Below are 72,089 nucleotides of genomic sequence, written 5' to 3'. Positions count from 1 at the left end.
TAGATGTATCAGTAGCGCGGGTACCCGCGCTACTAATACGGCGCTACAGCTAACTCATAGCAGTAGCGCGTGCCCTCCCGCGCTACTGCTATACAAGTCTAGCAGCAGCGCGGTTGCGGGAAGCTCGCTACTGCTATTAGCGCTAGCGCTCTTTGGCGGGACGCGCTACTGCTATAGCGGCGCTGCTGCTAACTTTTGTACACTCGCTACTGCTAATTTAAGTAGTTTTTTTGGCATATTTGTTTTGTATTTGAACCGGCTTTGTAGAAGAATCTTTAGCACATAGAAATTTCATCATGATACACATACAAATGCCTGCGAGACCACAAATGTAATCATAGCATGTACATACAAATAGTCTCTTCATAATCATCATCCAACACAAAGTGATATCTTGTTATCATCTCGAAAATAGCAATACATGCAAGTCTCGAATACTTGCAACTACAACAACGTCATCCATCTAAACAAAGGCATACGCAAGAAGTGCTATCACTATGAGTGAGAGCGGAACCATGCAGTACATGAGGTGGCGGTTACGAGTCCTCTCTCGCGCTAGCGTGAACCTCAAGTAACTAGCTTCTCCTTCTTGTCTGCTTTTGAAGCCTTTATGGCTGGCGCCCGTGAACCCATTCACTTGCGCCTGACACTCATGCCACTCGTTGTACACCCCCGGAACCTTCCCTTTGTACACGACATAGCATTTCCATCTCGCCATCAAGAAACTAGGTACCTGTTAGAGATGCATGTTCATGAAGAGGATGTACAATCATATATATGCAAAAAAACATACTAGAGCAACACCCAAAAAGAAAGGTTAGCAACTAGATGCAACATATACAGTACGCAAATTAATTAACTAGAGGTACGCAGGTCATCTTACGCCAACTAACAAAGTAGCGTTACGCAAGTTCGGCAGGGACCGTGGACATCACAAAGTTTCATCGCTACAAAAAGTATACAAGTTCAACCGACACATATCATCATCATCGGCATCATAAATCACTAGAAGTTCCATCCTTCCATATCATCGAGGACGAACCCTAGCTGCTTGAACGGCGTGAGGTCTAGACGTTGCATGCCTATGCGAGTTCGGACGTCAGCTCGCGATATAGGGCCGTGGTGGAACATCCCCTTCTCATCGACGACTTCTTTCATGATGATCGTCGCAATGTCGCTTTGGATGCGAAAGAAGTCATCTCTAAGTTTATAATTGGCTTCTCCATGAGATTCTAGCCACTTGTGGATATGATCATCATTTCTGCTGTTAATGCGAAGCTTTTGGTGATCCGTGTTGAACTGAATCATGAGATGGACGATGTAGAATCCATCCTTCTTGCTTGGTTTTGGGACATGGATGCAGGAGAAGTTAGTTTTATGCGCGAAACCCATCTTCTTGTTCCTTTGTTTCCTGATATGCACGTGGCCACCTCTATAGCTGAAGCCTTGGAGAGCATCATCTAGAATATTCATTATGTGGGTGTAGTCCTTTTTCTCGTAGTCTCTCGAAGGGTCAAAATACACGGCGTGGGAGACTTGCGGGTAAAGAACGATAAGAACGGCGCGCCCGTTGCTGCGGGGAAAAGACACCTCAAATTATTCCCCATATGAGAGAGAAGGAATGATTGAAATGTACGAAAGGGTTGTCCGGAACTGACTTACTTTGGATGATAAGGCACGAGGACAATTTCCCGGTCCTTATTCTGTACCATGAAGTTTTGGAGGTACTCCCTAGCAGTTTCACGCTCAAAGTCGCCGAGACTCAAGAAAGACTCGTGCATGTAGTACGGATCCGCCACACAGATTTGCGAGACTTCTTCACTCTTCACGACGGAGCTCATATGTAGCGCAAAAAGGCGGACGATAGTAAAATCAAGCCGCCTTGTTAGAAACATCTCAAAGATATGGTCAAACCGCAGGAAGAACACCTCCGCGGGCCGTGCGTCGACGTAGCACTTCCCCTCAGGCACACGAGCCGCGTATGTCGGATATCCTGGATCCTTTGAGGCTAGTAGGCTTTTCTCAGTCGACAGGACATGGTCGTGCAGTCTCCTGAGATCCCCTGATAGTGCCTCCAGCGGTTTCGGCGGTAGCATCGGCTCGCCCGTGAGATGGAACATGACCGCACCTTTCACGGGTACACGCTCTTCAGAATGCATCGTCTGGCTGCTGTGTGCTCTGGCTTGTTTGGAGGCAGTTACCTTCCCCCATCTCTTCCTCTCCTTTTTCTTGGGCACACCTTCCAGACCCTTCCTTAACCCCTGCCCAAGTGTTCCCGGGCTAAGTACTGTACGAACCTCGTGCCCGGCTAGTTGAGCCTGTGTTGAGGCGGCATCTTCAGGCGTGTCCTGTGAGGATTTCATGAAGAGAGACTTTTTGCATTCCATGGTACGGCCCTGCCCGGGCATATCATCCATATCCTCATTAGCAAGCTGATAGCCCGATTCGTCATATGGTTGACTCATCATATCTATGTCACAGTCATACGCGTTTGTATTGAGGTAATCCATAGGGTCGACCTCCGTCTCATCATCCATTCTCTGTTCTACAGGTACATCAGCCAGTACTATTGCACCCCCTTCATCATGTCGTCCGCCGCTCTCACCCGGCACTACTACAGGAGCTGGTAATTGCGTAGGTGGGGTGGTGGTCTCCGCACATGCTTGTTGATGTGTGGTAGTTATTGGTGTGCTCTCGGCCGGCTCCAGACGAATAAGATTCTTCGGCCATAGCAGCACCCAACCCTTGCATCGTCCAATCCGCGGCGGGGTCTCGTCGTCCGCTCCCACATGCTGTACTGGAGGAGGCAAATCCTCGTGCCCCGATTTCACACTGGTCAAGCTAACCCTGAAGTGCCCAGCGGGGATCGGGTGGTTGTGGAATGTGCGTTGAGAGGGGTCCATTATCATCCCCTTTCCCACGTCCACCTTCTGGCCTTTGATCAAGTAGAGTATGGTGCATGGGGTTTCTTTCGCCTGCAAACACATATGTCTGTGGTGTAAAACAACCGAAAGGCAACAAAAATGGAATATTATCTATATATATATATGTTGGTGCGACATGTAATTACCGTGACGGCGTCGAGCTCAGCCAAAGACGAAGGCCCACCTAGCGCGCCTGAGACTGAGGACGGGCTGCTATGAGCGGGAGCGGCTGCGAGAGGAGGCCCGGTTGCTTGAGCAAGTGATGGTGCGATGGTGTTGTTGTTCATGGAGTTGCTCGCGACGAAACTGGGCATCGGGAAATCATGTACCGTCTTGTCTGGATTTTCCTTCGCCCAGTTGATGATAACTGGAACCAAGTTAGTAGCGAAATCATTTCTGCAGGCAGTTACAGCTGCATTGACTGCCTGCTGTAGCAACTCATATTTGTCCTCGGCTGCTTTTTTCGCGTCCTCAGCTGCTTTTTTCTCGACCGCAAGCTTCACCTTTGCGTCGATGTCTGCCTGACTAAACTTCTTTTTCTGCTTCTTGGCCTCTGGGCCGTCGTTGTAAAACACCTTCCACGTGGCGCCGTCTCCAGCGCCGTGCACACGACCATATTGCGGCCGCTGGTCCAACGGGAGTCCCTTAAGTTCGTTCAAGGCCCGGTTGAGAGGGGTGTCCCACTTGGGCCTCATCGGAGAAGTAGGGCTTTCGGCTGCAAGCCGGTGTTGCTTCTCCAGTAGTCTAATCAATTTCCTCGTGATCTTGTCCGTGTAAAAAACCTTTTTCTCCTTGTCCCACTTGTAGCGGGCCCTGATGAAGTCATGCTCCAAGGGGTTGGTGAACTTCGCGAAGGGGTCTGGGAGACCCGCGGCTTCACGTTCCGCGTCCTCCTTATCCCATATGGGCCTTTTACCGAGGTAGCCACGGCTTCCGAGGCGATGCTTCCCCGTGTTCCGGAGCTGAAGGCTTTTGAATTTCGCAGCCTTAGCCTTGGCTGCCTCGGTAGCGCAAGTGTCCTTGAACTTTTCGAACTCCTCTTCCGTAAGTGTCGGATTTTCCTCCAGAATCTTGGACAGGGGTTCATCAGCCTCAATAGCTCGTTTCACCCTCCCTTTCCAGGAGGCCAAATCATTGCTGAACATGCCCATGGCGTGATTGTTAATCTTTTTCATCTTCGGATCATCCCACGGTTGTTCTATGTTATCATCCCGGTCGGGGAACTTGAATCTCTTGTGCAACTTCGTTAGGAGCAACTGCGTCAAATGTTCTTTACTCCTTAAGTCATCGTCGTTGATGCTCGCGCATTCCCGTAGGATGCATCCTACTTGGTTCCCATAGCACTTGCGAGGTTCTTCCGGCTCTAACGGCTCAAACTTGCCAGGTGCCATCTTTGTGATCACAAGTCGTCCAATCCCTAGTTTGTTAGGTTTTCGTATCCTCTGCTTCTTATGCTTCCTCTTTTCGGTATCGGCATCGGGGCCGGTACCTTCCCCACCGGTCTCGGCACCGCCATCGGTGCCGGCGCCGTCGGTGCCGGCGCCGTCGGTGTCGATGTCGGCGTCAGTACCATCATCGAGGCCGACCTGCAAACCTTGCTTAGCAGTCAAATAGTCGAGGTACTCTTGTTCACCATCATAATCCATCTCGTCTGCATCTTGGTCAGAAGGCCCAGTTTCTTCGTTGTTCGACATGTTTCCTATGATTAAGTGGCCTCATTTATTTCTAAAAGTATGAATAAATGAGAAATGACGTAAAAAGAAATCTATGTGCCAGCACTCGATATGCCAACTATGTAGCACAAATCATGCCTTTATTCACGGGAAATTTCGGCATGACCTTTGCTAAAAAATGGACATATCGAGCGCCTGAAATTCACCGAAACGGAAATGAATCAACATTTCGGCGTAACATAGGCCACTCGGATCATTTTCCAAACATGACATGTCCAAAACATGACATATGCACATATCACATGTCCAGTTCAAATTTCCATATAAATTCAGCTAATTTTGAAACCTAGCTAAATTCATAACTAAATAGATAACCTAATTAATTAACATGAAGAACCCTAGCAGAGAGGGGGGGGGTTTACAGAGAGTGCAGGGGCGAGGAGGGAGGCGAGGGCCGACGGGTCGGGGCGAGCGCGCCGGGGTCGGGGGCGAGCGCGCCGGGTCGGGGCGAGCGGCGGGTCGGGGGCGAGCGGCGTGGGTCGGGTCGAGCGGCTGGGTCGGGGGCGAGCGGCGTGGTCGGGGGTGAGCGCGCCGGAGTCGGGGTCGAGGGCCGGGACGGGGGCGAGCGCCGGGGCTAGCGCCGGCGCCGGCGGAGTCGGGGGCGAGCGCCGGGGCCGGGTCGGGCGCGGCGGAGCGACGGGGGCCGGAGAGAGAGTGGGGATTTGGGGGGAAATTGTGGCGGGATGAAGCTGGGCGAGTGAGAATTTTGGGTTAAGTGGACGTAGCAGTAGCGCGTTATGTCGAAACGCGCTACTACTATGATCTGTAGCTGCAGCGCTTTATGTGAAACACGCTACTACTATGGTCTGTAGCAGCAGCGGTTTATAAGAAACGCGCTACTACTATGGTCTGTAGCAGCAGCGGTTTTGTGGAAACGCGCTGCTACTGCCGTCGCTACTGCCAGTTTTCATTTTTCTTTTCCTTTATTTTATCCCACTTTTATTTCCCGAGGGCAGTGAACGAAGGGAGGGCGATATATATTGCATCATTTGACGGTTAAATATGTATGCAAAATAGGAACATATATATTACACATCATATGGCTAAGTGTGTATACAAAATAGGAACATATATATATTACACATCATTGGACCCATAACATACGTTTCCTCAGTGCTGATGTTTTCGTTTTTGAGTCAGCTTCTTTCCCTTCTTGTTCGTCGAAGAATAATTGAGCCCCTCATTGTGACTTTGCCTTTTCCATGGAGTACGATTTTTCTTAGGTAATGTAGTATTGATTCTTCTTTTGACGTATACTTCATCATCATCGTCATCTTCCCTCATTGGGTTGCCGTACTGATCATAGTCTTCCTCGTTGGCGACTCCATCCATTCCAATGATGTTCCTTTTGCCTCTCCTCACGACAACACGGCTGGGATTGCGCGGGTCAGTTATGAAGAAGCATTGTGTCACGTGCTTAGCGTGTACCCATGGCTCGTTTTTTGCGATAGCGTTCACGGTAGCGCTCTTGGCGTCGGGTATAGTCATGGTAGTGAACATCCGGCTTTCTCTTTCGACATTCTTAGCCCATCTGACACGGAACATCGTCGTGTTGTGCAGTCCAGAGTAGTCAAGCTCCCAGATCTCCTCGACCCTTCCATAAAATCGTTCAGTTGTGCCGTTGTCGCTGCCGGTCATGCATTCCATCGTCACCCCTGAGTTCTGATCATCACTGTCCATATCTTTTGCCTCCGTGTAGAACGTGTATCCGTTGATATCATATGCCTGATAGGTTACGAGGTTGGGCGAGGGGCCATGTGCTAAGGCGTATATGAGCAATCCGTCCTTAGAGCCCTCCTCCGGGGGATTAGCAATAATATGCTCTTTGAACCAATGCAGGAAAGTGGAGTTGTGCTCTCTAGTAACTTCGGCGTCCGTCCTGCATACCCCCCGGTCACGATACTTCTTTGCGATAATTTCTTTGTGCAGTGCCACGAAAGGATCTACCTCGTCTAGGTGTTGTAGCACTACCAAGTTTGCTCTGTCAAAATCGCTGCGTCGATCTGAGTATGCCACGTGCAGTTCCCTGCGACCGTTACAGTGACCATCTCCTTCGAGCCTCCCATCGTGCTTGTTAACGGGCAAACCAACACTAACACCAGGCGGCTGGTCTGCGCCATATAGAAAATTCTCACAGAAAGAGATGCACTCTTGTGCCAAATAGCCCTGGACGATGCTTCCATCCGGACGGGACATGTTACGAACGAATCCTTTGATGATCCCATTCATCCTCTCAAACGGCATCATGTTGTGCAGGAATGACGGCCCCAGGTCTATTATGTCATCCACAATATGGACACACAGATGCACCATCACGTCGAAGAACGCGGGCGGGAAGTACATCTCAAGCTCATTCAGTATCACAACGATCTCTTCCTGTAGCCTTTGGAGCTGCTTCACACTGATCGACTTTCGAGAGATGACGTCAAAAAAGTTGCAGAGACCAATAAGCGTGTCACGGACGTGCTTGTCCATTATCCCTCTAAGGGCAACAGGTAGTATCTGCGTCATCATCACATGACAGTCATGAGACTTCATCCCGCTGAACCTTTTCTTGTCCGTGTCTAGATATCTGCTTATCTTGCCACAGTAACCGGAACTAACTTTCACTCCCGTAAGGCACTTAAAGAATTGATTGATCTCAGCCTGACTTAAGGTGAAGCAAGAGGGGGGGGGCAATAATCTTCTTTCTTTAATTTCTTGCCCTTCTTCTCCCGTGCCTCTGTCTCCGTCTCTGTCTCGTCTGACATTTTACGGGGCGGCATGTGCAGATCTTCCCTGATTTTCAAATCTTGCAAGTCTTTTCTTGCCTTCGGCCCATCCTTGGTCTTATCCGGCATGTTCATCAGTGTTGCGAGCAAGCTCTCAAGGACATTCTTACAGATATGCATTTGATCTAGGCAATGAGGTGTATCGAGTTTGTGCCAGTACTCCAAGTCCCAGAACACAGACCTCGTCTTCCATACCTTCAGCAGCGGCTCTGGCGCCTTTCTCATCGTCTTTCCCGGCATGGGGCACTCATTCCAGTTTTTCAACAGCTCATCGATTTCGGCACCGCTCCGCTTACGTGGAGGTCCTCGATGCTCAGCGTGACCATTGAATAGATCTCCACGGTTTCTCCACGGGTCGTCCTGTTCAAGCCATCTTCGATGCCCCATGTACACAATTTTCCCAGACCCTCCATCTTTCCTTGACGTTAGCTGCTGAGACGTTGTATCATCCATGCACCGCGTGCATCCGCAATATCCATGGCACACCTGGCCTGCCACATATCCGTAACCGAGATAGTCCTGCACTGTCGTGATCAGCGCGGCTCTCATGTTGAAATACTCACCTTTGCTGGCGTCCCATGTCTTGGCCGGTGTTTTCCATAACGTGTCTAACTCCTCTTGAAGTAGCCCCAGATACAAATTAATATTATTTCCTGGTTGTTTTGGCCCTTGAATAAGCATGCTCATGTGAATGTACTTCGATTTCATGCACAACCAGGGGGGGAGATTGTACATCCATACAAACATGGGCCATGTACTATGGTTGGTGTTCTTGTTGCCAAACAGATTCATGCCATCGGTACACGCGCTGAGCACGATGTTCCTTGCATCACATTCAAAATACCGATAGAAGCTGTTCAACGCTCTCCACTGGCTTCCATCCTTCACGTGTCTCAGCTTCGGATCATCTCCATCGTCGGGCTTCTTCCTCTCCGCGTGCCAGCGCATTAGCTTTGCTTCCTTGGGATCTACAAAATACCTCTGGAGACGGGGAGTGATCGGTAAGTACCATACAACTTTCTGGGGACATTTCTTCCCGGCCTTCTTGTATCGAGAAGCATTGCACACCGGACAGCTTGTTTTTTCCGCGTGCTCCTTCCGATAAATTATGCAATCGTTGATGCATGCATGGTATCTAACGTGTGGCAGATCAAGAGGGCACACGATCTTCTTGGCCTCATCAACACTAGTAGGACATAGATTACCCGCGGGAAGAACATCCTTTAGGTACTTGAGATGCTCATTGAGGCTAGTGTCGGTCCATTTGTTTTAGCCTTCGTCTTCAGGAGTTGGAGCGTGAAACTCAACCGGGTCACCTCAGGATTGCAACCATCATACAATGGAGTGTTCGAGTCTACCACCAGTTGCTCCAGCTTAGCCTCCTCTCTAGAAGCAGCTCTCTCAGTACTCGTCTCCTTGTGAAGCAATGCTTGAACATGAGGGTCCCGCACAATTGAACTTAGTACCGACGAACTCTGCTGCGTGGAGTCCATGTCGTTCTCTCCGCCGCCATGTCCGGCCCCTTCTCCTCCGCCATGTCCGGCCCCTTCTCCGCCGCCATGTCCGGCCTCTTCCCCGCCGCCATTATCGATCATCTCTTCGTCTTGCCCTGTGTCATCATTTCCTGCCCCATCGGCATCCTCAACATCGTCATCCTCATCTTCAATTATCCACCTAGTATAGCCATCCATGAAACCAGTCATGAGCAGGTGCACTTCGACACGACCATCGTCATGGGGGTCGAGCCAAACTATTCCTTTGCATTTTCGACACGGACATAAAACCTCTGTCCGGTTATTTTCTTTCATGTCTTGCACCGCCGACCGCAACCACCTGTCCACCATCGTTCCACTGACCATCGTCAACTCTGCACGGTAATAATAAAAAAATTGATTGTAAAAATGCTTGCATGCATCAAAGTCATAAAAAAATTTGGCATGACCTTCCCTAAAAATAGGACATATATGGATCTAGAGTTTGCCCGGAATTCGCCGAAACGGAAATAAATCGACATTTCGGCAAAACATAGGCAACTCAAAAGCACAATTTGGCGGCGTCAACTCATGCCACACACACAATTTCCACAAATATATCACACACACATAAACACATTTCCATTTTGCAAAAGCATGAAAGTTTCATCACCTCTATCTTGATGGCCGAAGATGATGTTGTAGGTTGATCAAAAGTGCACAAATTAAGCTCTTCTTGACAAAGATAGATCTAGTTAGGGGGCAAATAGGTCACTTAACTAAATCCTACATCTACCTAGCTACCTAATTTGGAAGGAGACAACTTCAACTAGTGGAGGGGGAAGGAAAAAGAGAAAGGAGATGCATTAATGGAGGTGGTGTAGTTATGTAGGAGTAATGAAGAGAGAGAAGGTGGATAGAGAAGAGAGAGAGTAATGGGGGAGAAGTATTGAGAAGAAGAAGAGTGAGAGTGGGAGCATGTGGTGGAGGGAAGAGAGGAGAGGGGGAGGTAGGGGGAAGGGGAAAAAAGTGAGAGTGGGAGCATGTGGTGGAGGGAAGAGAGGAGAGGGGGAGGTAGGGGGAAAGGAAAAAAAGCAAGGGGAGGGGAGGGACGGGTTGGGGGTTGGTGGGGTTAGCAGTAGCGCTGGTGAGAAACCGCGCTGCTGCTAAGAACTTAGCAGCAACGCGCTTTCAGGTAAGGCGCTACTGCTAACTGGGACAAAAAATTGCGGCAATTTGAAACTTACCAGCAGCGATCTCGAGGAAACCGCGCTACTACTATGCACTTAGCAGTAGCGTTGTTTCTGCGACCGCGCTACTGCTACTTAGAGGTGGGGGAACACCGCCGGTCGATATTTGTAGCAGCGCGTTTCTGGCCGAGCGCGCTACTGCTAAATATTTAGCAGCAGCGAGTTTACGTAACAAGCGCTACAACTACTTACCAGCAGCGCTCTATTTTGAACCGCGCTGCTACTAAGATTCTGTGTATAGGCTTTTCCCTAGTAGTGCTCCCGCGAAGAAGGCCAAAGCTGGACCAAAGCCTGAAACTGAGTGCTTACACTGCAAAGGAAATGGTCACTGGAAGCGGAAATGCCCTGAATATTTGGTGGATAAGAAGGATGGCAAAGTGAACAGGGGTATATTTGATATACAGGTTATTGATGTGTGCCTTACTAGTGTTTATAGTAGCCCCTAAGTATTTGATACTCGTTCGGTTGCTAAGATTAGTAACTCGAAATAGGAGTTACAGAATAAACATAGACTAGTTGAAGGGGAAGTGACGATGAGTGTTGGAAGTAGTTCCAAGATTGATATGATCATCATCACACACTCCCTATACTTTCGGGATTTGTGTTAAACCTAAATAAATGTTATTTGGCATTTGCATTGAACATGAATATGATTTGATCATGTTTATTGCAATACAGTTATTCATTTAAAGTTAGAGAATAATTGTTGTTCTGTTTACATGAATAAAATCTTCAATGGTCATACACCCAATGAAAATACTTTGTTGGATCTCAATCGTAATGATACACATATTCATAATATTGATGCCAAAAGATGCAAAGCTAATAATGATAGTGCAACTTATTTGTGGCACTGCCATTTGGGTCATATCGGTGTAAAGCGCATGAAGAAACTCCATAAAGATGGAATTTCAGAATCACTTGGTTATGAATCATTTGATGCTTGCGAACCGCGCCTTTTGGGCAAGATGACTAAAACTCCGTTCTTCGGAACAATGGAACGAGCTACTGACTTCTTGGAAATAATACATACCGATGTATGCGGTCCAATGAGTGTTGATGCTCGTGGCGAGTATCGTTATTTCCCGACCTTCACAAATGATTTGAGCAGATATGAGTATATCTACTTAATGAAGCACAAGTCTGAAACATTTGAAAAGTTCAAACAATTTTCAGAGTGAAGTGGAGAATCATCGTAACAAGAAAATAAAGTTTCTAGAATATGATCGTAGAGGAGAATCTTTGAGTTACGAGTTTGGCCTTCATTTAAAAACAATGTGGAATAGTTTCACATCTCACGCCACATGGAACACCTCAGCGTAAAGGTGTGTCCGAATGTCATAACAACACTTTATTGGATATGGTGCGATCTATGGTGTATTTATCGATTTACCACTATCGTTTTGGGGTTATGCATTAGAGACAGCTGCATTCACTTTAAAAAAGGGCACTATCTAAATCCGTTGAGACGACACCATATGAACTGTGGTTTGGCAAGAAACCAAAGTTGTGGTTTCTTAAAGTTCGGAGCTGCGATGCTTATGTGAAAAGTTTCAACCTAATAAGCTCGAACCCAAATCAGAGAAGTGCGTCTTCATAGAATACCCAAAGGAAACTGTTGGGTACACCTTCTATCACAGATCCGAAGGAAAGATATTCGTTGCTAAAATGGATCCTTTCTAGAGAAGGAGTTTCTCTCGAAAGAAGTGAGTGAGAGGAAAGTAGAACTTGATGAGTGTCGTGGATTTGTCACGGCAGATGTCCTAGTGAAAGGACTTAGTCGTGGAGCCATCGCTACGGGTTAACTTGAAGGGGTTAAAGCGGACACAAAGACACGAGGGTTTATACTAGTTCGGCCCCTTCAATGAAGGTAAAAGCCTACGTCTAGTTGTGATGGAATTGATGTGGTCTCGATGACTAGGGAGCAAACAAGCTTCACCTAGGCTCGAGTTGTTGTTGTCTGTCCTTGAACCACCGCCGGGTCGTCCCCTTATATACACGGGTGACGCCCGTCGGTCCATAGAGTCCCAACCGGTTCAAACTCGTATCCCGGTTGGTATCTCTCTATTCCTAACTTACAATACAAGTTTACATATCATGCCGGTTTACGGCTACAGTTTCTAAACCGACTACAGGCCTTGGGCCTTCATCTGCTTATACTACTACTGAAGTTAACCCGGCCCAGGTAGGCTGGTTCACGCCCTGTGGTAATATCCCCAACATTAGGCCCCAGATTGATTTGAACTGGTTCATGTCTATCCTTCACAAAAATCTTGTCTTCAACATCTTCTGGTAATTGGTAAACCGCCATGTCGCCATCATCTCTGGCTGCTGTAAACTGGCATGACGTCATCACGAAGTTTACATTGGTAACATCCTCTTTTATTAATAGATCTGCGATACCCAGGTCATAAGCTCCACTTCCGAAATTTTGGCTCCTAGATTCGTGCGCCTGACCCACGTCTGTTACCTTATAAATTGGACCGAAGGGTCATTTCCTTTTCTCCCCTTCGTCTCTTCCTCTTCGTCTTCCTCGCGTCGCCAGCCTCGGAGCTCCGCCGCCGCCGTTGTCCTCTGCATCGTCCTGGGCCGCTGCATCAACCTGAACGCACCAGAGCACTGCGGTAGCCTTCCGCGTCTTCCTCAGTTCTGGTAAACCTTCTGTTCTTCTTAACCTAGATCTGTTCTAGGGTTTCTTGTTCTCGCCATGTTCATTGCCTGTTCATACTTGTACCCAGATTCCTGGATAAATCTGTGAACCCCTGCTCTGATTAACAGTAGCTTTGTAGCATCGGCCTGTAGTTCCTCACTCAAGTTTATATATCTCATGTACATGTCTGCTCATTGGTTTACTTCCGTTCTGCTTTACCCTTTTGAATATTTTCTGTTTTTTCTGAACTTGCCTCAGATCCATTGCTGCAATAAGACTTTGTCAAACCTGTTTCTGCATACTTAGCCATCCGCAATTACCTCCAATGTTTAGATCAGGCGGTTTAACTTAATATAGAAAACATTAGTAAATCGGTATACACCATTAGTCCCCTTGTTGAACCACCAGAATTCTTTATCCATATGATGCCACCTCATAGAAATTCGGTTATAATATACTGCCTCCGGTTTAGCATTGTTCATACCAGCACCTTCTTTTATCCAACATATTCTTGAACCGGAATCACCTATTTCTTGTAGATCTCACCATGGCCAAACAAGTATATGAGTGCAACTGGGTTCCTTCTCGCATCACAGAAACTCAGCTGGATGATTTAGTCTTGATCGGCGCTTTAGACAACAAAGATACTATCCACTTGAGGGTTCCCGGTAATGAATGTCCTCCCACACCCCAAGAGGGAGAGGTTGTGATCTTTGCGGATCATTTAGCCCGGGGCTTCAAACCGCCTGGCTCTAAATTTTACCGTGACGTGTTAGCCAATTTCCAACTCCGCCCGCAAGATACTGGTCCCAACTTTGTTACCAACCTATGCCACTTCCAAGTGCTCTGTGAGGTATATCTTCAAGAGGAGCCTTCAGTTGAATTGTTTAGAGACTGCTTCCACTTAAACCGCCGCACAGAATTCACTGATGGCCCTAATACCGAATTAGGCGGTATGGCAATTCAGAAAAGGAAAGAGATCACTTATCCCCACGCCAGATTACACAGTCACCCCAAGGAGTGGAATGCAACATGGTTCTACTGTAAAGACACTTCCCCTGATAATGAAAATCCTTTGCCTGGCTTTCGTCCGGAGCGGCTTAGCAACACACACCCCTTTCCACAAAGGTTAAGTGCCAAGGAGAGGAGTAAATACGCTCCGCAACTATCCAAGCTCCGAGCCTTCATGGCCAACGGTTTAACAGGAGTAGATCTCGCACGTTGTTGGATATCATGGAGCATACTGCCTCTCAGCCGGCGCTCCGGTTTAATGTGCAAGTATACTGGCAGCGTTGATGACCCACTCCGACACACCAACATCCAGCTCTCAGATGATGAAGTCACCGATGCTGTGAAGAAAATGTTGAACGAACCGGAACATCTTTGCGCTCAAACCGACCTGCTCCCTTTCTGTGCTGTCAACAAACCGCCAGCTGTAAGATTTTGATTGTACTCTTTACTGAATCTGTTATTGCTATTTCTGTCTAACATCGATTGCTGCTTAACCAGGGTGAGAATCCGTTTTGGAGCAAGAAACTTCCGCAAGACAAACCGGAGAAACCAGAACGGTCAACCCGGCCAAAGACCAAGGTTATGAAGAAGCCTGCTAAAAAGAGGAAAACCACCGCTTCATCTGATCTGGCTGTTGATGATGATGTGGGTAACTCGGACCTTGAGGTAGAACTCGATTCACTAGGCTTACTTTTTACACGCCTTATTGATAATGATACTTTTCAGGACGACGCTGAAGCCAGTAATGCTGAAGTCGCTGAGGTAACTATTCTCTCTTCCGATTCAGATCCTTTGCCTTTGCCAAAATTTCGCCAGGAAAACCGGAAAGTTAAATTTTCTCATCCTCTTGCTTACTTGGATCCCAAATTTCTTATGAAGACTCAGCAACATGAAGCTCGCCGCACAACCCGCCACAGTGGCCAGGTAGTTACCTCCGCCGGTTTACCAAATAGTCCAGTTCGAAAACGCCGCTCCGTGGTCTCCGACCTTTTTATTAATTTATATCCTAAAGCGGGTTTCATCCGTCAACCTCTTAATCCGTCCGACTCCGATTATTAGGTTACTTCTCATTCTTCCTCTGGTGAATCATCGGCCACTCAGCTGCCGCCACTGAAAACGGTTCTTGGGTAAGCTAGGCTGAACATATGCTTCCGGTATACTGTGTTATAACTTATGCTGTTCCTTGACTCTTTGTTTTTCTTTCAGGGCTAAACCTAAACCGAGCAAGAAAGCCCGCCTGGACAAAGCGGCTGAGGAAGATATCGCCCCTGAACAAGATAAAGCACCAGATCTTGAGGCGTTTGTTCATGAGGATATTCCCAGTGATCCCCCTTTGCAAGATGATGCTATTCCTGAAGAAAGGCCTATCAATACTTCAGTCCCAGCTGACCCACCTGCCAGCTCCGTTCGGATTGAAAAATCCTGCAGTCCTTCAAAGCCTGTCGATAAACTGACCACGCCAACGCAAACCGGTGAGTCTAAGGATGATGACGTTGTAATTACTGGCGTAGGTCGCTTTGAACCAGGAAATCCTGTCACTCTGGCCAAGCATACTGTGAAAGAAGATTTCTCTGCCATGAACAAAGGCAAATGGGATGTTGAACTGGAAACATATGCTGCTTTGAGTGCCCAAGATCTTCATTCTGGTTACTTGAACTGGCTATATACTAGCCGTGACTGTGAAGCTGGCCTGGTAAAGATGATGAGAGAAAAATTTGAGGTAACTCCCTTGTGCTTCTTCTTTCTTTAATTACTGCCACTGTATTAATCCTCCTAGCCCCCAAGGGCCGGTTTGTAACCTTCTTCAAACCGGGACTTGAATATAATCCTCAACACTTTGAAATCCGTCAATATAGCCCCCAAGGACCAGTTCAACTTAACATAGTTAAACCGGGACTCCAATAAAGATTCTAACATGAGAACATAACTAAGCAAATAGCCATTAGCCCCCAAGTGCCAATTTGTATACCTGTATTGAGCTTGGGACTTTGCGATTTAGTAATAGATGAAAATTGAAGGTGCATTAGCCCCCAAGTATCAAGCGTATAACTTGTTATGTGGTTGGTACTTGAAATACTTGTACTGTTTTTTTAAAGCCTAGCACTGTCTTTATGCAGGCTGAAGGGAGGATCAAAGAGGACCGGATTACTGATCTACAACAAACTTTGAAAACCCAGCAAGCTGCGACCGACAAGGCAAGGGAGGAATTAACCAGCGCTTTGAGCATCACAGAACAGCTGAAGGAGGGCTTCAAGAAGGAGCGGGCTGATTGGGCCACTGAGAAGGCCGCTTTAATAAAAAGAGCTGAAAACGCTGAAGCTGCCCTTAAACCGGTGGTAGATGAGCTGACCGCCGTAAAGCGGCAAGTACACTCCATGACCGCTGCTATCTTTGGTAAGCTTCTTTTGGTTTCTTTGACAACTCTGGCCTGCTTATAATAGATACGGTTTGTGATCATTCCTGTACTGTTGCAGGTACACGCATTGGTCACTTAGGGTCAGATGTTCGAAAGAAGTTGAAAGCTGTCTACGCTTTAGTTGAACAACTGTATACCGGAGCACAGCGGATCATCACCACGGCCTCTCATAACAATCCGGCACCCTCTTTAATCCAAGACACTCTTAATAGGTTGTCAATGCTTCCTGCTCGGATTGAAGAGCTGAAAAAATCTGCTGCTCGAACCGAAGCCATTAATGCCTTGATCCGGACAAAAGCATGGGTGCCGGATTTCGATCCTGTGGAGGCAGCTCAAGGCTATCCTAGCCTGAAGGAAGATGGCTCCGAGTTCAATGAAGATGATTTGAGGGCGATAAACCGTGAAGTACGCCCTCTGGCTTGTCAATTGGCTGAAGAGGCAGACTTGGTGCATTATCAAGCCCAGTATAATGATCAGAACAAACGAGTGCCTGCACCAACTCTTGAAGCGGAGAATCTGATTCCTCCAATCCGTAAGCATACTTACGCTCCTGATATTGAACTGTCTTCTTTGATCCATGAAGAGGCTGTCTTTCAAGCTTTAATGGGAATCGACTGGACCACTGTTGATTTCCAGCCAATGGATAGAGACGAGGAAGCTGAAGCGGCGCAGGACGATGAGCAGGCTTGAACCAGAAGCCGGTTTAAATAGCTGCCTTACGATGATCCGCCAAAATAACAATGATCTTATTTGGGCACCGTGTTGCCTTGTAATAGGATAGTTAATACTTTTGCCTTGAATATGCCTTCGTGCATAAGTACTGATGCTTTTGCTTGAAAAACCTCAATTTATATTTCCTGCAATCAGAAAATCTTGAACTTCGGTGGCGGTTATACCGTCAGCTGGTTTATGATCTTGATATATATATCATCAATGTATTTAAAACATATAACCAAATAGGCGATACAAAGTACCTGCCATCGTTGGGCATGAAGTTGGCTTAGCCAAGCTTGAAGCGGAGGTTTTATAAAACATTACCGTCAAAGGGGAGAAAACAGCTCCCATGTAAACCGTGCTGGGTCATGATGAGCCCCCCTGTTACTCCATGATGTTAACAGGAAAAATAAACCGGGCATATTTTTCCGTATTAAAAAATGAACCGAATCCGTCAGCTGAACCGGAAAAAAAGTGTTGTTGGTTTAAAGAAAACACAACAAAAATTAAGAAATAGCCATAAAAGAAATATGGAAGCAAAGGCAATGATAAAAACCGTCTGCAAAAAAACATGCTTTACTGAGCTTATCAGATGGTGTTACCACGGTCGGACAGGACCAAGCCCCCAATAGGAGTGACAATGGTTCAAGTCAGCCAGGTCCCCAAATGAAACCGTGGCATATATGCCAATAAAAAGGCGTGGCAATGGTTCAAGTTCGACCAAGCCCCCAAGTGATTTTGTGGCCTTAGGCCGATCAAGAGGCGTGACTGGTTCAGACTTGACCATGTCCCCAAGTGATCTGGTGGCTTTCTCCTAACAAAAGGCGTCGCGTTGGTTCGGATACGACCAAGGCCCCAAGTGATATGAAAAGCAAATTTCAAGGGGTAAACCGGAGGCCGCTTTAAGACAGAACCACTCCATGTAACCACGCATGATATGAAAGGACAGAGACCCCGCTTTAGCTGAGGCTCCGGTTTTATTATATCAAAGATAATATATACACTGTCATAATATGTACATAGATAGAGCCAATGGCTCAGGTGTAGTAAGGCCGAAGATGAACTATGTTCCACGGCCTGTTGGTCTCCTCCTCTGATGTGCGTGAGTCTTTATGCTCTCGAATATCAATCAGCTAGTATGACCCGTTGTGCAGATTCTTGCTGACCATGAAAGGTCCCTCCCAAGGTGGGGATAACTTGTGCATATCCGTCTGGTCTTGGATGAGCCGAAGTACCAAATCTCCTTCTTGAAAAGTTCTGGTTTTGACCCGGCGACTGTGATAGCGGCGAAGATCTTGTTGATAAATCGCTGAGCGGGCAGCCTCTATGTCACGCTCCTCATCCAATAGGTCCAAAGCGTCCTGCCGTGCTGTCTCATTGTCCGCTTCAACATAAGCCGCTACACGAGGTGAATCGTGCCGGATATCACTACGGAGAACCACCTCCGCTCCGTAGACCATAAAAAGCGGCGTGTATCCTGTAGATCGGTTGGGCGTAGTATTGTTACTCCATAGCACCGATGGTAGCTCTTCAACCCAACATCCCGGCGTTCTTCGCAACGGAACCATAAGCCGGGGTTTGATGCCTCGCAAGATCTCTTGATTAGCTCGTTCTGCCTGCCCATTGGACTGGGGGTGAGCCACTAATGATACGTCAAGTCGGATGTGCTCACGTTCACAGAATTCCTTCATAGCACCCTTGGATAAATTGGTACCATTGTCAGTAATGATACTGTGTGGAAAGCCAAACCGGAAAATCACCTTTTTAATGAACTGCACCGCTGTAGCTGCATCACACTTGCTGACTGGTTCCGCTTCAACCCACTTGGTAAACTTGTCAACTGCCACCAAAAGGTGGGTTTTGTTATCTTTGGATCTTTTAAAGGGTCCGACCATATCCAGCCCCCATGTTGCAAACAGCCAAGTGATTGGAATCATCCTCAATTCTTGAGCCGGTACATGAGCACGCCTTGAAAATTTCTGACAACCATCACACCGTTTAACCAAGTCCTCCGCATCAGCATGAGCTGTCAACCAGTAGAACCCGTGACGAAACGCCTTTGCCACCAGAGACTTTGAACCGGCATGGTGACCACAATCCCCTTCATGGATTTCACGTAAGATTTCACAGCCTTCCTCAGGAGAGACGCAGCGCTGAAACACCCCTGACACACTGCATTGATGCAATTCGCCATTGACAATAGTCATAGACTTGGATCGCCGGACTATCTGCCTGGCTAGAGTCTCATCCTCTGGTAACTCTCCCCGGTTCATGTATGCAAGAAAAGGAACTGTCCAATCCGGTATAACATGCAGGGCTGCCACCAACTGAGCCTCCGGATCAGGAATAGCCAAATCCGCTTCACCCGGGAGCTTGACCGACGGGTTGTGCAACACGTCAAGAAAGACATTAGGCGGGACCGGTTTACGCTGAGAGCCCAACCGGCTTAAAGCGTCCGCCGCTTCATTCTTTCGACGGTCCACGTGATCCACCTGATAACCCTTGAAGTGACCCGCAATATTATCCACCTCACGACGATATGCAGCCATAAGTGGGTCTTTAGAATGCCAAGTGCCAGACACTTGTTGAGCCACGAGGTCCGAGTCACAGAAGCACTTAACCCGACTTAGGTTCATCTCCTTAGCCATCCCGAGACCATGGAGCAAGGCTTCATACTTAGCTGCATTATTAGTACAAGGGAACATTAAGTGGAGAACATAACAAAACTTATCACCTCGTGGGGAAGTTAATACAACTCCAGCCCCCGAGCCCTCCTATTGCCTGGACCCATCAAAATGGATAGTCCAATATGTGTGATCCGGCTTCTCCTCTGGTGCTTGCAACTCAGTCCAATCATTGATGAAATCCACAAGTGCTTGAGACTTCACCGCCGTCCGAGGCACATACTTCAACCCGTGCGGCCCAAGTTCTATAGCCCACTCGGCAATCCGGCCAGTCGCCTCCCGGTTCTGTATGATATCGCCCAAGGGAGCTGAACTGACCACTGTGATGGGGTGCCCTTGGAAATACTGCTTCAGCTTCCGGCTTGCCATGAAAACTCCATATACCAGTTTCTGCCAATGTGGATACCTTTGCTTGGATTCAATGAGCACCTCGCTGATATAGTAAACCGGCCGCTGAACCGGATACTCCTTGCCTGTCTCCTTGCATTCCACCACAATAGCCACGCTAACCGCACGAGCATTGGCTGCTACGTATAACAATAACGGCTCCTTGTCAACCGGAGCCGCAAGAACGGGCGGATTGGCTAATTGCCGCTTCAAGTCCTCCAACGCTTCATCAGCAGCCGGACTCCAAATGAATTGGTCTGTCTTTCTCAGCATCTGGTATAAAGGGATGGCCTTCTCTCCGAGGCGGCTGATAAACCGGCTCAGCGCGGCAATCCGACCTGCCAAACGTTGAACATCGTTGATACACTTCGGTTTAGCTAGGGAGGTGATAGCCGTAATCTTCTCCGGATTAGCCTCAATTCCTCTGTTGGACACAAGAAAACCCAGTAACTTGCCTGGCGGAACACCGAAGACACACTTGGCCGGGTTAAGCATCATCTTGTAAACCCGCAAGTTGTCAAAGGTTTCCTTCAAATCATCAACCAGCGTCTCCTTCTGCCTTGACTTGACTACAATATCATCCACATAGGCGTGCACATTGCGGCCGATTTGTTTATGCAGGCAATTCTTTAAGTGGCTTGGGCGCTCTTGAGCCCAAAAGGCATAGATACATAGCAGAAGGCTCCAAAGGGAGTAATAAACGCCATCTTCTCCTGGTCCTTAACCGCCATTTTGATCTGATGATACCCAAAATATGCATCCAAAAAACTCAAACGCTCACAACCCGCCGTGGCATCAATAATCTGGTCAATGCGGGGGAGGGCAAAAGGATCCGCTGGACAAGCCTTGTTAAGATCCGTGTAATCCACACACATACACCAAGTGCCGTTTTTTCTTAAGAACCAGCACCGGATTAGCAAGCCACTCTAGATGGAACACCTCAATGATAAAGCCAGCCGCTAAGAGCCTGGCCACTTCCTCTCCAATTTAAGAAACTGCTTTACCGGTTTATACTTGGGATCAACATTAAGAGTGTGCTCAGCGAGTTCCCTCGGTACACCTGGCATGTCAGAAGGCTTCCATGCAAAAATGTCTCGATTCTCACGGATGAACTCGATGAGCGCGCTTTCCTATTTAGGGTCCAAGTTGGCACTGACAGTGAACTGCTTGGACGAATCGCCGGGCACGAAGTCAACAAGCTTGGTCTCAGCCGCCGATTTGAACTTCAGATCTGAATCATGCTCTGTAGTAGGCTTCTTCAAAGGGGTCATGTCCGCCGGATCAACATTGTCCCGATAATATTTCAAATCCTCCGTGTCACAAACCAACTCTGCATAGGCCGCATCACCTTCCTCACATTCCAAAGCAATCTTGCGGCTCCCATGAACTGTTATTGTCCCTTTGTGACCCGGCATCTTGAGCTGCAAATAGATATAACAAGGCCGTGCCATGAATTTGGCATAAGCCGGCCGCCCAAACAAGGCGTGATACGGGCTCCGGATTTTCACCACCTCAAAGGTTAGTGTCTCGGACCGGGAATCATGCTCGTCCCCAAAAGCCACCTCCAGGGCTATCTTACCAACAGGGTATGCCGATTTGCCAGGCACCACACCATGGAACACCCTATTAGATGGTCTGAGATCTTTGTCTGTTAGCCCCATGCGGCGGAATGTCTCATAGTACAAGATGTTAATACTGCTTCCTCCATCCATGAGCACCTTGGTGAATTTATAACCTCCCACCTGAGGGTCTACCACTAATGCCAATTGGCCCGGATTGTCAACCCGGGGTGGGTGATCCTCCCTGCTCCACACGATAGGCTGCTCCGACCTGCGTAAGTAACGTGGTACGGCCGGTTCAACAGAGTTCACTGCTCACTTGTGGAGTTTCCGGTCGCGCTTATCCAAGCTAGTTGTAAAAACGTGATACTGCCCATTGTTCAACTGGTTTGGCTGGCTCTGATAACCCGACTGCTGCTGCTGCTGCTGTTGGTTGTAGCCCCCTTGGCCACCTTGATTATTCTGATTATTATGACCGCCCTGATTGAAACCTGAACCGGAAGCTCCATCGTGACCCGGCCCATGGAAACCGGATCCTGAGCCACCACCTGACCCACGGTCATACCGGAAGGCATTAGAGTTCTTAAACTCCTGCATAATGTAACAATCCTTCCAAAGGTGGTTAGCCGACGCCTCCTTCGTCCCGTGCTTTGGACAAGGCTGATTCAACAAATAGTTTAAATGATCCGGGTTAGGATTTGGAGCCCCGTTACGATTCGCCGCTTCACCTCTGCGCCGTTGACCCTTGTCCTGCGCATTAGTGTTAGCCACAAATTCCATGCTGCCGTCCGCTTTACGCTTGCCTCCGTTTCCATGGCTCGCCGGTTTGTGTTGATATCCCCTGGGGTTGCTGTTCTTCTTTCCCTTCCCTGCTTCGTCATCGTCAGTCTCAGGATACTTGGTACTATCAGAATTAGCATACTTTACTAACACAGCCATGAGAGTTCCCATGTCATTACAGAACCGCTTCATACGCCCCAACTTCAACTTTAGAGGCTTAAACCGGCAGTTGCCCTCCAGGGTTAAGATTGCAGAGTCAGCATTGATCCTGTCAGATGAGTGTAAGACTTCCGAAACGCGGAGCACCCAATGGGTTGTTGATTCTCCGTCCTCCTGAACACAAGCCGCCAAGTCTACTATGGACTTAGGCTGTTTACAGGTATCTTTGAAATTTTGGATAAACCGGGCCCGCAACTGGGCCCATGATCTGATAGAATTAGGCGGCAGGCTTTTTAACCAAGTACGGGCCGTGCCTTCAAGCATCATGGTGAAGTACTTTGCGCACGCGGTCTCATCCACATCCAACATCTCCATGGCCATCTCATAACTCTCTACCCACGCTTCCGGAGATAAATCAGCGGTGTAATTCGGCACCTTGCGTGGACCCTTGAAATCTTTGGGCAGGCGTACATTGCGTAAAGCGGGGACTAACCAGGGTACTCCCAAACTAGATGCGACCCCTGGCCCGGCAGAGGTGGTAGGACGAACCGGTGTAAGCTGATCCGCCTCATTCTGTGCTGCTAACTCGGCCTCCCTTCGTGCCCAGGCCCGGTCCACGACCTCCTGAGCGTCACGAACACCACCTGCCGGGTTATTGCCACGGGCCGCTTCACGGCCTTGCGCATTGCTTGATATGGCCGGTTCATCCAGGCACCTGCTATAGCTCCGGCTTGGACGAGGTGTGGAGTGGATCCGATCGCGGCTGTATGAATATGCCGCCTGTTGAATCAAAGCGGTCCAGAGAAGTTCCTTAACCCGGCGCGTCTATATTGCTTGTGGAGAGTCTCCTTCGACCGGGATAGCTTCTAATCGTGCAGCAGCTGCGACAAGATTGTCCATAGGATTAGAATAATGACCCGGAGGTGTCTGAACCGGCGGAGGAATCACAATGTTCTGTCGAGGAGGTTCCATCAGGCGGGGTTGGACCGTCACTCCTGGCCCTGGTGCCTCGACCCGGTTTACCTCCTGGTGCCCCGGCGGATTACTGGTTCCAGCTCCTGGAGTGTGAAAGAGATTTCGAGGGTCGAACCCTAACGGCAGGCGTGATCTGTGCTTCCGCTTCAAGATCTCATGTGATGCGTTCTGTTCAAGCATGAGCTTATAGGCCTGGGCATCCAAAGCGGCCCGCTCTGCGGCCATCCTGTCCTTCTCTGCTGCCAGGTCGGCTTTGGCCTGTATGATTTGATCTCTTACCTTTGCAATCTCTGCATCATGGGCCTCCTGATCCGCCGGATTAGCCTCTGCCATAAGTGCAGTCAGTGCGTCAAACAGGTCAGACAGAACTTGAACCGGTGGGCGCACAAGGCCTCCTGCCCCTGCTACCGCTGCCGCCGCTGATCCGGAGAGCATTGCTGCTGCGGTCGAAGAGTGATTTGCCGCCTGTGTGCCGGCCATGAATATTCCAACCCGGTTGATCTGATTTGGGGGGTCCGAAATATTGTCGCCATCGGAACAGCCCCTAATCTGGTCATCTTGCAACTGGTACAATGATTCGGTCTCTCCGGTTGAAGACTCGTCGCTGGAATAAACGACGGTCTCGCTACCGTATTCTGACTCGTCCTCATGCTCTCCTCCATGGATGACTCCCACGAAGGCACGCTTCACGGCCGGTTTAACCTGGGTAGATCTCGCACGCTGAGCCGTCTCGACGAGGTCGGTGGAGATGTCCGGCTCAGGCCCAGGCTCACCAATCTTGTCGATGAAAACGTGTACGCCACCAAAGGGGACCCGGTACCCGTACTCGATCGAATCGGCCTTGGGACCCCATCCTGCATCGTCGATGTAGATCTTGCCACGACGACTCTTGGTCATCCGGCCCACAGCATAGCCTTCGCGTCCTTTGAGCTTGCCCTCCAAGATCATCAAATCGTCGTGTGATAGCCCCACTGTGGGCGCCAACTGTCGTGGATTTGTCACGGGAGATGTCCTAGTGAAAGGACTTAGTCGTGGAGCCATCGCTACGGCTTAACTTGAAGGGGTTAAAGCGGACACAAAGACATGAGGGTTTATACTAGTTCGGCCCCTTCAATGAAGGTAAAAGCTTACGTCTAGTTGTGATGGAATTGATGTGGTCTCGATGACTAGGGAGCAAACAAGCTTCGCCTAGGCTCGAGTTGTTGTTGTCTGTCCTTGAACCGCCGCCGGGTTGTCCCCTTATATACACGGGTGACGCCCGTCGGTCCATAGAGTCCCAACCGGTTCATACTCGTATCCCGGTTGGTATCTCTCTATTCCTAACTTACAATACAAGTTTACATATCATGCCGGTTTACGGCTACAGTTTCTAAACCGACTACAGGCCTTGGGCCTTCATCTGCTTATACTACTACTAAAGTTAACCCGGCCCAGGTAGGCCGGTTCACGCCCTGTGGTAATATCCCCAACAATGAGGTAATTGTACCTTCTCCCGAATTGGAAAGTAGTTCATCACAGAAATCAGTTCCAGTGATTCCTACACCAATTAGTGAGGAAGTTAATGATGATGATCATGAAGCTTCAGATCAAGTTATTATAGAAACTCATAGGTCTTCCGGAGTACGGTCTGCACCAGAGTGGTACGGTAATCCTATTCTGGAAGTCATGTTACTTGACCATGGAGAACCTATGAACTATGAAGAAGCGATGGTGAGCCCAGATTCCGTGAAATGGCTTGAGGCCTTGAAATCTGAGATGGGATCCATGTATGAGAACAAAGTATGGACTTTGGTTGACTTGCCTGATGATCGGCAAGCCATAGAAAATAAATGGATCTTCAAGAGGAAGATGGACGCTGATAGTAGTGTGACTATCTACAAAGCCAGACTTGTCGAAAAAGGTTTTTGACAAAGTTCAAGGTGTTGACTATGAAGATATTTTCTCACTCATAGCGATGCTTAAGTCTGTCCGAATCATGTTAGCAAATTGCCACATTTTATGAAATCTTGCAAATGGATGTCAAAACTGCATTCCTTAATGGATTTATTAAAGAAAAGTTGTATATGATGCAACCAGAAGGTTTTGTCAATCCTAAAGGTGCTAACAAAATGTGCAAGCTCTAGTGATCCATCTATGGACTGGTGCAAGCATCTCGGAGTTGGAATATATGCTTTGATGAGTTGATCAAAGCATATAGTTTTATAAAGACTTGAGGTGAAGCCTATATTTACAAGAAAGTGAGTGGGAGCACTACAACATTTCTGATAAGTATATGTGAATGACATATTGGTGATTGGAAATAATGTAGAATTATTCTGCAAAGCATACAGGAGTGTTTGAAAGGTGTTTTTCAAAGAAAGACCTCGGTGAAGCTGCTTACATATTAAGCATCAAGATCTATAGAGATAGATCAAGACGCTTGATAAGCTTTTTCAATGAGTACATACCTTGACAAGATTTTGAAGTAGTTCAAAATGGAACAGTCAAAGAATGAGTTCTTTCCTGTGTTACAAGGTGTGAAATTGAGTGAGACTCAAAGCCCGACCACGGCAGAAGATAGAAAGAGAATGAAAGTCATTTCCTATGCCTCAGCCATAGGTTCTATAAAGTATGCCATGCTGTGTTCCAGATCTATTGTATACCCTACACTGATTTTGGCAAGGGATTACAACAGTGATCTAGGAGTAGATCACTAAACAGCGGTCAAAATTATCCTTAGTGGAATAAGGATATGTTTATCAATTATGAAGGTGACAAAAGGTTCGTCGTAAAGGTTACATCGATACAAGTTTTGGCACTGATCCAGATGACTCTAAGTCTTAATCTGGATACATATTGAAAGTAGGAGCAATTAGCTAAAGTAGCTCCGTACAGAGCATTGTAGACATAGAATATATGCAAAATACATACGGATCTGAATGTGTTAGACCCGTTGACTAAACTTCTCTCATGAGCAAAACATGATCATACCTTACTACTCTTTGGGTGTTAATCACATAGCGATGTGAACTAGATTATTGACTCTAGTTAACCCATTGGGTGTTGGTCACATGACGATGTGAACTATGGGTGTTAATCATATACAGATATGAATATTGGTGTTAAATCACATGATGATGTGAACTAGATTATTGACTCTAGTGCAAGTGAGAGACTGAAGGAAATATGCCCTAGAGGCAATAATAAAGTTATTATTTATTTCCTTATTTCATGATAAATATTTATTATTCATGCTAGAATTGTATTAACCGGAAACATAATACATGTGTGAATACATAGACAAACAGAGTGTCACTAGTATGCCTCTACTTGACTAGCTCGTTAATTAAAGATGGTTATGTTTCCTAACCATAGACATGAGTTGTCATTTGATTAACGGGATCACATCATTAGGAGAATGATGTGATTGACTTGACCCATTCCGTTAGCTTACCACTTGATTGTTTAGTATGTTGCTATTGCTTTCTTCATGACTTATACATGTTCCCATGACTATGATATTATGTAACTCCCGCTTACCGGAGGAACACTTTGTGTGTTACCAAACGTCACAACATAACTGGGTGATTATAAAGGTGCTCTACATGTGTCTCCGAAGGTACTTGTTGGGTTGGCGTATTTCGAGATTAGGATTTGTCACTCCGATTGTCGGAGAGGTATCTCTGGGCCCACTCAGTAATGCACATCACTATAAGCCTTGCAAGCATTGTAACTAATGAGTTAGTTCCGGGATGATGTATTATGTAACGAGTAAAGAGACTTGCCGGTAACGAGATTGAACTAGGTATTGAGATACCGACGATCGAATCTCGGGCAAGTAACATACCGATGACAAAAGGAACAACGTATGTTGTTATGCGGTTTGACCGATAAAGATCTTCGTAGAATATGTGGGAGCCAATATGAGCATCTAGGTTCCGCTATTGGTTATTGACCGGAGATGTGTCTCGGCCATGTCTACATAGTTCTCCAACCCGTAGGGTCCACACGCTTAAAGTAAGATGACAGTTATATTATGAGTTTATGTGTTTTGATGTACTGAAGGTTGTTTGGAGTCCCGGATGTGATCACGGACATGACGAGGAGTCTCGAAATGGTTGAGACATGAAGATCGATATATTGGACGACTATATCTGGACACCGGAAAGGTTCCGGGTGAGAATGGGACAATACCGGAGCTCCAGGAGGTTATCGAAACCAGGTATATGGGCCTTAGTGGAAAGGAGGGGAAAGGAGCAAGGGAGGGGGTGCCCTCCCCCCCAAGCCCAGTCCGAATTGGGAGGGGGGCCGCCCCCCTTTCCTTCCTCCGTCCTTCCTCTTCCTTCCCTCTCCCTCTCCAAATAGGAAAGGGGGAATCCTACTCCCGGTGGGAGTTGGACTCCCCCCCTAGGGCACGCCACCCCCTTGGCCGGCCCCCTCCTCCACTCCTTTATATACGGGGGAGGGGGCACCCCATAGACAACAACAATTGATCATTGATCTCTTAGCCGTGTGCGGTGCCCCCCTCCACCATAGTCCTCCTCGATAATATCATAGCGGTGCTTAGGCGAGGCGAAGCCCTGTGTCGGTAGAACATCATCATCGTCACCATGCCGTCGTGCTGACGGAACTCTCCCTCGAAGCTCGGCTGGATCGGAGTTCGAGGGACGTCATCGAGCTGAACGTGTGCAAGAACTCTGAGGTGTCGTGCTTTCGATGCTTGATCGGTCGGACCGTGAATACGTATGACTACATCAACCGCGTTGTGCTAACACTTCCGCTTTTGGTCTACGAGGGTACGTGGACACACTCTCCCCTCTCGTTGCTATGCATCACCATGATCTTGCGTGTGCGTAGGAATTTTTTTGAAATTACTACGTTCCCCAACAAAGATCACCTTGACTCAAGCATAAAGTAAAAACATAAAGTAAAAGATAGGCCCTTCGCAGAGGGAAGCAGAGGTTGTCATGTGCTTTTAGGGTTGGATGCATGAAATCTTAATGCAAAAGAACGTCACTTTATATTGCCACTTGTATGTGGACCTTTATTATGCAGTCCGTCGCTTTTATTGCTTCCACAACAAGATCGTATAAAGCTTATTTTCTCTGCACTAATAAGTCATACATATTTAGGTAGCAATTTTTATTGCCCACAACATGACAACTTACTTGAAGGATCTTACTCAATCCATAGGTAGGTATGGTGGACTCTCATGGCAAAACTGGGTTTAAGGATATTTGGAAGCACAAGTAGTATCTCTACTTGGTGCAAGGAATTTGGCTAGCATGAGGGGGAAATGCAAGCTTGTAACATCCCAAATTTTCAATTTGGAATGTTATACATAGATCATCCATGCATATCATATTTTAATTGCATTTCCGCTCCGGAATCCTTGAAATCCTAAGCAACTCAAGGACCCTCGGAGAGAGTTGGGGATTTCCCGATTTTCATATTTGATTTTGTATCAAATTGTGAAACGAGGATTTTTTATTTTAATTATTTTTCTCTCTAAAAAATATTTCTTATAAAAATATATGAGAGGAGATAATATGACTTCTCCAGAACAATTGAAATATTGGAGGAAAAATGTTAAAATCATTTGTTGGATTTTTATTTGAGTTTATTTGGATTTTATTTGCATTAGAAAAAAATATGCACGTTTTTAAAATTGCATTTTAGGGCCATCAAAAGGTTCATCTCGTCCTAAATATTTTATTTAGACGGTGAAAATTAGTTTTGGAATTTTTAGGTTTTTATTTTATTTTCTAGGATTTTATTTCTGTCGGCAAAATTACTTAAAAAACCAAATCTCTCCCCGCGCTCGACTGGGCCTAAGGCCCATCCAAGCCAGGCCGGCACAGCAGCCGCCCCCCCCCGCCCCCCCCCCCCCCGCGCGCGCCCGCCCCGCCACCGCTCGGACCGGAGCCACCTCGCCGGAGGTACCGCGCCGATCAGTCACCTCGGGGTTTTTTTAAAACCGTTCGGTTTTTCTTTAGAAACCCTAGTTTGGTTTTTTTTAGATTCGGTTCGCCGGTTTTCTCGGTTCGTTTATTTAGCGGACGTTCGTCCGTACGTTCGTCTAACGAATGGTTTTTCTTCCGTTAGTTACAAATAACGAACACTCATTCGTTAGCCTGTTCGTCAGTTTTCTTTTATCGGATTTATCTGCGATTATTTTCAGTCGTGATTCCTGATCCGATCTTAGATTCTGTTTTTCTTCGCGCTCGTTAGTCGGAATCAGGTGATTCAAACGCCTAGAGTTTTGTCTCGAGACCCTCTTTCTATTTAATCAACTTAATAAAAGTTTTGGTACTGTAAATATTGACTTTAGTTCAGATTAGTAAACTGATCTTGTTTCTTTCGCCGTTTGAGTTTCGTTGCTCCGTTTGGTTTTATTCTTTTTGCAAACCGGAGTTCTTAAGTTGAAATTTCTGGTCAATCACTTTTGTTTGAAGTTTTGCTCATGCATCTTTGCTAGTTGCTTATGTATGTTATTGTTTGTTTGCGATAGAATTCCCGGAGTGCAAAGCATGTTACTACGAGTCTCTAGGATTCACGGATCGTCAGCAAGGCAAGTAACACATTGATCATACTCTTTCCATACCCAGTTTTCATTGCATTAGTTCAATCCTCAAACATTGCATGATTAGGATGTCCTTAATTTGTGGGTTTTGGAAGTAGTCAATGAGGTAGAACCTATTGCCCTGTTTATTATCAAACCCTTGGGAGTTACTTCTACGCGTTGTTTATTATTGCCATGCTATGCTCGTAGACGTGGATTGGGTTTGAGTGTATCCATGACAGATGTGAGATTGTTAATTAATGGTTTACTTAAGATGGCAACTTTAATACACATCTGGGTGGATTGAGGCACCTGGGGAACCCAGTGTTGTCTATTTTATTTTTGGAAATCCCAGGGTACCCGTGTGATCTTCCTATGGACCGCCACCCAGGCTCAAAGGATCATGCTAGAAACTTTCGTGTGTAGCCACAAGCTATTATGGGCTCTAGCATAGTTGAGTAAGTTACGTGAAGCTCTTGAAGAGGTAGATCAGCAGGTAGTGGGTTTTGTAGGTTTGATATGGTCTACCCGGAGTAGACAGTTAATGTTTCTGAAAGACTATGTCTCGGTCATCCGTTTCTCAAACACCATGCAGTGCGGGAAATCCAACGGAAGCGATCGAGTCTTTTGGGGAAAAGTGCGCAAACCTCTGCAGAGTGTACAATCTAATCATGGTTAGCCGTGTCCCCGGTTATGGACAATTCTTGAGTATCTAGTACTTGAATTATCACATGTATCTCATCACTCATAATTAATATTGTTGGGTTGTTAATTACTTTAATTTGGGATTGAGTTGGGGTTATACCTTCTCAATGTTTCAACCACCATGATAGTTAAATTAAAATTTATTCCTTTGTTGTAGGGAAAAATTGGCTTTTCGCAAAATTATAACCATAGAGCTTTCCACCAGCCAAATATGCATGTAGTGATAGCATTATTCTCTTCTTGCTCTACTGTGTTATATTGCCAGCATATTCCATGTGCTGACCTGTTTTCGGGCTGCAACGTATTATGTTGCAGACTTTTCACACGATGAGTAAGGTTCGTTAGGTCGTTGCCGTGCAGCTCAGCTATGACGTTGGAGTTGATGGAGTCACTTTATCTTCCAAGCCTTTCGCTGTTATCGCATTAGATGGCCTTAAGCCATATTATTGTAATAAGTTCTCTTTTGAGACATTCGTTGTAATAAGTGTGTGATTGCTACTCTGTTATAAAACCTTCGAGTACTATGCGTGTCAGCATTACTGATCCAGGGATGACACTGAGGCACAGAGACTTGACCGTTTGAGGTCGGGTCGCTACAAGATGGTATCAGAGCACACGCTGAGTGTAGGACACGACCACTAAGATAAACCATAGGTCACTCTTCTCTACTCATTTCTGACTCCTCTTCTTTTCCATTCTTTAGGATGCCGGAGATGAAGAACAAGTTCACACAACCGGATGAGGATACACCTTTTGGACGTCACTTGAAGGAAGTCACTAGGTACTTGAACATTGGAATACCAAGTTTCATCGGGACGTACAACGCCACCTTACCAGAGGAAGAGCGCTGGATGATTCAAGTACAAGTTCCAGGAAGGACGTTCTCGCCAACTTCCAAACCTATAGAATTTTCTTTTGAAGCACCAACCTGGAGTCTAGGCAAGAGCATGGCAGCCCACATTACCATAGGACGCATTGGAGAGGTCTACAACCGGGAACTCAAGGACACTACCTATCAAATATGTGGGCGCCGAGACGAGCAATGGGAGATGATCAGCACCAGGAAGGATAGATCCATTGTAGCTTTTATCCAAGAACTAAACCAGCATATTCGACGTCAGGAGAACCAGATGTGCACAGACATGATGGAACTGAAGAAGGCAAAGACTAGGATCATCGAGCTGGAGGAAGAACTCAAGTTCACACACAATGGATATGAGGAGGAAATCAAGACACTACTGGATAAGAACGATGACCTGGTTAAGAAGATCGGAATATTCATGGGAGGACCAGCACTGGGAGACGAAGACGACGACCCCACTTGCCCGGACAACTACATCATCATTGACGACACCAATTCTGATCCCAGTGATTATGAAGATGAAGCTGGAGCAGACATCATGGAGTCTTCCACCGATCAAAATTTCTAGATGACCACCATATATTAATAGTATTTCCCCATGTATTTAGTAATAGCAGTTGAGAACTTTTGCGATATTCCTAGACCGTTGTATGCCCTTGCTTGATTGATTGAGTGATATGATTGTGTTTGTGTCATGTGCATATGGGTAGTGCTTTCTCACTAGACCTTTTTCTATTCTAATCTCTTCCATCTAAACCTCTCCGATGCCTCCGAGACGTGACGCCGGTTTTGCTTTCCCACCGGAGCTCACCCAGTTGGTCCAGCAGCAGAATGCCTTGATGCAATTGCTAGTTCAGAACTAGGGCAACAACAATAACAACAAGAACAACCCGCCACCAGTGGACAATCTAGCCCGTTTCCTAAGGCTACAGCCGCCGGTGTTCTCTAGTAGCACCGAGCCAATAGTTGCAGATGATTGGTTACGCCATATCGGAAGGGAGTTGACCACTGCAGGATGCACAGATGCGGAAAAGGTGCGTTTTGCCGCCCACCAACTGGATGGACCTACAGCAGCATGGTGGGAGAATTTCACAGCCACCTATCCTATCGACACTATCACATGGGCTCAGTTTCAGCAGGCTTTTCGTACTGCCCATGTTTCCACTGGAGCTATGTAGATGAAGAAGCGGGAGTTTTGCAACTTACGCCAGGGGAACCGTGCTGTTGGCTAGTACGTGGATGATTTTAGCAAGTTATCACGCTATGCCCCTGATGATGTGGCCACAGATGCCGCGAAGCAAGAGAAGTTTACGAAAGGGTTGAATGATGAGATGAGCATGCAGTTGATGGTGGCAACCTTCACTAACTACCAGGAGTTGGTAGATAAAGCTCTTATGATTGAAGGGAGGCAGCAATAGATTGAGAGCCTGAAAGTGCGTTATATCGACTAGAGGGGGGGTGAATAGGCGATTTTGATGAATTCTTCTCTGAGGAATTTGCCGGTGAGGAAATTCCTTCGCGAAGAACTACTAGCAGCGGAATAAGTACTCAGAAGTAAGCATAACAGAATACAAGCATGGTCATCATGATGAAATGAAGACTAGAACAGAGTACAGAAAGCGTAATCATAGGATAACACAAGATGAAGACAAATAGACTGAAGAAATTGAACTGAGGAAATTGAGAAAGTCTTCAGTCAAAGTCTTCAAACACAGATATGAACAAACACTCAACACAGTAATGAGGAAATGAAAGGGTTAAGGAAATAGAACCAGTTAAGTTGGTGAAGACAATGATTTGGTAGACCAGTTCCAACTGCTGTCTCAGTTGTACGTCTGGTTGGAGCGGCTGAGTATTTAAACTCGAGGACACACAGTCCTGGACACCCAGTCACTGAGCACGCAGCTCAGGACACCCAGTCCTCACCGTATTCTCCTTGAAGTAAGGTCACGTAGACCTCGTCTAATCACTCGTCGTAAGTCTTCAGGCGACTTACAAACCTTCACAGACTTGGTCACTCGGCGATCCACAATTCCTCTTGGATGCTCTAGACCATGACGCCTAACCGTCTGGAAGAAGCACAGTCTTCAAAGGTAACAAGCTTCGGATCCACGCAGGATCAATTTCTTCAGTGATGCTCAATCACTTTGGGTTTGTGGGGGTTTGGTTTTGGGTTTTCCTGACTTGATGATTTTCGCTCAAAGTCCTCGAAGGATGGGTTGCTCTCAAATGACAAGTGTCAAGTTCTCTCGGAGCAGCCAACCAGCTAGTGGTTGTAGGGGGCGGCTATTTATAGCCTAGGGAGCAGCCCGACATGATAAGACATAAATGCCCTTCAATGATATGACCGTTAGGTGGATAGGATATTTTGGGACAGCTGGCGCGCAGCACAGCAACGGTCGGAAATTTGACTCTCAAATTTCTCAGGGCTATCATGTTCCTCACTGTGTAGGCAATTCGCACTGGCGAATTCCTAACTCCTCAGTCAGAACAAATTCATCAGCGACCAGAAGAACTTCGTCTCTGTCACTGAAGAAAGTGACTGAACTGTATGAGATTTCCAAAGGCTTCACTCGAAGGGATTGGTAGGTGTAGGATTTTGAGTTGAGCATCACATGGAAATTTTTCCTTAGTATTTCCTCGACCCCCTTTAACAGTACGGTGTTTCCTATGACTCAAGAAAGAGAAAATGAAACTACGAAAACAAAAGTCTTCATGCTTCATGTTCCTCAAATGAATACCAAGTCTTCAAGGTCACACCAATTTCTTCACTTTCAAAGTCTTCAGAAAGTCTTCAGAATATCAAAGTCTTCAGTCGAAGAACTTCATTTTTAGGGGTCGACTTTCTCTGTAAATATCAAACTCCTCATAGACTTATAGACCTATGTACACTCACAAATGCATTAGTCCCTTAACCTATAAGTCTTCAATACACCAAAATCACTAAGGGACACTAGATGCACTTACAATCTCCCCATTTTTGGTGATTGATGACAACATAGGTTAAGTTTTCAACGGGGATAAACATATGAAGTGTAAATAGAGATATTGAGGAATTTGATTGCAAGATATAGAAGAACTCCCCCTGAAGATGTGCATAGTGAGGAATTTGCGTTTGAGGCAACGCACATTTGAAGAGTTGAATCATGGAGATCTCCCCCTATATCTTGTAATTCATACACGCATTTGATATATAATATGAAGAATTTAAAATGCATGATGAAATATGGTGCCTGATGAAATTCAGCATGCGTGCAATAATATGAACGAGGAATAAGCATGCCGAATAAAGCATCAAAAGTATCAGAGCAAGTACAACAAAAGTATTAGCGCACCATCGGGTTTAAGATTACAACTCGATCCAAATAAAAGTTTTAGAAGAACGAAGTTGTAACTTAAAAAAATGCCCTTAATATAGACCCGCTTGAAGGCTAACTCAGATCTCTCCCCCTTTGTCATCAAAATGACCAAAAGGATTGAAACTGAGGACTAACGCCCCTGAAGAATTTCAAGTCGATGGAGGAACGCCAGCGTTGTCGGGGTTGTTTGTTGTAGCAGGGCCTGCCGCAGTGTCGTCTAAATCTTCATACTCATCAGTGTTACGCGATGAAGAATAAGAGCTGGCCACCAGTGCAGGAACGTTGACCCTCTTGAATTTCTTCGGAGGAGGTGCAGACCAGCCAAATTCTTCCTTTAGACCCATAGTCTTCAGTTCTTCCGCACTATAGATATGAGTGAGGATAGCCCAGGTGCGGTTGAAGGTTTCATGAAGGTAGTATTGGTTCTTCTTCACTGCATTGTGTGTTGAGGTCATATTGTGAAGAAGTGCACCAAACTGACGCTTTACCCATTTGTGATTGCGATCAACCTTCTTATGAAGACTGAGGAGTAACTCACGGTCAGTCATCACCCTGGGTGCTGTGACTTGAGGATTTTGCTTGGCTGAGGTATTTGCGGTAGTGTCATGTGTGGCAGAGTCGTCATTGGTAGAGTAAGATGCAGCTAGGCGAAATTGACCATCCAATGGACGAATGCCTTCATCGATCACAGCAGCTGCCTTGCCTTTATCATCAACTGATGAAACTGTCCATTTGAGGACTTCAATGGGAGGCAAGTAGCTACCGTGGTTCAGAGTGTCAGCTTTGTAATTCAGTGAAGATCTTGCCCTGATGAATCTCATAATCCAAGGCGCATAGGGCTTCAGCTCGACTGGTGACATAGCAACATTGCCCAGAGTCCTCATGAAGAAATCATGGAGGTTGACAGGAACGCCATGAATGATGTTGAAAAGCATATTCTTCATGATGCCAACGACTTCTTCATCATCTGAGTCGTGGCCTTTGATAGGACTCATTGTCTTCGTCAGAATGCGATAGACAGTCCGAGGCACATAGAGTAGTTCCTTGATGAGGAATTTGGTTCGTGGAGCCTGCCCAGGCTTCAAAGGCTTCATGAGCACTTGCATATAGTGATTTGTCAGTTCAGGGTCACTGTAGATGCAACGTGCACTGTCATGGGGAGGATCGAGAGGAAGGACACGAAGCAATTCAGTTGCTGGTGCCTTGTAGTGAGTGTTTTCAGTCATCCAATCCAACACCCATGAGTTGACATCTTCAGCGTCTCCAGTGATATGCAGTGTCGCATAGAACTGAAGAATGAGTTCTTCATTCCAATCGCAAATGTCAGTGCAGAAATTCAGTAATCCTGCATCGTGAAGAACACTGAGGACTGGCTCGAAGCATGGCAGAGATTCGATGTCCATGTGAGGAATATGTTCATGATCAAAGCTTTTGTCTTTGTCAAACAACACTGAGGAATAGAAGTTGGCTTGACTAGCAGTCCAGAAACGCCTCCTTCTTATATGAGCAGAGTCATAGGGGTTGTAGTTAGTGAAGAATACATGCTCGGAAAAGCAGTCTTCAGCCTTGAACTTCTGTTTGCTTGAGAACGGATCATTCGGCTTTGGCAGAGGGATGTCAGTGAGTTGCATCACCACCTCAGGAATCGCGAGCTCAGGTTCTTCAGGCTGAGGAATTTCTGGTTCCTCTTCTTGTGCAACCGGAGTATCAGCAGCAGCAGGTTCTTCAGCACTAGTGGCTGGAATTTCTTCATGCACAGAGGGAGTGGGATGAGTTTCTTCAGAGCCCAGTTGAACTATTGTTGCAGGGGACTGAGGAATCTGTTGGATAGGGGTGAAGAGAGGAGTATTCGGATGCTGACTGTTGGTGTCAAAACCGGCGGATCTCGGGTAGGGGGTCCCAAGCAGTGCGTCTTAGGATCAATGGTAACAGGAGACAAGGGACACGATGTTTTACCCAGGTTCGGGCCCTCTTGATGGAGGTAAAACCCTACGTCCTGCTTGATTAATATTGATGATATGGGTAGTACAAGAGTGGATCTACCACGAGATCAAGGAGGCTAAACCCTAGAAGCTAGCCTATGGTATGATTGTTGTATATATCTTTATCGACTAGCCTGGCCTCGGTTTATATAATGCACCGAAGGCCTAGGATAACAAGAGTCCTAGCCGAATACGCCGGTGGGGGAGGAGTCCTCGTCTTGATCGCCAAGTCTTGTAGAATCTTCCTTGCATGCGGCACCTGTCCGGACTGGCCCATGAGTATACGGCCGTGGGGGTCCTCGGCCCAATCTAATAGATCGGGAGATGACGTGGTGAGTACCCCCTAGTCCAGGACACCGTCAGTAGCCCCCTGAACCGGTCTTCAAGTTAGGGACGCTCCTCGATTCTTCCGAACTGTTCTTCATCTTCGGTTGTCGGTCTTGAAAACTGGTTCAACGAATCTTCTTTATATTCGATCTTGAGGATCGCCGAAATGCATTTGACGGCTTTACACGTCGGGTATCCGAGGAGCCCCTTTAAGTTTCCGGCCTTTATCAATGACTCGTTATTTTTGTGCCACACCTCGGGTTTGAAGTTGTTCCCGGGCGGCAGCGTCCTCTTGCGTCCGAGCTCTAACGCCGGACTCCATTCGAGGTATCTTTTGCAGCCGAGCACAACGCTGGACCGCTTCCCAGCTTTAACGCCGGAACGTATCCGAGCTCCAACGCCGGATTATGTATCCGAGCTCCAACGCCGGACTATGTATCCGAGCTCCAACGCCGGACTGTATCCGAGGTGTTGTAAATCACCTTGGTTCAAAGAAGTTTGAAGGAGTTTAGCCGAGCTTAATGCCGGAAATGCCCTCTACGGAGCCAGCCACTAGCGCCCGAGCTTTATGCCAGACTGCTTCCGAGGTGGTGCACCACCCTGACTGTGGGCCGATTTTTTGTCAATATTTTTTATTATTGCAATTTATTCTCTGCCGAGATATATAGCCAGTAGCCCTCAAGGTGTGTATCGGTCTAAAACCCGAGATGCACCTGAAGGATGACGTAAGACCGCTGATCCCAGTAGCCACTGAGACTCAGGTTCATTTGCAAAATCGGCCTGAGGATCAAGTCCAAGCTCAGCAGAATACTTCGGGACACTAAAAGCGGCGTGCTCAGTCCTCGAGACTCAGGTTGGGTGCGGCCGACCAACCTGAGGATCAAAATCTCCTCGGAAACTATATTGCACATAAAATTTTCTGCATTGGGAAGCAATGCAGTAGCCCCCGAGACACTGGTCGGGTGGCAACACTAGATCAGGGGATCAATATGCCCCTTTGATATGTTTTAAATAATAAGCCCGAAGCCCAGTAGCCCCCGAGCCTTAATGCGGGCACGGGTGGCCGAATTAAGGATCAATATCCATAGTAAAATCACAAATTATGTGTAATGACTCTATGTATCCAAGTACTTTACGCCATTGATGCTCGGATCCGCATTGTACAAAACTTTGTTGACCGACCATCGGCTTCCACCTCCTCGACCAATAGCTGAGGAGTGTTTGTCCTACTTTATAAAGCCTTTATGAGGACGACAAACAAGGCAATCTGGCCATATGGTTAAACAAAGGTACGGGGAGAGATATATTATATTACTGTTTAACAGAAGAAATGTCTTCCAAAGAAAATAGTCCCGCTATCGGTTCCTTTCTTTCGGTTGTCATGCTAAGCATGATCATAAAACGTCAGCTCCAATGTAAGAGCAAAATATCGAGGATTTAGTTGGGGAGGCTAGTTAATAGCCCCCGGCAGTGTTCGGCGACAGTCGAGGTCAAGCCGTAAACACTTCGGCCAATGTTATGAACGGCCTGTTATTTAACATAGTTATCGGATCGCTGACCAGTTTACGCTTATTGTAACAGTCAGTTTTTGGCTTTCTCCACTAAGGTGCTTAACCATGTGAGCTGGAAGCATAATCGCAGTGGTTCTCCCTTTGCACGCCTAGCCGAACAAAATGGAATAGAGGAAGCAAGTGCGGGAGCCGGGCAACCCAACTATTGACCGAAGACACAATTCGAAACCGATTCATATATAGCAATATCCGAGAATATTTTTGCCGAAATCCCTAAAAGGTGTTCGGCGTTGCACTGCGAGACTAATGCTGGAAAAGCACAAATAGTTTAAAAGTGCCAAAAAGCTTGGAAAACCAAGAAACGTCAGTGAAAACATGACGTCCGAACAATATCAAGTGTTCGGTGTCAATCCAAAAATTGGTCTTAGAAAAAGGAAGTGCTTCTGTCGTGCTTTAACATGATACATCCTATCTCAGGACTTCGAGCGGGTCAGCCTACGGCTTCAACCTCCTATCCCGAGGGCGGAGTACTTCTCATCAGGCCAGTTTAGCAAACTAAACTCTAGCGGCTTTGAGAGAGAAATTAGGCTCCCCGGCTAGTGACCGCACACTCGTGTCGAAAAAAGGAGTGATAAATAATAAAAACTTTGCAACGACTAAGGAGAAAAACACTTAGTATAAAACGGCTCAAATAAACATAAGAGCCCCCAAGTGACTTGGGTAAAAGTTTACTATATAATGTAAGGTGACATGTAAAATGCCTTCTAGCCGGATTGTAGATCGTTTGTCGTAGCGGACCTTTTCGCTTCAACCTCTGGACCCAATAGTCCGGAGTGTGTCCGAATACCCTCGCAGTTATAAAAACCGGGGCATGCGTGGAGACCAGGCGTAGGGGTCATTAGTGCTTTATCAGACAAGTGCCCAACTAGTTATGTTATATTACATGGTTAGTAAGAAACATCTTCCAGGGAGAATAGTTTCGTTAGGGTTTCCTTTCCCTGGGAGGCATGCCCTAAAGTGCATGTCCAAACTGCAAAAAGAGCAGAAAAACATCTGGGGGCAGGTAAATAAATAGGTAAGAAATCATCTTTTAGTTCACCGACCGAGTATTCCCTTAAGAACACTAGCTTTCGGCTTCACCCAGTCTGAGGTACACATCCGGCTAACCCGGCAGTAACAATCGCAGAGGTGCTCCCTTTACCACCTAGCCGAACAATCGGGAACGTAGGGGTAAGCACAGGAGCGAGGCAACCCAGCTTGGCCAAAACTTAAGTCATATCGATGCATATAATGGTGAATAAAAGGTACATGCGGAAGTGTGACACATGTGTTGGGCATAAAGCCCGTATTAATAAGCTTCTGTTAAAGAAGCCCCCAGGTATAATGAGCGTGGATAGCGCTTCCTGTGTGTGCAAACAAAGTTTGGACAAGGAAAATTTTTACAAGCCACTTTTTTCCAAAAAAGTATAATGCTTGGTCGAACCGAACACAAGTTAAAAATTTAAAACTTTGAGCATGAAGACAACTTAGCTGGTTAATATGTTCGATATTGACGACGTGATCCGAGCTTGATGCGGGACAAGGTTCCGTCCCCCAAGCCGGTCCCGAGGTGGCGGAGCAAAGAGCTCGGCATTCCGAAGTGGTGACATAGCTCGGTAAATGCAGAACGGCAGAGTGATGCCGAAGTCCCCGACATGCGGTAATGAAGTGTTGACGAAGCCCCCCGTCCAGCCGAGGTGACGCCAAAGGATATAGTCCGGCTGGATCATTTTCCTGTGCACAAAAAATAGTGCAAACCGGAGATAATAGTGATAATAATAATTAAAAAATCGTTGCATAATGAATAATTTATGCAAAGTGAGTAATAAAAGAAATATGTCCTGGCGCCGAGGTCGATGTCGATGCAGGGCGTCGGTGTGATGCGGTAAAGGCGTGGCAAAGCCTGAATTCACAGGTCGGTCCGTGCTCCGGATGCGGCGTTCGCCGGACTATGTATGGAGACTGACCGAACCATGATGCGTCCTCGTTAATGTGGCCACCATTTGATAGACCTGTGAACATATGATGGACAAACCAGAGTAATAATTCTTTGGGAAAAATGAACCCAAACAAAAAAAATATTAGGATTAATAGCACCTGGTTTATTTGTTGTAGCAATCCGATGGAGGATGATGCTGGCAAAGGTTGGCTTGCCGAGGCAAAGCCCTCGGTCCAGCTAATCGTGACGAAGCTGGTCCGCTGGTGACGCCGAAGTGTCCGGAGTAGGTTGATGAAGAGATGAAGAATCCTCCGGTCCAGCCGAGATGTCGAAGTGGTTCGGCGTGATGGACACCGGCTTGAAGGAGCAACAGTGCGGCCCTGCCGATGTAGGTCGTGACGTGGTCGATGCCGGCTTGATGAAGCGACCATGCGGCGATGCTGATATTCCCGTTCCGTGTAATCCGTGGGGCGGCGATGTTGATGATGATTTGTTCTTCGCGATGTCGGACTCTTGTTCGGCTTGCCGAGATGATGATCCGAAGAAGTTGAGCTCGGCTCAACAAAGTGACGATGTGTCTAGCGCAGGTAGGGGTGGACTAACGAGCAACTCGGCTCGTTAAGCTCGTACTCGTTAAGCTCGTGCTCGTTAAGGCTCGGCTCATTAAGCTCGTTAAGATTAACGAGCAGAAAACCCTGCTCGGCTCGGCTCGTTTGAAGCTCGTTAAGCTCGTGAGCGCTCACGAGCGCTCGTTAACAGATTATAATGTGTTACGATATACATGATAGATGTGTAGGTGTGGTTTCCAAGATGAAATATGGTGACTATAAAAAGAAATGCAGTAGTTTGTTGCCTCATATGTTGATTAGATTGAATATATGGGCTGAGGTGCTACAAAAGTTTGTCACGTAAGATGAAAATATGTGTTGTGTTGTTACTAACGAGCTTAACGAGCTACTCGTGAAACTCGTTAGCTCGCTCGTTAAGCTCGTTAAGCTTAACGAGCTGAAATCAATGATTGGCTCTGTTCATTAAGAAGCGAGCTACAAGCTTAACGAGCCGAACTATCAAGCGCTCATTAAGCTCGCGAGTTACGAGCTTTTGGTCCAGCCCTAAGCGCAGGTCGGCAGCCGTGGAACAATATTGCCGGACTGGTTTGACACCAGCAATGATGTTGAAGATCATGTTAAAAAGATCTTAAGGTTAGTGGGATGTGTTTGGGAACAATACACAATATCCCATACAAAACTTCCTTCAAAAAGGATGTCCGAAATCCCGTTCATAAAAAAGATAAATTCGGGTCGGATTCGTTCTCGCACAGAAAACAGATCCAAAAAGTGATGCACCAATCGGAAGGTTCCCGGAGTTCTAACGGTCGGATCGAGCTGAAATTTGGAGGGGTGGTAGATATAGGAATTCCGCAGCCGATCAACGGTTGGATCTTCCAAAGGACGTCCGAGCTAGAAGCTGGACACCACGCCCTAAACTCGTCCAGATTCCCGTCCAGATTTGACAGGGCTCCGGTATATCGTGGATTGCGAGAGATTCCTCCATCGGAACTCGACGAAATTTTCCAGGGTTGTTGTAGACTCAATTCCACACAATTCCACCAAGGCGATCGTCAAAGCGATACTCGAGGAGGTGGTGGCAGCAGATACGAGTTCGCTGTCCAGAAAAACAGCACGGTCGCTTGAGGGCAATGTTGATGTTGAGCCCCCGAGCTCCATGGATGAATCCTCCATGATCTTGATAGAGATTGGAGTTGGTGTTGATGAAGGCCCTCATTCGAACATGACGATCGGAAGTAGGGCGCAGTCCTCGGTCAAGCCAAGGTGACCAGTCGAGCTGGTGACGAAGATGCCGACGTCGCAGTTGACCTGCAGTCGAGCCATTGATCCTTTCCCCGAACACACAGCGGAACTCTCAATGAAAGCACCAATGTCGGTGTCAAAACCGGCAGATCTGGGTAGGGGGTCCCAAGCAGTGCGTCTTAGGATCAATGGTAACAGGAGACAAGGGACACGATGTTTTACCCAGGTTCGGGCCCTCTTGATGGAGGTAAAACCCTACGTCCTGCTTGATTAATATTGATGATATGGGTAGTACAAGAGTGGATCTACCACGAGATCAAGGAGGCTAAACCCTAGAAGCTAGCCTATGGTATGATTGTTGTATATATCTTTATCGACTAGCCTGGCCTCGGTTTATATAATGCACCAGAGGCCTAGGATAACAAGAGTCCTAGCCGAATACGCCGGTGGGGGAGGAGTCCTTGTCTTGATCGCCAAGTCTTGTAGATTCCTCCTTACATGCGGCACCTGTCCGGACTGGCCCATGAGTATACGGCAGTGGGGGTCCTCGGCCCAATCTAATAGATCGGGAGATGACGTGGTGAGTACCCCCTAGTCCAGGGCACCGTCACTGACTTTCCCAAAAGTCATCATTCATCACAGGTGTAGTGCATCCTATATCCACATCTTCATCTTCAATTTCCTCAACACCAGCCTCTTCAGCTGTGAACTGAGGCATAGGTGAGGAAATGACTGGCGTTGAAGGGATTGCATCCACTTCAATTTCTTCATCAAGCTGCTCGGACGTAGCGGCAGAATGATTTTCTTCATCAGATCCGCTTGGGATCACATAGTCTTCTCCAAAAGGAACAAGATCCTTTGATGGCATGGAGAAAATTGGGACAACATCAATCGGATTTTCGAGTGAGCTGGTCATTGGCTTCATTTTCTTTGCAGCCGAAGAATTTGACGCAGCTGATGCCTTCCTTTTCTTCACTGCAGCTCGCTCTGCAGCCTTGGTCTTCTTCACATCATAGGCAGATGGAAGAATTGGAGTTGGTGTAGGCGCGGGAGGAGCTGAGGAATCCGGTTGATTTTCTTCAGGCGCTACTGATGCAGTTGCCCTGATCTCTTCAGTTTCTTCAGGCGCACCACTAGTGGATGCCTTGGTAATTTCTTCAGCAGCTGGAATTTCTTCACCAGCCCTGGAACTAGCATTTTCTTCAGCAGGATGAAAGTCATCAGCGGTGCTGGCATGTTCTTCAGCAGGCTGAGCAGAGTCTGCAGCCTGAGGTTTTTTTTGTTGCGTTGGGGCTGCAACACTTGTGATTTTCTTTGTCAGATTGACGAATCTCACTTTAGCTCCTTGCCAATCAGCATAGTAGGCATCAAAGTCTTTGCTGAGGGCTTGAATTTCAGACTGAGCCTTAAGAAGTTCTTCAGGTGTCATTCTGACAACATTTTTCTTCAGGAGCTTCTCCTTTCTGTATTGCGCTTTCTTGATCTCTCTTGCCTTTTCAAATTTCCATTTCTCTTGAGTGATGAAATGGGTCAGCATGTGACTTTGACCAGGAGTCAGATGAAAATCAGGCATGGGGGTGTTAGGATTCTTGTGCCAGAGGTCAATGTAGTCGAGGATTTTCTTCGGATCCAAAAGCAGAGGCATAGATGTGCCTTTGGCTCTAGCGGCCTTCACCTGTCTGTCTCTGATGATTTCTGCAAGTTCATCATCAGAAGCTTCATCATCAGAAGGCACATGGAATGCCACCTGTTTCTTCTTTGGACTTGGCCGAGGACCGCGTCCAGCTGTTGCTTTAGTCTTCAACTGTGTGGGGCCTGAAGAGGAAATAGGTGCAGCTGAGGAACTTGCTGAAACACCAGAGGTAATCGAGAAACCAGCAGTCCTTTGACATGTAGCCAGATGCACAGGAGCTGAGGACTTTAAAGGAGCTGCTGAGGACTTTGGTGGAGCAGAAGTAGTCTGAGGAATTTGCCGTGAGGGCATAGCTGAGGAACTTGGCCGTGAGGGCACTGTTGGTGAAGCACTTGGCTTACGAGCAGGCTTCTTTGGCATGGATTTCCTCGGTTTGACCGAGGCCTTAGTAGCAGTAGCAGTGGCATAATCCTCATTGAATTTCTTCACTGCCTCCTTGGCTTGTCTTGCCAATTTAGCTTGGCGCTTAGCCCATTGTTCAGGAAAGTCCTCACCACGTTTGATGCTTGTGGGGTCAGCTACTTGGCCAGGTGCCAATGGAGCTCTTGGGCATGGAGTATTTAAAGCAAATTTCTTCATATACTTTGGAGTAACATATCTGTACTCCCTCCATTCTCTTGCCCATCTCCGTTCAATCCTCTGTATGCGCACCTTGCGCTGATTTTTGGTTTCTTTGCCAAATTTTGCTTCATCAGGTGTGCAATAGTCAGCATAGATTTCCTCAGGGATTTCAAACGCAGTCATAACCTCAGGTTTCTTTCCTCCTTTCTGCGGCTTCTTACCGTCTGCCATATTCTTCAGATGAGGAATTTGAACAATTGAACACTCTGAAGAAGTATGCAGTTTTTCTTCGAGGAACGCTGCAAATGAGTTAAGTTGATGAGAACCTAGTGATTCAGCAGTATACATGAGTACCTGTGAACAGAGTATAGGTGCGAGGAATTTGGAGAGGTCATATGCGTTCTCAGAAGGTTTTTCGAAAAGAACAAGTTTTGAGGAATTTGACCAGATGAACCTTGAGGAATTTCACTAAGCGTTCTTGTCTTAGGTTCCAGAGTTGTACAGATCGAAGATCCACACAATTAGGGAATCTTGAAGAAAATGATTGCTTAGAGAAACAATTCAAGATCATATGATGCGTGAGGTGTTCATATGTGTGAAGATTTGAAGAATAAACACCTTTGAAGATTTTCAAGAAAGTTTGAGAATCAAAGTGAGTAATAAAAGTAACTTTTAATTATGCGAAGTGAAGAACACGACGAACTGAGAAGAACAGATGAGAAGTTCGTCAGGTTAGATCTCCCACGCCCTAACTTGGCAGAGGAAGACAGCTACGGCAGCGGCGGAGTGAAGATTTCCGCGGTCGGCATGAGTACGACGGCGACGAGGTCGAGGCAGCGGAGCTCTTCCTCACCGGCGACGATGGAGTAGCGGCGGCGCTAGGGTTTGAGGAGCTCGAGCGAGAGTAGCGATCGAGCGGAGTAAATGAAGTGAGGAAGGGGAGAGGGGTATTTATAGACACGGTGAAAAACTGTTCGCCCGAAGATTTGGGACAAACATGCCCCTGCCCTTTCTCCTTCACGCGACATGTGTCACCCACATACTGTGTAGTTGAGATCGTGTAAGACCGTGGGTGAATATACTAATGCATCGTGGGATGCGGAACGGTTTGAGCGGCAAAACCAAGAATCTGGATAAGATTTGTTTTATAGTTTCGTTCGCAATTTCTTCAGCTGACAAGGACACAGTGAAGATTTTGAACGAGTTTCAAATAGAACGCACATGAAGAATTTGTGAATAGATTGGGTTGAGTATAGCATAGAGGGGGAAGGGTCCGATCACATTCACTTAGCAGAAAACGCAACATGAAGAAATAGCCATAAGTGAATGCTGTAGAGGACATAAACTCATATGTCTATATAGCCAATGAAGAAAAATGACGGAAACAGTGAAGATTTTGCAAAGTTGAAGAATTTGGAAAACTGAAGAATTTCAAGACTGAGGAAAAACTCAAATTGAAGATTTTCAACTTTTTGTGGTGGCGTGACCCACCGTATAAGAATGATGATTTCAGACACCGCGTACAATTGTCGTAGGGTTCTGAGAATCAAATTCTTCGTTAATTTCTTCACACTTAGAGTGTTATTCTTCATTGATTGAAGAAAAACGTTTCTTCATGTGTTGCACATCTAAGTCATCAATTTTGCATAAGTGTTAGGATGTGTATCCTTTTCAAAGAACATTCGAAGATTCTAAGATATTTAGCTCACACCGCAACTTGCTAAATCTCTTCTCATCCAAGAGCTTAGTGAAGATATCAGCTAGCTGTTCTTCAGTCTTCACGTGCTCGATGGAGATGTCGCCCTTCAACACATGATCACGAAGAAAATGATGACGAATCTGAATGTGCTTTGTCTTCGAGTGTTGAACTGGGTTGTGAGCAATCTTGATGGCACTCTCATTGTCGCAGAGGAGAGGCACATTCTTCACGTTGACGCCATAGTCCTTGAGTGTTTGCTTCATCCAAAGCAGTTGAGCACAGCAAGAGCCAGCAGCAATGTATTCAGCTTCCGCAGTAGACAGTGATACGCAGTTCTGTTTCTTCGAGGACCAACAGACCAAAGATCGTCCGAGGAAATGACAAGTGCCAGATGTTGACTTGCGGTCCACACGATCACCAGCATAGTCAGAGTCAGAATATCCAATGAGATCAAAAGCAGAGCCCTTGGGGTACCATAATCCTAGTGTTGGTGTGTGAGCTAGATATCGAAGAATATGCTTCACAGCCTTATGGTGTGATTCCTTCGGTGCAGCTTGAAATCGGGAACACATGCAAACACTAAGCATTATATCTGGCCTAGATGCACAAAAGTACAATAAAGAACCAATCATGGAGCGGTATACCTTGTGATCGAAGTCAATACCATTTTCATCAGTGCATAGATGGCCATTTGTGGGCATAGGAATTTTGACGCCTTTGCAATCTTGCATGCCGAATTTCCTCTGTACATCTTTGAGGTATTTCTCCAGAGATATGAATATGCCATTGCGCTGCTGACGAATTTGAAGACCTAAGAAGAATTTCAACTCTCCCATCATAGACATTTGATATTCTTCACTCATCATATAGGCAAATTCATCACTATAACGTTGGTCAGTACAGCCAAAGATAATATCATCAACATATATTTGGCACACAAACAGTTCACCATCATAAGACTTAGTAAAGAGAGTAGGGTCGAGTGAACCGGGTGTGAAGCCATTCTTCACGAAGAATTCCTTCAATGTATCATACCACGCCCGAGGGGCTTGCTTAAGGCCATAGAGGGCCTTATTCAGTCTAAAGACTTTGTCAGGATTCTTTGGATCTTCAAAACTTGGGGGTTGAGCAACATATACTTCTTCCTCAAGCTTACCATTGAGGAATGCACTTTTCACATCCATTTGATATAAGATGATATCATGATGGTTAGCATAAGCAAGTAATATGTGAATATCCTCAAGTCTAGCAACAGGTGCAAAAGTTTCATCGAAATCAATTCCTTCAACCTGTGCGTAGCCTTGAGCTACCAGTCGTGTCTTATTCCTCACCACAAGGCCATTTTCATCTTGCTTCTTGCGGTAGATCCACTTTGTGCCAATGATATTATGCTTGCGAGGATCTGGACATTTGACTAGTTCCTAGACATTGTTAAGCTCGAACTGATGTAATTCTTCTTGCATAGCCTGAATCCACTCCGGCTCCAGAAATGCTTCATCTACCTTAGTGGGCTCTGTGATAGAGACAAAAGCATAGTGCCCACAAAAGTTAGATAAATGTGAAGCTTTTGAGCGTGTGAGAGGACCTGGTGCTCTAATGTCATTGATGATCTTCTCCACTTGCACTTCTTTTGCAATGCGAGGATGAGCTGGTTGTCTCTGAGGATTTTGATCAGCATTTTCTTCAGCACCATTTTCCTTGGCATTTTCTTCAGGTGCATCAGCTCGACGTTCTTCATGAACTGGAATGAATTCTTCAGCAGATTCTTCAGTAGGAATGACATCCTCAGTTGCCTTGAACTTGATAGAATCCTCAGGTGCTGGTTCATCTAACACAGAAGGTAGGTTCTCTCTTTGCGAGCCATTAGTTTCATCGAACCGCACATCTACAGTGTCAACAATCTTGTGAAGAACAATGTTGAAGACTCTGTAGGTGTGCGAGTCCTTTCCGTAACCAAGCATAAAACCTTCATGTGCTTTCGGTACAAATTTAGAATTGTGGTGTGGATCTCTAATCCAACATTTAGCACCGAAGACTTTGAAATAACTCACATTGGGTTTCTTGTCAGTGAGGAGTTCATAGGCCGTCTTCTTGAAGAATTTGTGAAGATATACTCTGTTGATGATGTGGCACGCAGTATCAATTGCATCAATCCAAAAATGCTGAGGCGTTTTGTATTCATCAAGCATAGTGCGAGCCATCTCAACAAGAGTTTTGTTCTTGCGCTCCACGACGCCATTTTGCTGAGGAGTATAGGGAGCAGATAACTCATGAGTAATACCAAGTTCATCAAGATAGTCATCAAGACCGGAATTCTTGAACTCAGTTCCATTGTCACTTCTGATGTGCTTGATCTTCACACCAAAGTTGGTTGAAGCCCTCGAAGAAAATCATTTGAAGACTTCCTGCACTTCATGTCTGTAAGTAACAATGTGTACCCATGTATATCGAGAGTAATCATCAACAATGACAAAACCATATAGAGATGCATCGTTAGTGACTGCTGAGTAATGATTAGGTCCGAAGAGGTCCATGTGAAGCAATTCGAATGGACGAGTAGTGGTCATGATAGTCTTTGCTGGATGCTTGGCCTTGGTCATTTTTCCAGCTTCACAGGCTCCGCATAAGTGATCCTTGAGGAATTTGACATTCTCAATGCCAATGACATGCTTCTTCTTCGCAAGCATGTGCAAATTCCTCATGCCTGCATGACCAAGTCGTCAATGCCATAGCCAGCCTTCTGAAGCTTTTGCAAGTAGACACACGGCTGGTTGTGGTCCTGTAGAGAAATCAACAATATACAGATCTCCTATCCTAAAGCCTTCAAAGACTTTGGAATTGTCAGCTTCCATAATCACAACACAACGATACTTGCCAAAGAACACAACCATATCAAGATCACAAAGCATTGAGACTGACATGAGGTTGTATCCTAAGGACCCAACAAGCATGGCTTTGTCCATGTGTTTATCCTTAGAGATTGCAACCTTACCAAGACCCAATACCTGACTTTTGCCTTTGTCAGCAAAGATGATATGCTTTAGATGTGACGGTGATAAGGGAGCATCCATCAATAGATTCTTGTCACCAGTCATGTGATTCGTACATCCACTATCAAGGACCCACTCACTGGCTTTAGATTGATCATCCTGCAGATGAATTAGTGTATCTTACAATCTCATATGCTTCATCAATGAAGAATATGATATTAAGTTCATTAGATGAATTTCATCAATCAGTAAATAGATATAGCAGTATGAGGACGTGTGAAATGAAGGTTCATTTCATCATGATTCGCCTGCGTCCTTTCAGGCAATTTTGTCAGGTCCCCAGCAAATTCTTCAGACGTTAAAGCACGTCTGGAGACCTGACCCTGCAGAAGAGATTAGTTCTTTTTCTTCACCACCCACATCTGAAGGGGTGGCAAAGAGTTCATCACTCTGCGAGCACCATACCATTTTGTTTCACATAAGAGGGGTTAGGGTAAGCATATGAATAAGCAGAGAAATCCTTCGAGGACTTATGAACAGAATGGTTTGAAGAATAATGCACATATTCATAGCCCTTAGCTCTACCCTGCGAAACAGAGTTGTTAGCACGATGATAATCATATGAGGACTTTGATCCTTTTGAGGAATTTGATCCACGTGAGGAATTTGGTCCGTATGAGGACTTGGATCCATATGAAGAATTTGATCTAGGGTTCCTGTTCTTCACAGGTGGTGTCATGAGGACATTCACCTGAAGACTTTTGAGGCACTTCTTGGGAACCCAGATTTTCTTCATAGGAGACCCATTCCTGCAGTTAGTGCCAACATATCTAGCAAATACTTCACCATTCTGATTTTTGAACAGTTTATAGTTGGAGTCAAATGACTCATCAGAAGAATGAGGAGATTCACATGTAAAGCTAGATAAGTTAGATGGATCAACTGGAGGTCCCTTTGCAGCAACCCATGAGGTTTTGGGGTACTGCTCAGGCTTCCAATATGTTCCATCAGCATTGAGTTTCCTCTCAAAGGCAATACCCTCTTTCCTAGGGTTTCTGTTGAGGATCTGCTTTTTAAGCACATCACAAAGAGTCTGATGCCCTTTGAGGCTTTTGTACATGCCTGTCATGTACAATTCCTTCAGCCCTGCATCGTCAGTGATACTAGCAATGTCCTCAGATGAGGAATTAGTGATAGCAGAGGCAGGTGAAGAATTTGTAACAGTTGAAGCATTTGAACATTCAGGTGAAGAATTAGCAGATTCACGTTCAATGCACTTTAAGCATGGAGGAACAAATTCTTCCTGAGAAGCGATGATTTGTTGAGCTAGTAATGAATCGCGCTCCTTCTGAAGATCTTCATAACTCACTCTTAGCTTCTCAAGATCTTGCTTTCTTTGAAGAAATTCATAAGAAAGTTTCCCATGATCAGATAAGAGAGAGTTATGATGACCTTGAAGGTTATCAAACCTAGACTGAAGTCTCTGAAAATTTTCAGTCAGGGCTTTAGTGCGATCCATTTCTTCACCCAACATATCATCACTTTTGTCTAGCATGTTTTGAACCTTTTCAAAAGCCCTTTATTGTTTTATAGCAATCTTGGCAAGTTTAGAGTAGTTGGGCTTGAGATCCTCATCAGATTCATTTTCACTAGATTCAGAGGAGGTGTATTTGAGTACCTTTGCACCTTTTGCCATGAAGCAATAGGTGGGAGCGTAGTCATCATTAACTTTGTCAGGCTTGTCGGTGAGGTCAGTTTCTTCAGTGTTGAAGATGGACTTGCTGACAAAAGCAGTAGCGAAAGCCAGACTCGCCACACCAGATTCAGATTCTTCAGACGCCTCCTCTTCTTCATGTTCCTCAGATTCAGCTTCAGAGTCCATTTCCTTGCCAATGAATGCCCGAGACTTCTTGGAGCTGCTCTTCTTGTGAGATGAAGACTTCGAGGATTTTGATGATGAAGATTTTGATGATTTCTTCTTCTTCTTCGCATCATCATAACTGTAATCCTTGTATTTCTTCTTCTTCTTCAATTCCTTTTCCCACTGAGGACAATCTTGAATATAGTGACCAGGTTTCTTGCATTTGTGGCACAGCCTTCTCTTATAGTCACTGGATGAGGAATCACTGCTTCTTGAGGATTTTCCAAAGCGACCACATCTTGAGAACTTCTGGAATTTCTTCACGAGCAGTGCTAGCTCCTGTCTCAATTCTTCAGGATCACCAAGGCTACTACCAGAATCCTCACATTCAGAGTCAGACACAGCCTTGGCCTTCAGGGCACGTGGTTTGCCATAGCTCGAACCATAGAGATCTCTCTTTTCAGCAAGCTGGAACTCGTGAGTATTTAGCCTTTCGAGGATATCGGCGGGATCAAGAGACTTGTAGTCAGCCCGTTCTTGTATCATCAGTCCCAGAGTATCAAATGAGGAATCAAGCGATCGCAACAGTTTCTTCACCACCTCATGGTCAGTGATGTCAGTGGCACCGAGGGCTTGAAGCTCATTTGAGATTTCAGTGAGGCGATCAAAGGTTTGTTGGACATTTTCATTGTCGAGTCTTTTGAAGCGGTTGAAGAGATTCCGAAGAACATCAACTCGAGAGTCATGCTGAGTTGAGACTCCTTCATTCACTTTGGACAGCCTATCCCAGATAAGCTTAGCAGTTCCCAAAGCACTCACTCTTCCATACTGTCCTTTACTCAGATGGCCACATATGATATTCTTCGCTTGAGAATCGAGTTGCTTGAATCTCTTCACGTCGGTAGCATTCAGTGAGGGTGAGACAGAGGGAACACCATTTTCCACAACATACCAGAGATCATTGTCAATTTCATCAAGATGCATTCGCATCTTGTTCTTCCAGTAGGGGTAGTCCCTCCCATCAAAGGTAGGACACCCAGCCGAGGCCTTGATCATACCTGCGGTCGACATAACTAAAACTCCAGGCGGTTAAACCAAAATCACACAGAACAAGCGAGTACCTTGCTCTGATACCAATTGAAAGTGCGTTATATCGACTAGAGGGGGGTGAATAGGCGATTTTTATGAATTCTTCTATGAGGAATTTGCCGGTGAGGAAATTCCTTAGCAAAGAACTACTAGCAGCGGAATAAGTACTCGGAAGTAAGCATAACAGAATACAAGCATGGTTATCATGATGAAATGAAGACTAGCACAGAGTACAGAAAGCGTAATCACGGGATAACACAAGATGAAGACAAACAGACTGAAGAAATTGAACTGAGGAAATTGAGAAAGTCTTCAGTCAAAGTCTTCAAACACAGATATGAACAAACACTCAACACAGTAATGAGGAAATGAAAGGGTTGAGGAAATAGAACCAGTTAAGTTGGTGAAGACAATGATTTGGTAGACCAGTTCCAACTACTGTCTCAGTTGTACGTCTGGTTGGAGCGGCTGAGTATTTAAACTCGAGGACACACAGTCCCAGAGACCCAGTCACTGAGCACGCAGCTCAGGACACCCAGTCCTCACCGTATTCTCCTTGAACTAAGGTCACGCAGACCTCGTCCAATCACTCATGGTAAGTCTTCAGGCGACTTCCAAACCTTCACAGACTTGGTCACTCGGTGATCCACAATTCCTCTTGGATTCTCTAGACCATGACGCCTAACCGTCTGGAAGAAGCACAGTCTTCAAAGGTAACAAGCGTCGGATCCACACAGGATCAATTTCTTCAGTGATGCTCAATCACTTTGGGTTTGTGGGGGTTTGGTTTTGGGTTTTCCTCACTTGATGATTTTCGCTCAAAGTCCTCGGAGGATGGGTTGCTCTCAAATGACAAGTGTCAAGTTCTCTCGGAGCAGCCAACCAGCTAGTGGTTGTAGGGGGCGGCTATTTATAACCTAGGGAGCAGCCTGACATGATAAGACATAAATGCCCTTCAATGATATGACCGTTAGGTGGATAGGATATTTTGGGACAGCTGGTGCGCAGCACAGCAACGGTCGGAAATTTGACTCTCAAATTCCTCAGGGCTATCATGTTCCTCACTGTGTAGGCAATTCGCACTGGCGAATTCCTAACTCCTCAGTCAGAACAAATTCATCAGCGAACAGAAGAACTTCGTCTCTGTCACTGAAGAAAGTGACTGAACTGTATGAGATTTCCAAAGGCTTCACTCGAAGGGATTGGTAGGTGTAGGATTTTGAGTTGAGCATCACATGGAAATTTTTCCTTAGTATTTCCTCGACCCCCTTTAACAGTACGGTGTTTCCTATGACTCAAGAAAGAGAAAATGAAACTACGAAAACAAAAGTCTTCACGCTTCATGTTCCTCAAATGAATACCAAGTCTTCAAGGTCACACCAATTTCTTCACTTTCAAAGTCTTCAGAAAGTCTTCAGAATATCAAAGTCTTCAGTCGAAGAACTTCAATTTTAGGGGTCGACTTTCTCTATAAATATCAAACTCCTCATAGACTTATAGACCTGTGTACACTCACAAACGCATTAGTCCCTTAACCTATAAGTCTTCAATACACCAAAATCACTAAGGGGCACTAGATGCACTTACAGAGCCGTAAGAGGAAGTATGGACAAGGGAAGTATAATTCAGGAGCTCAGCAGAAGCCTCGTTTAACCCCGAATTCGGGAGGACTCGTTCATAACCATGGAGGTTGAGGGAGTCCTGGACTAGGGGGTGTCCGGACAGCCGGACTATCATCATCGGCCGGACTCCAAGACTATGAAGATACAAGATTGAAGACTCCGTCCCGTGTCCGGATGGGACTTTCCTTGGCGTGGAAGGCAAGCTTGGCAATACGGATATGTAGATCTCCTACCATTGTAACCGACTCTGTGTAACCCTAGCCCTCTCCGTTGTCTATATAAACCGGAGGGTTTTAGTCCGTAGGACAACACAACCATTACAACAATCATACCATAGGCTAGCTTCTAGGGTTTAGCCTCCTTGATCTTGTGGTAGATCCACTCTTGTACTACCCATATCATCAATATCAATCAAGCAGGAGTAGGGTTTTACCTCCATCGAGAGGGCCCGAACTTGGGTAAAAACATCGTGTCCCTTGTCTCCTGTTACCATCTGCCTAGACGCACAGTCCGGGACCCCCTACCCGAGATCCGCCGGTTTTGACACCGACATTGGTGCTTTCATTGATAGTTCCTCTGTGCCGTCGCCGATAGGAAGGATGCCTCTTCCCGTCTTCAAGGACGGTATGTTCGTCAAAGGAGCCTTGGCCGCCGGCCAAACTATCCGGCTAGGTGGTTTTCTCATGACCGCTTGTTCGGCCACCGCTTCGACAACGACCTCTCAGGTCGTCAAAAGCAATCTTCACGTCAGCTCGGAATTCGCCGAGCGGCTGGATCCAATAGAGCTCTCGTCCGTAAACGAGCTCTTGGATCGCATCGCCGCCCTAGGAGTCGCTACAGACTACAATCAGATTGGGCTTAAAACCGATCTGAGAGAGATTAACTCTCCCCAGGTTACCCACCACGTTGCAGTGGTAGAGGAACAACGCGGTGACTCTCCGCCTGTATTGAAAACTAGTCATGTCCGGGCTCCCGAACCCTCCATGCCGGATTCCCGTGGAGGGAAGGACTTCGATCAAGCACTGAACCTAAAGTCAGGCATCGGACCGGACTCATCGGACAACATCCAGCAATCCAAGCTTCCAAATTTGGAAACTTCTCGTCCCTTGAGCCTCGAGATGGGTAGGGTTCCGGACTTAATTCCACCCACCCGCCCAGACATATGCGATCTATCTCTAATCCGGCAAGAGCCCGCTGAAACAGTACATCACTACTGGGCCAGATTCCTCCTGGTTATGGACAGGATAAAGGACTGCCGAGAGAAAACGCAATCTCAATTTTTTGCAATAATTGCATGGACAAGGGAATCTTGAACGCCATCAGCCGTCGTGAAATTACACGCTTCGCCGACCTAGCGTCCATAGTACGAAAGTACTGTGCGATGGAGAGTTTCCGGAAAACCGAAAATAAGTTTTGGGACAATCCGGCCCCGAATACAACCCTAGTCCGCAACAAAAGGGTGCATTACACTCAGGCACCAGGTACAAAAACCAAGAAGCAAAAACCCCATAAAGGGCACGGAACCGTAATGGAGGGATGGCTTAGCGGACCTTGTAAAGTTCACAGTATAGAGGGCACCACCCCAACACATAGCCTTCGAGCATGTTGGATATTACGGCAGGTGGCCAAAAGTGGCGAGGAGCTTCTAGCCCGGAAAACCACTCCAACAATACCGGTACGGTATCAACAGTCTTCGAGACTTTCGCATCAACTAATATGCGGAAACGAACAATCCACAGCCTCGCCGAAGTCTACCAAGTAGCAACAACAAATCCATGGAGCGACACAGCCATCACCTTCAACGCCAGCGATGAACCTAAATACTGAACAGCCCGAGCACCAACCGCATTGGTCCTTAGTCCAATAGTGGACGGCTTTCGACTTACCAAGGTACTCATGGATGGCGGCAGCGGATTAAACCTCATCTACGAGGAAACTCTTCAAAAAATGGAAATAGACTGGAGCCGCATTGAGCGAAGCAGCACAACCTTCAGAGGAATAATCCCTAGCCGGGAAGCGCGCTGCACCGGAAAAATCACACTCGATGTGGTGTTCGGCTCGCCGGACAATTACAGGTCCGAAGAAGTCACGTTCCAAGTGGCCCCGTTCAACAGCGGATATCACGCTATCTTAGGACGAGAGGCATTCACAATTTTTCAAGCTGTACCCCATTACGGGTACATGAATCTCAAAATGCCTGGGCCCGGCGGAATAATCACTCTCGTTAGTGATCCGGACATAGCACTCCGCACCGAAAACAAGACAGCCGCATTAGCCCTGGAGGCACTATCTGAAGCCCTAGCGGCGGAAGAACTCACCGCGCTGCGCTCTACGGTGAATAGGGATGATGTGATACTCGATAAAGTCCACCTCCTTTAAACCAGCGGACGAAATAGTAAAATTCCAGGTCCACCCAACGGACCCGACAAAGACGGCCTCCATCGGGGCACAGTTGAACCCTGATCTAGACGCCGCACTGTGAGAATTCCTTCAGGAAAATTGGGACATTTTTGCCTGGCACCCTTCAGATATGCCGGGAATCCCACGCAGATTGGCAGAACATAGCCTAAATATCCTAAAAGGGTTCAAGCCAGTCAAACAGGCTCTTCGACGATTCTCCGAACCCAAAAGACATGCAATGGGAGAAGAACTAGCCAAACTATTGGAAGCTGGATTCATCAGAGACATCAAACATCCGGATTGGCTAGCAAACCTGGTAATGGTACCAAAGAAAGACAAATCCTGGCGCCTATGCCTCGATTTTAAAGACCTCAATAAGGCCTGCCCAAAGGATCCCTTCCCCCTCCCCCGCATTGACCAAATAAACGATGCTACCGTGGGGCACGATTCATTGTGCTTCCTGGACGCATACTCCGGCTACCATCAGATCAAGATGGAGGAAGCGGACCAAGCCGCAACGGCATTCATCACTCCATATGGACCATTCTGTTTCAACACGATGCCCTTCGGACTCAAAAACACCGGCGCAACATATCAGCGCATGATTCAGACATGTCTGGCTACCCAGATCGGCAAAACGGTAGAGGCATATGTAGACGACGTAGTCGTCAAAACCAAACGCGTCGAAACCCTAGTAGACGATTTGAGGCTCACATTCGACAACCTCCGAGCATATGACATCAAGCTGAATCCGGAAAAATGCGTTTTCGGCGTACCAGCCGGAAAGCTCCTGGGCTTCATTGTATCTGGTAGAGGAATTGAAGCAAACCCAGCCAAGATCCGAGCTCTGTCACAACTGGATATCCCAAAAGACCTCAAGCAGATACAAAAATTGACTGGATGCATGGCGGCTCTAAGCTGCTTTATCTCCCGTTTGGGAGAAAAGGCATTGCCCCTCTATCGCCTCCTCAGGCGCACCGAACACTTCGAGTGGACGGATGCTCCCACTGCTGGACTCGAAGAAATAAAAGCCATATTGGCAACAAATCTGGTCCTGGCTGCGCCTAACCAGGGCGAACCAATGTTGTTATACATCGCGGCAACACATCAAGTTGTAAGCGCGGTACTCGTCGTCGAACGAGAGACAGAAGGGCACAAATTCCCTCTTCAAAAACCAGTGTACTACGTATCCACTGTCTTAACTCCTTGCAAATCCCGTTACCCGCACTATCAAAAGATAGCGTATGCGGTGTTCATGGCATCCCGGAAGCTCCGACACTACTTTCAAGAGTGTTCGATAACAGTGGCCTCCGAAGTACCCCTCAACGACATTATAAACAACCGCGACGCGATGGGCAGGATTGCAAAATGGGCCATTGAGCTCTTACCATTTGATATAACTTACAAACCTCGACGAGCTATAAAGTCGCAAGTTTTGCCTGACTTTGTCGCTGAATGGACCGAAGTCGAACTCCCTAAAGAGTACGGCGCATACTCCAATTGGATTATGCACTTCGACGGCTCTAAAATGTTGGCCGGATTGGGGGCTGGTGTCGTATTGACGTCCCCAACCGGGGACACAGTCCAATACGTACTTTAGATAATGTACACAGACTCCAACAACACAGTTGAATACAAGGCCCTTTTACATGGCCTCCGGATGGCAATCTCCATGGGCATTCAACGCCTAGAGGTGCGCGGGGATTCAAACCTTGCAATATCCCAAGTAAATGGAGACTTTGATGCCAAGGATCCAAAAATGGCAGCCTATCGTTAAAATGTCAGCTCGGTTCGAAGGACTTGAATTCCACCATGTAGCCCAGGATAATAACCAAGCAGCCGACATATTGGCACGCATCGGCGCAAAACGTGACGCTGTCCCTCCAAACATCTTCCTAGAACGGCTCTTTAAGCCATCCGTACTATGGGAAGAGGAGTCCGGAAATAACAAACCGGAAGCAGCCGCACCAACCGACACAGAACAATCTAACATAATCGGCGATTCAGCCGATGAAATAACACCTTCAGCCCACGACATAATGGCAGTAATCGCCCCGTGGACAGAGCCATTCCTAGCCTACTTGCTTAGGCAGGAACTCCCCGAAGACCAAAATGAGGCCCGCTGCATAGTTCGGCGATCTAAAGCCTACAAGGTCCATGAGGGAGAACTTTATAAGAAAAGCACAACCGGAGCCCTTCAAAGGTGCATCTCCGAAGAGGAAGGGCGAGACCTTCTGGCTGAATCTCATGCCGGACTAGGCGGACACCACGCCGCAGCTCGGGCCCTTGTAGGAAAGGCATTCCGAACAGGATTTTATTGGCCGACGGCCCGGGCAGATGCTCATGACTTAGTCCAAAGATGCGTCGGTTGTCAGCTCTTTGCTTATCAGAGCCATATTCCACCCACCGCCCTCAAAACTATACCCATTACCTGGCTGTTCGCGGTCTGGGGGCTTGACATGGTCGGACCCCTTAAAGGGGGAACCCACAAGCAAAGGTACCTATTGGTCATGGTGGACAAATTCACCAAATGGATAGAGGCCAAGCCAGTTAAAACAGCAGAGTCCGGACCAGTGATAGACTTCATATCCGAGGTTGTACACCGATATAGTTTCCCCCACAGCATCATTACCGATAACGGCACGAACTTCACCGCCGACGAGGTTAAATCATGGTGCAAAAATATGGGCATTAAGATCGATTTCGCTTCAGTCTATCATACTCAAACCGACGTTCAAGTGGAGCGAGCAAATGGTCTAATAATGAGCGGCATCAAACCCAGGCTAGTGCGGTCCCTGACGAAATCGGACACGCACTGTGTAGAGGAGCTCGACTCCGTACTCTAGGGGCTGCGGACGACGCCCAACCGTACTACCAGATTCACACCATTCTTTATGGTATACGGCGCAGAGGCAGTTCTGCCCTGCGACATTATTCATGACTCATCTCGAGTGCGCATGTACGAAGAAAGAGAAGCCGAGTTGGATCGGCAGGACAGCTTGGATGCATTGGAGGAAGAACATGACGCCACCAAGGCTCGTTCCGCATTCTATCAGCAGCAGACTCGAAGATACCAAAGCAGAGAAGTACGGGCTACAACCTACAATGTTCACGAACTAGTTCTACGCCTGCCGGACAAGAAAAAGGACAAGCTCAAGCCCAAATGGGAAGGCCCCTTCATTATCGATCAAGTCTTGACCGGCGGGGCGTACCATCTGCGAAATGCGTCGGACAACCGACTCGAGCCGAACCCATGGAACGCAGCCTGCCTCCGAAGATTCTATGCCTAGTGCCGGACTAAGAGTTCGTCCCCTTCCCCCGTCCAAATTTTTACACTTCAGCTGCCTTTTGTTTCTCTTTTTTCTCTCAACCCTGTTCATAAAAGCCCTAAAAGGCCTACTTGCGCATTGTTCGCACACAATTGATGTGCTATCCACACTCATTATACCTGGGGGCTTCTTTACCAGAAGCTTAATTATAAGGGCTTCATGCCCAGCACACGTGTCACACTTCCACCTGTACCTTTTATTCACCATTATATGCATCGATATGACTTAAGTTTTGGCCAAGCTGGGTTGCCTGGCTCCTGTGCTTACCCCTACGTTCCCGATTGTTCGGCTAGGAGGTAAAGGGAGCACCTCAGCGATTGTTACTGTCGGGTCAGCGGGATGTGTACCTCAGACTGGGTGAAGTCGAAAGCTAGCGTTCTTAAGGGAATACTCGGTCGGTGACTTGAAAGATGATTTTTCACCTATTTATTTATCTGCCCCCAGATGTTTTCCTGCTCTTTTCGCAGTCCGGACATGCACTTTAGGGCATGCCTCCCAGGGAAAGGAACCCTTAACGGAACTATTCTCCCTGGAAGATGTTTCCTACTAACCATGTAATATAACATAACTAGTTGGGCACTTGTCTGATAAAGCACTAATGACCCCTACGCCTGGTCTCCATGCATGCCCCGGTTGTTTCTTAACCGAGAAGGCATTTGGACACACTCCGGACTCTAGGGTCCCGAGGTTGAAGCGAAAAGGTCGGCAAAGACAAACGATCTACAATCCGGCTAGAAGGCATTTTACATGTCATTTTAAAATACATTGTCAAATCGACTGACTGTATTCTTCCTCAATCCCGTCTAATAGGCTGTCTAATTTACAGTCCCGTTGGGAAAATTTAGCGGCCAACTCTACTTGGCCGTATACTAAACTCACAGGGATCTCCTTCCCATCGGGCCCCACAGGTCCGACCTCGGCCATGTGGTTGGGATCCGCCTTCTTGTACCGCGTCTTCACCATGGCCCAGGCCTCCCTGGCACCTTGGCGGCAGGCCAAAATCTTCCATAAACGGAAGCGCTGCCGCACTCCCTGAAGCTTCTCCGCAAACTCTCCAAGGCCCTCGGGTAGGGAGAGGGATGGCCATAAAGCCTGGACGACGCCGCTCATTGCCTACCGAACTCGTTCGAGCAGTTGCACCAGCTCGGGAAGTTGATCACCCGTTGATACGGGCATCTCCTCCGCAGGGCGACCTGTGAGTACACCTACAGACATATTTTGTCAATTGACTTCCTCACCGAACTCTTCTTTTCAAAGGAGTTCGCTCAAGCACTTACTATAGATGCCACGACAAAGCCGCTGATTCTCCTTAACGGAGCCAGACAGCTCGGCCCGAACACCTTTCAGCTCTTCTCCAAGCTGGGTGTGGGCATCCTGGAGCTTGTTCCTTTCCTGCTGCACCCTCGTCAGCACCCTCTCGCCGGCCTTCAGCTGGCGCAGTAGTTCTTGCCTATCCGGATCCTGTCCGGCAGCACCTGCAATGTCATTATTAGACTTGCGCGCACACCGCACACCACTTACCTTTTTAAAAAAAATAATGTGTTACCAGGAGGGGTCCCTGTGTTTCCTCCTGCGGCAGCCAGTGCAGCCTCAAGTTGGGCCTTACACTCTTGCAACTCCTGAGACAGCCGGGTATTCTTCTTTGTAAGATCCTGCATTTCAATTGATCCTTAAATTAGTTAATATAACTACTTTAAGTCTCGGGGGCTACTGGCATATACAACTATTAAAATCTCTTACCCGTATGTCTTTTACATACTGCTCCATGGCTCTGGTTAAACCATCTTGAGCAGCACGGAGGTGCGCGTCCCCCGCGTTAAAGGCATCCAACGCCTCAGGGGAGAAGCACGCGTCACGAAAAACTATCCGGCGGCACCTGTGGTTCATGGCGCTCTCCACCTCAGACTTGGTGGCGGACAGTCTGTCGGCATCCTCCGTTAGAGGAGTATCCATCTCGCGCCTAGCGCTCGCCTCCCCCTCCAGACGAGGTGCTGGAGCCTGGCTGGTAGAGGCTGGGTTGGCAACCTCTACGCCCGCAGTCCGACGGGCGCTTTTTCTCCTACAAAAGTCATGAGCATTCAAACACTTCCTAGGAACGTTGCTCTAAATAACGAACCGTGAGCTATACCTTTGCGGCGATGTTTCAATCCGCGCCGCGCTCCTCTTCCGCCTACTGGGCCGGACTGACCCTTGTTGGTCAGCCGCCGCGGGCTCGGCTTCCCGCCTTGAAGGCGCCTCCTGCAAAACACCATTGTATACGGTGGTCAGAAATGAGCAGGGAAGAAATAATGGTGTCAGGACTTCGGTCACAATCACCTAGGAAGCCGGATATAGGCCGGGGTAGTCAGCCATAATGGCAACTAAAGCATTATCCATGCTGAGTTGGTGGAACACCCCGTCGATTAGCTCCACCTTTATGTCTGGGTCCTCTTCGGAGGCCGGATCCTGGGATCTCTCTGGATCCTTGGGTTGCGGAGCTGGACTAAGCATGCCCTCCACAACCCGACGCAGCTCCTGCGTCGATAGCATAATATAAGAAACTTAAACTTTGAAAGCATGGGTCGGGCACACAAAGTGTTCGCTTACCCAACGCTGAGGGTTATTCATGGAGAACCCATTCAACGGGCTCGTCTGGAGGAAATCCTCCTTCTCCCCCTTGTACAGGCCGGACAAGATCTTTGCCAGGTCTTCGGCCGATCCCGGCCCTTTGCGGCCATGACGGGTGGCATCGTCCTCCCTGTTGAAGTCCCACATAGGGTGGCCCCTGTATTGCAGCGGTTGCACCCCCCGCATAATGCACGTTGCCATGACTCCAATCATGGTCAACCCGGAATGGGCCAGTAACCTTATCCGGCCCATCAAATAATGGACGCTCTTGTCTTCCTCCAGCTGGGGGCTCCGTGGGCGCCAGCTAAGGCGTTTCTTCAGAGCAGCATTACTAAACTCCGGGAGGCCGATCCGAACAGGGTCCGGCAGCGGAGCGTCTTCTATGTAAAACCATTCTGAAGGCCAGTCTTCGGACGCCTTCTTAGGGGTTCCGGATGGATATCCGGTCCCGGCAATGCGCCATATTTCGACACCGCCCACTTGATATATGGACCCCTCGTGAGAGAGGGGTACAAGGCAGAACAACCTCTTCCACAGCGCAAAATGGGGCTCGACGCCTAGAAATAGCTCGCAAAGAGCTACGTAACCCGCGATATGCAGGATAGACGCGGGCGTGAGGTGATGGAGCTGGAGTCCATAGAACTCCAGGAGCCCGCGGAGGAACGGATGTATAGGAAATCTGAGCCCCCTTATCAGATAGGGGACGAAGCATACCCGCTCCCCTTTGTTGGGACTTGGGGTAGCCTCCGCTTGCTTCCCACCTTTGTAGGTGGCCAGCCCGGCTCGAACCGGAACCATGAAGGCCGGAGGGAGATATCCCTCCGCTTGGAGCGTCACCAGCTCGTTGTGCGGGACAGAACATCTCCTCCAATCTCCTAGCAGAGGGCTGGGGGCGCGAGAGGAGGAGCCGCGTCGACGGTCCATGATGGAATGGATCTTTGGTCAGAAGCGCTCCGATGAGTACTCGCGGAAGGAAGATGGTGTGATTTGGATCTGGATTCTTGCCTTTCTTATAGGCAGATTACTTGCGCAACTAGGGGGTAAAACATAAAAGATACCCTGTCTTTTCGCATTCGTGCGACGCATGGAAGAAGGCCATTATTGGGCGTGGAAGCCAAGAAGCACAACGTTGATAAGGAAGCCGGACACTGTTCGGCAGGTACATGGAACTTAAAGGAGAACCCGCCTTGCAACGCCGAAGACTATATACGCGCTGGACTTATCGTCATTGAAGCCTGGTTCGGGGGCTACTGAGGGAGTCCTGGACTAGGGGGTGTCCGGACAGCCAGACTATCATCATCGGCCGGACTCCAAGACTATGAAGATACAACATTGAAGACTTCGTCCTGTGTCTGGATGGGACTTTCCTTGTTGTGGAAGGCAAGCTTGGCAATACAGATATGTAGATCTCCTACCATTGTAACCGACTCTGTGTAACCCTAGCCCTCTCTAGTGTATATATAAACCGGAGGGTTTTAGTCCGTAGGACAACACAACCATTACAACAATCATACCATAGGCTAGCTTCTAGGGTTTAGCCTCCTTGATCTCGTGGTAGATCCACTCTTGTACTACCCATATCATCAATATCAATCAAGCAGGAGTAGGGTTTTACCTCCATCGAGAGGGCCCGAACCTGGGTAAAAACATCGTGTCCCTTGTCTCCTGTTACCATCCGCGTAGATGCACAGTCCGGGACCCCTACCCGAGATCCGCCGGTTTTGACACCAATAGAGGTCACAACCACACTGGAGGAGAATCACATAATCACAATGGCACTAATAATGGAAATGGGAACGGAGCTAACAACAATCGCTCCAATCCAGAAACACCCGCCAAGAGAGATCTAAGTCAAGTTACTTGTTTTAAGTGCGGGAAGACAGGGCATGATGTCTACTACACAACCTTCTTCTTGTAGATGTTGTTGGGCGTGCAAGTGCACAGGTTTGTAGGACAGTAGCAAATTTCCCTCAAGTGGATGACCTAAGGTTTATCAATCTGTAGGAGGCATAGGATGAAGATGGTCTCTCTCAAACAACCCTGCAACCAAATAACAAAAAGTCTCTTGTGTCCCCAACACACCCAATACAATGGCAAATTGTATAGGTGCACTAGTTCGGCGAAGAGATGGTGATACAAGTGCAAAATAGATAGTAGATATAGGTTTTTGTAATCTGAAATAATAAAAACAGCAAGGTAACAAGTGGTAAAAGTGAGCGTAAACGGTATTGCAATGATAGGAAACAAGGCCTAGGGTTCATACTTTCACTAGTGTAAGTTCTCTCAACAATAATAACATAGATAGAACATATGACAAGCCCTCAACATGCAACAAAGAGTCACTCCGAAGCCACTAATAGCGGAGAACAAACATAGAGATTATGGTCGGGTATGAAACCACCACAAAGCTATTCTTTCGGATCGATCTATAAAAGAGTTCGTACTAGAATAACACCTTAAGATACAAATCAACCAAAACCCTAATGTCACCTAGATACTCCATTGTCACCTCAAGTATCCGTGGGCATGATTATACGATATGCATCACACAATCTCAGATTCATCCAACCAACATAAAAGTACTTCAAAGAGTGCCCCAAAGTTTCTACTGGAGAGTCAAGAACGTGTGCCAACCCCTATGCATAGGTTCCCAAGTGTCACGAAACCCGCAAGTTGATCACCAAAACATACAGCAAGTGGATCAATAGAATAACCCATTGTCACCACGGTTATCCCACGCAAGACATACATCAAGTGTTCATAAAAGACTCAATCCAATAAGATAACTTCAAAAGGGGAAACTCAATTCATAACAAGAGAGTAGAGGGGGAGAAACATCATAAGATCCAACTACAATAGCAAAGCTCGGGATACATCAAGATCGTGCCATAGAGGAACACGAGAGAGAACACGAGAGAGAGAGAGAGATCAAACACATAGCTACTGGTACATACCCTCAACCCCGAGGGTGAACTACTCCCTCCTCGTCATGGATAGCGTCGGGATGATGAAGATGGCCTCCGGTGATGGGATCCCCCTCCGGCAGGGTGCCGGAACAGGGTTCCGATTGGTTTTTCGTGGCTACAGAGGCTTGCGGTGGTGAAACTCCTGATCTATTTTCTGTTCTGGAAGTTTTAGGGTATGTAGGTATATATGGGTGAAAGGGGTACGTCGGTGGACCTCCAGGGGGCTCACAAGGTAGGGGGGCGTGGGCGTGCCCCCCACCCTCGTGGGCAGCCCGGGGATCCCCTGACGTGCACTCCAAGACCATCTGGTTGGTTTCCTTCCAAAATTAACTTCTCCAGTTAATTTCGTTCCGTTTTGACTCCGTCTGATATTCCTTTTCCTCCAAACACTGAAATAGGCATAAAACAGCAAATCTGGGTTGGGCCTCCGGTTAACAGGTTAGTCCCAAAAATAATATGAAAGTGGACAATAAATCCCAATATTGCCTAAAACAGTAGACAAAGTAGCAGGGAGCAATCAAAAATTATAGATACATTGGAGACGTATCAAGCATCCCCAAGCTTAATTCCTGCTCGTCCTCGAGTAGGTAAGTGATAAAAAAAGAATTTTTGATGCGGAGTGATACTTTGGCATAATTTCAATGTAAATCTTATTAATTGTGATATGAATATTCAGATCCGAAAGATTCAAGACAAAAGTTCATATTGACACAAAAATAATAATACTTCAAGCATACTAATCAAAGTAATCATGTCTTCTCAAAATAACATGGCAAAAGAAAGTTCATCCCTACAAAATCATATTGTTAGGCTATGCTTCATTTTTGTCACACAAAGATGTTCCCAACTTCTATACCCCCGATGAAAAGCCAAGGAATTGTTTCATACTTAAATAATCTCAAACTTTTTCAACCTTCACGCAATACATGAGCGTGAGCCATGGATATAGCACTATGGGTGGAATAGAATATGATGATGGGGATTGTGTGGAGAAGACAAAAAAGGAGAAAGTCTCACATTGACGAGGCTAATCAACGGGCTATGGAGATGCCCATCGATTGATGTTAATGCAAGGAGTAGGGATTGCCATGCAACGGATGCACTAGAGCTATGAATGCTCAACAAAAGAAAACTAGTGGGTGTGCATCCAACTTGCTTGCTCATGAAGATCTAGGGCATTTGAGGAAGCCCATTGTAGGAATATACAAGCCAAGTTCTATAATGAAAAATTCCCACTAGTATGAACAAGACAACTTATGAGACTCACTATATGAAAAACATGGTGCTACTTTGAAGCACAATATATGAGACTCACTACATGAAGAACAAGGTGCTACTTTGAAGCACAAGTGTGGAAAAGAGATAGTAGCATTGCCCCCTTTTTTATTTTATTTTATTTATTTATTGGGACTTTCTTTTTTTGGGCCTTTCCTTTTTTTATTTGGGCAATGCTCTAATAATGATGATCATCACACTTTCATTACAACATATGAATTACTACTCGAAACTAGAACAAGATATGACTCTATATGAATGCCTCCGGCGGTGTACCGGGATGGTGCAATGAATCAAGAGCGACATGTATGAAAAATAATGCATGGTGGCTTTGCCACAAATATGATGTCAACTACATGATCATGCAATGGCAATATGACAAAAGTAATGTATGTCATGATGATGATGATGGAAGTTGCATGGCAATATATCTCGGAATGGCTATGGAAATGCCATGATAGGTAGGTATGGTGGCTGTTTTGAGGAAGATATAAGGAGGTTTATGTGTGAAAGAGTGTATCATATCACGGGGTTTGGATGCACCGGCGAAGTTTGCACCAACTCTCGATGTGAGAAAGGGCAATGCACGGTACCGAAGAGGCTAGCAAAGGCGGAAAGGTGAGAGTGCATATAATCCATGGACTCAACATTAGTCAAAAGAACTCATATACTTATTGCAAAAATTTAGAGGTCATCAAAAACCAAGTACTACGCGCATGCTCCTAGGGGGATAGATTGGTAGGAAAGACCATCGCTCGTCCCCGACCGCCACTCATAAGGATGCACAAGCCAGGTACACTTCATGTTTCAAATTTGTTACACAACTTTAACAATACGTGCATGCTACGGGATTTGCAAAATTCAACACAAGTATTTCTCAAATTCACAACTATTCAACTAGCACGACTTTGATATTATCACCTCCATATCTCAAAACAATTATCAAGCATCAAACTTATCTTAGTATTCAACGCACTCAAAAGAAAGTTTCACATATCTTGAATACCAAGTATATTAACATTAAGAAAATTACAATGCTATTAACGACTCTCAAAATAATCTAAGTGAAGCATGAGAGATCAAGTTTCTTTAAAACAAATCCACCACCATGCTCTAAAAGATCTAAGTGAAGCACTAGAGCAAAAATTATCACGCTCAAAAGGATATAAGTGAAGCACATAGAGTATTCTAGCAAATTCCAATTTGTGTAAGGCTCTCTCTCATTAAAGAATTTCAGATCTTGATACTTATTCAAACAGCAAGCAAAGCTAAAGAAAAAATACATTGCAAGGATTGCACAACTCATGTGAAGAAGCAAAAACTTAGGCTCAACCGATACTAACCGATAGTTGTTGAAGAAGAAAGGTGGGATGCCTACCGAGGCATCCCCAAGCTTAGATGCTTGAGACTTCTTGAAATATTATCTTGGGGTGCCTTGGGCATCCCCAAGCTTGAGCTTTTGTGTCTCCTTAATTCCTCTGGTATCATGGTTTCTCTTTTTATCAAAAGCTCCATTCACAACAAACTCAACAAGAACTCGTGAGATAGGTTAGTATAAACTAATGCAAAACCTTATCATTTTCTACTGTAACAAATCACTAAAATTATTATTCAACATTGAATACTAAATTCCTCCGCATATTTAATATCCTATCTTCAAATAGAATCATTAAACAAGCAAGCATATGCAAACAATGCAACCATAACAGCAATCTGCCAGAACAGTACAGTCTGTAAAGAATGCAAGAGTATCAATACTTCCCTGACTCCAAAAATTATGAACTAAAATTCCCACTCTAATAAATTTATCAGAGCTCAGTATGCAAAAAGATTCAACATTATACCACTCTCTGCCTTTTCTAGGGAATTTTTGCAACAGCGGTAAACTTTCTGTTTTTCAAACAGCAACATGTATACTAGCAAAATAAGCATGGCAAAGGCTATCCTTGACTTCTTTATTGAAACTAAAGATGCAAAACATTATTCTAACTAACAGCAAGCAAAAACTAACAAAAGAAATTGACGCTCCAAGCAAAACACATATCATGTGGCAAATAAAAATATAGCTCCAAGTAAAGTTACCGATGAACAAAGACAAAAGAGGGGATGCCTTCTGGGGCATCCCCAAGCTTAGTTGCTTGGTTGTCCTTGAATATTACCTTGGGGTGCCTTGGGCATCCCCAAGCTTAGGCTCTTTACACTCCTTATTCCATTGTCCATCGAATCGTTACCCAAAACTTGAAAACTTCAACCACACAAAACTCAAAACAAAACTCGTAAGCTCCATTAGTATAAGAAAATAAAAGAACCACTTAGTGTTGGGGAACGTTGCAGAAAATTAAAATTTTCCTACGATTTCACCAAGATCCATCTATGAGTTCATCTAAGAAACGAGTCATGGAAGAGAGATTGCATCTACATACCACTTGTAGATCGAGTGCGGAAGCGTTCAAGGGAAGGGTGATGATGGAGTCGTACTCGCCGTGATTCAGATCACCGATGACCAAGTGCTGAATGGACAGCACCTCCTCGTTCAACACACGTACGGGACGGACGACGTCTCCTCCGTCTTAATCCAGCAAGGAGGAAGGAGAGGTTGATGAAGATTGCTCCAACGGCAGCACGACGGCGTGGTGGTGTTGGTGCAGCAGTACTCCGACAGGGCTTCGCCAAGCACGTAACGGAGGAGAGGTGTTGGGGAGGGGAGGGGCTGCGCCTTAGGTTGTGTTTAGCAGCCCTCCCCTCACCCCTCTATTTATAGGGGAAGGGGAAAGGGGGTCCGACCCCTCTAGATGGGATCTAGAGGGGGAGCGGCGGCTAGGGAGGGGGAACTTCCCCCCAAGCAAGGGGGGCGCCCGAACTAGGGTTTCCCCCCAACCCTAGGCGCATGGGCCCAAGGTGGGGGGCGCGGCCAGCCCTCCAGGGGCTGGATCCCTGCCCCTTGTGGCCCATGTGGCCCTCCGAGAGGGGTGGCCCCTCCCGGTGGACCCCCGGAACCTCTCCGGTGGCCCTGGTACAATACCGATATGCCCCCGGAACTTTCCGGTGTCCGCATGACAACTTCCCATATATAAAACTTCACCTCTGGACCATTCCGGAACTCCTCGTGACGTCCGGGATCTCATCCGGGACTCCGAACAACATTCGGTAATCACATACAAGTCTTCCTAATAACCCTAGCGTCACCGAACCTTAAGTGTGTAGACCCTACTGGTTCGGGAGACATGCAGACATGACCGAGACGACTCTCCGGTCAATAACCAACAGCGGGATCTGGATACCCGTGTTGGCTCCCACATGTTCCACGATGATTTCATCGGTTCAACCACGATGTCGAGGATTCGATCAAACCCCGTATACAATTCCCTTTGTCAATCGGTACGTTACTTGCCCGAGACTCGATCGTCGGTATCCCAATATGATGATGATGCATTATGATGATGCATTACCGAGTGGGCCCAGAGATGCCTCTCCGTTATACGGAGTGACAAATCCCAGTCTCGATCCGTGTCAACCCAACAGACACTTTCGGAGATACCTGTAGTGCACCTTTATAGTCACCCAGTTACGTTGTGACGTTTGATACACCCAAAGAACTCCTACGGTATCTGGGAGTTACATGATCTCATGGTCTAAGGAAGAGATACTTGACATTGGAAAATATCTAGCAAACGAACTACACGATCTTGTGCTATGCTTAGGATTGGGTCTTGTCCATCACATCATTCTCCTAATGATGTGATCCCGTTATCAACGACATCCAATGTCCATAGCCAGGAAACCATGACTATCTGTTGATCAACGAGCTAGTCAACTAGAGGCTTACTAGGGACATATTATGGTCTATGTATTCACACATGTATTACAATTTCCGGATAATACAGTTATAGCATGAATAAAGACAATTATCACGAACAAGGAAATATAATAATAATCCTTTTATTATTGCCTCTAGGGCATATTTCCAACACTTAGGTACTGTAATGAACTCATTCTAAATTCATATTGGTGTAATATCTACTGTACTCCAACTTATCTATGGTTCATACCCTCCGATACTACTCATAGATTCATCAAAATAAGCAAACAACACATAGAAAACAGAATCTGTCAAAAACAGAACAGTCTGTAGTAATCTATATAAAACGTATACTTCTGGAACCCCAAAAATTATGAAATAAATTGCTGGACCAGAGAAATTTTTCTATTAATCATATTAAAAAAGAATCAACCTAAAATCACTCTCCAGTAAAAAAAATGGCAGCTAATCTCGTGAGCGCTAAAGTTTCTGTTTTTCACAGCAAGATCACATAAACTTCACCCAAGTCTTCCCAAAGGTTCTACTTGGCACTTTATTGAAACAAAAGCTATAAAACATGATTACTACAGTAGCATAATCATGTGGACACACAAAAACAGTAAGGATAAATATTGGGTTGTCTCCCAACAAGCGCTTTTCTTTAATACCTTTTAGCTAGGCATGATGATGACAATGATGCTCACATAAAAGATAAGAATTGAAACATAATGGGAGCATCATGAAGCATATGACTAGCACATTTAAGTCTAACCCACTTCCTATGCATAGGGACTTTGTGAACAAACAACTTATGAGAACAATAATCAACTAGCATAGGAATGTAACACAAGCATAGATTTAAGAATTTAAGCACATAGAGAGGAAACTTGATATTATCGCAATTCCTACAAGCATATGTTCCTCTCTCATAATAATTTTCAGTAGCATTATGAATGAATTCAACAATATAACCAGCACCTAAAGCATTCTTTTCATGATCTGCAAGCATAGAAATTTACTACTCTCAACATAAGCAAAATTCTTCTCATGAATAGTAGTGGGAGCAAACTCAACAAAATAACTATCATGTGATTGAAAATTAAGATCAAGATGACATGTTTCATGGTTATCATTATTCTTTAAAGCATACGTGTCATCACAATAATCATCATAGATAGGAGGCATGCTTTCATCATAGTAAGTTTGCTCATTAAAGCTTGGGGGACAAAAAATATCATCTTCATCAAACATAGCTTCCCCAAGCTTGTGGCTTTGCATATCATTAGCATCATGGATATTCAAGGAATTCATACTAACAACATTGCAATCATGCTCATCATTCACATATTTAGTTCCAAACATCCTATAGATTTATTCTTCTAGCACTTGAGCACAATTATCCTTTCCATCATACTCACGAAAGATATTAAAAAGGTGAACCGTATGAGACAAACTCAACTCCATTTTTTTGTAGTTTTCTTTTATAAACTAGACTAGTGCTAAAACAAGAAACAAAAAGATTCAATTGCAAGATCTAAAGATATGCCTTCACTTACCTAGCCTCCCCGGCAACGGCGCCAGAAAAGAGCTTGATGTCTACTACACAACCTTTTTTGTAGACGTTGTTGGGCCTGCAA

Source organism: Triticum aestivum, chromosome 6B (genome assembly GCF_018294505.1).
Source record: "Triticum aestivum cultivar Chinese Spring chromosome 6B, IWGSC CS RefSeq v2.1, whole genome shotgun sequence".
In the NCBI taxonomy this organism is placed as follows: domain Eukaryota; kingdom Viridiplantae; phylum Streptophyta; class Magnoliopsida; order Poales; family Poaceae; genus Triticum; species Triticum aestivum.
The sequence above is the reverse complement of the archived record's forward strand: the minus strand, read 5'-3'. Positions refer to the sequence as shown.